The sequence below is a fragment of the Chionomys nivalis genome, chromosome 2 (genome assembly GCF_950005125.1).
Source record: "Chionomys nivalis chromosome 2, mChiNiv1.1, whole genome shotgun sequence".
In the NCBI taxonomy this organism is placed as follows: Eukaryota; Metazoa; Chordata; class Mammalia; order Rodentia; family Cricetidae; genus Chionomys; species Chionomys nivalis.
The window spans coordinates 98,940,054-99,001,001 of NC_080087.1; the positions used below are offsets into that span (position 1 = coordinate 98,940,054).

Consider the following 60,948-nt stretch of genomic DNA (forward strand, 5'->3'; position numbering starts at 1 on the left):
TTTGTTTATGTTGCAGAATATCTGCTTAACTCTGTAAAGATGAATTGCATCTATTTAACTACGTAAAGATGTGTTGCTGTTGTACCTTGCCTGCCTAAGGCACCTGACTGGTCTAACAAAAAGCTGAAGAGCCAATAGTGAGGGAGGAGGTATAGGCAGGACTTCTGGGTAGAGAAAGTAAGCAAGAGGAGATATTTAGGCTTGGGAGGAGAAAAGAAGAGATCCCAAAGAGACATGGAGGAAGCAGGAAAGTAGGACATATAGAATGAATAAAGTTAAAAATCCCTGAGAGAAAACACAGATGAACAGAAACAGGTTAAATTTAAACAAGCTAGTAGGACAAGTATAAGACCAACATTCATAATTACTAATAAGTCTCCAAGTCTTTGAGAGCTGGTTGGCAGCCCCACAAAGATTTCAGCTATCCCCCTGTTGACCAGGCCCTGATGGCATTTAGTCATCACCAAGACATGAATGCCATTGTTGCACCATTAGGACTGTCTCGCCACGCTGGGCACTGTTGTCGTTCATAGGCATCACAGCTGGGTATGCTTTTGATTGCTTCCCTCCCTTGTCAGTTTATATAGCACCATCTGGTTCTTTGAAAGCTAGTCCTCAGAGACAGGATTTTCAGTTCAGCTCCAGCTCGAATCTTCCAAACCCTATGTCAGAAGGGCATGTTGTCTTCCACAATCAAGACTTACCTTCAACCTCTGGGAGGCAATCCATAGCAGCAGCAATCGCCTGTAGTTTTTTCGGAGTCTCAGACTCCCCTAACCAATAATTTGAAAGGAGGTTTCTCATGCCTGGGGCTGAGATTATTATTATTATTATTATTATTATTATTATTATTATTATTATTATTTTCTCGAGAATTTCATACATGTATACAATTAAACAGGGTCATAATCACCCATGTTTCCCACCTCTAACCCCTCCCAAACATGACCCTAACACTGTCCCTTCCCCAACCTCATGTCCTGTTTTATCATATACACTGATCGTTTACCTGTAACCAAAGCTGCTTTGAATCCATGAGAGCTAATCCAGAAGTTTGCACTTCACACAGCTCTCCTATCATCCATCCAACTCTTACCTTCTTTCCACATCTTCTTCTGAGATATTCCCTGAGCCTTGGGGTATAGGAGTGAAATCCCCTTAGGGCTGAGCACACAATAGCATTCTCAGAACTGCAAAAAGAAGTTTGTTTAATCAAGGTTGAAAGCACCCCTGTTCTCTGGGTAGAAACAGACACATTTAGAAGGCAATTTGACAGCATGACCAATTACCAAAGTAACAACAGCAGGTTCTGCTCTAGGGCCTATGATCTCCCACCCATGGGCTTTTGATCAGAATTACAAGAGCTGGCATGCAATTCTCTCCTACAGAGCGGCTCTAAATCCAATCAGAATGAGGTTAGTTATCTGGTAACAACCCTGCCACTATTGCACCAGGGAGCATGCCTGATAGGTCAGGGATGTAGCAATCAGGATCCAGCACTATGTGTACATTAGACCAATAGTATCTTTTCTCCCCTGGCAGTCTGCATAACCCCTCTGACACCATGGAAGCTAGATAGTAGGGAGGAAGTTTTCCTGGTCCTATCATCTAATTTCAGCATGGAACATAAGCTTTCTCTCAATAGGAAAGACAAATGATCAAAAGCACAGGGGAAAATGCTGAGCACCATTCCTGAGTCATTAGAAAAACACAAATAAAAAGCACAATGAGATATCACTTCCAGAATGACTTAATACAAAAGACAGACAATAAAAACGTGTTGCCTGGGATATAGAAAAAAATGAAATCTTCTTATATTGCTCTTAGGAATTTGTTATTATAGACTCACTTTGGAAAACAATTTAGAAGTTTTTCAAAATATTAAGGTCTCCTGTGGTCCAACAACTGCACAGTTAGTTATACGGGTGACTGCCAACTTACTATAATTCAATGGTGGTCTTGACAATGTTGCAAAATGATTTATTTTCAGTAGAAGCTGTACTTCTGGTTCCAAATGCTCATCTTCTCCTTGACTAATGATGTGAATCACACTGCTCTTACGATCCTGGAGACTGGCACAAGTTGCCACTCCCAGGTATGCAGCAAGCATGGGTTAGGCAGCTGATATTCTATGCTGACTGTGTTGCTGAACTGTGGTATTCAGTAGGTTAAATATACTAGCTTTATTTCCATCTTATGATAAGCTTATCAGGGTGTAACCTATCTTAAACTGAGAAGCACCTGTGTACCCAAGAAACTTATGTCTATACAATTGTTTACACAGGAATGTTCATAAAAACAATAGTCATTATAAAAGCAACATAGAAAATAGATTTTTATATATGCCAACAACAAAATCATTGAAACAGAAGTCTGAAAAAACACAATTGTTTCAAAAAGAAATCCTACTCATAAACTTAATCAAGGATTTTTTTTGAAAAATCTACAAAGCAAATAATAAAATATTAAACAAAGAAACAGTAGAAAGTACATGATGGAAGAACTTCACAGGCCCATAAGATTTTGTTCAAAATGGCTCTATGATCAAAGGCAGTCTATAAAAAGTAGTTAACAATAATAACAAGTCAAGCATGGTGGTACATACTTGTAATCCTAGTAGTCAGGAGGCTGAGGCAGAAAGATCACCACAAGTTTGAAACCAGTCCTGTGCTATCCTGAGCTACATAAAGAGACCACATCTCAAAAACAAATTTAGTAATCAACTCTTTATTTCCATATCAACTTTAGGTGTCATTCCTCCTTCCTTCTCCACACCACTCCCATTAACTCATTATTAAAAATAACATTTAGTAACGTCAGCCAAGGTTTTCAATATAAAACCTAAATGATGTTTTCAGTCTCCATTTCCAATGACTTGCCAGCCCATTCTACTATGAGAGACTCCTCCTGGATACACCTGCCCAGCCATTAAACAGAAGACTTTTCCCCCTCAGTGTTATCTTTTCTTCTCAGTCTATACTCTTCTTACCCTGTAAGCCAACAACTCCCAAATTTACTTCTCCAGACAATTCATTCTTTTATTCCACAAATATGTATTGGATGCTCATAATCTGTCAGCCAATAAGAGGAAAAGGAAACAGTATAGATTCTTCTGGGTTTAAACCTTTGTAGCCAACTCCCTACTTTTTCTATACTTGGCTGTCGCAAAAGCAACTTGTATTAGCTAGCATGTCCTCAAAGAAGCACGTAGCTTTCTGTTTCAAGCCCAACCCCCTTCCCCATGCTGCTGTCACTGACAAGCAGTGACTTGAGCTTCAAACCTAATAGTGATGTTCATTTATCTTCTCCCCTTCTACCTGCACACAGCTCATCACAAAGAACATTTAATTGTTAACCCCAAACAATGCCTTGAATCCACTCACTTGACCCCACCCTTCTCTATAATCCATAATTCATCATTCCTTACCTCTACTAGTACTACACCCTACGGTGGGTCCCCAGTTCCAGTCTCTTCCCTTCCAAATTCTTTTCATAGTGCAGAAAAATGAAAACTTGAAAACGCAGCCCTTATGTCACTCGCTCCGAGCCACCAGTCCACTCATCCCCATTTATGCCTGCCAACATACTGTGCTCTGTCTACTACACTCTGAAAGGAGGTCTCTAGATGTCCTTCCCAGCCCTGGGTCACAATCAAATTTCAGTTAATGTGTCAGTTCCCTGGCAAGTCAAATCCAAATCATGCCAAGGTCCTTATTATACGTACTCACATTCAACTTCCTTCTTGCCATTTACCAGTTACGTTTTATCACTCTTGTCTGGGTGAGTTCTATTGACCTCACTATCAGTTGGAAGCTTATTACAGTAGAGAAAGCTTTCAGTTTTGCTTCTGGTTGGATGTGGAGCTCTACTATATGACTGTCACCAACAGGGGCCTAGAAAGAAACCAACTTTTAATTGCTACATGCTGCTCCAACTTTAGTCTAATCTAATGTATTTAAAGATTATCCATTTCAACAGACACTTGAGATCGTTCCTTGATTTTTACTGTTGCAGATCATACCGGGATCTTTTTAGACATTTGTATTGACTACTACCATGAGGTAAATCACTAAAATAAGTGAGGTCATGCCTAGAGTGTAAGACTGTAGGACAATGTTCTAAAGACTCAAGAATACCCTATTATTAAGAAATAATAGCAATTAGTGATGTCATACTGTTGCATGGGTCTATACTAACACATACTTTCCAGTTAGATTGCAACGCAGATACAAAATAATCTGTTTAGTCCATGCATTTATTGAAATCTTCAAACTACACCCTCTTCAGAAGTAACTTCAGGGCAATGTTGATGAAACAGTTTGCAAAATAGATTTATCTTTTAATATTTTATCCTAATATTCCTAGAGAGTTCTTGTTTTTAGAAAAAGGAAAAGAAAAGAAGTAAGAAAACACACACAAAAGAAATCAATTCTACCCAAGGTTGGAAGAAATTTTACATTATATCTTGATGTTTTTCTTTGTGAACCTCATGGCACAGTTGATAGATCAGTATAAACCATCACATAGTCCAAGAATGGTTACTGGATATATTATAATATTGATGAAAATGCATTCTAAATATAATGTTAACTGTGAGTGCTTAAAGTCATTCTAAGTATTTCTCTGGGTACGTTAATGGAGGTTCTGTGTCTGGGAAAGTATGAGGCCAATTAAAGCATTAAGGGCCAGCGCTCCAGAAGGATAAAATGACATGGCTTGCGGTCCACTCCCTCCCTGATGTCACCAATTACAGGACTTCCCTCAGGGAGGTTTCCACACAAGAGTCTCAATTAGTAGAGTCTTCTAACCAAAACAAAGTCTTGCAGACGAGTGGCTTTTCCAAGAATATTACATTCAAAACAACTACAGCATTACTTCCAGTAAATACGTTTGCAATATTTCTGGTGCTCTGTAGACAGTCTTATCCTCGGCTTTCCATTTTGTAGAGACTAAATGTATAATTTACCAGTAAGTACATATCAAGCTCACAAGAGAAATTTATGCACAGCATGACCTACTTTTGAAGTACTGAATTTTTTCAAAAAGAATTAAGACCTATTGTTGATAAAGCACTAGATACGCATCAATAAAGTAGATGTAAAAATCACATTTTAACGTCGTAAAAATGACTTGTATTTTTCATGAGGTTTTACAACCAATAATTTTAGGTATGTTCAGGTATACCTTTATATAAACTCTTTCTGTTTTTAAAATATATTTAAATTTATGTTTACATAATGAGTTGCTTATTATAGTGCATAGTTTTTTGTAAAAAAAATAAAGAATACTCTTCATCAAGGTGGGCTGAACTTTGATTCTGTAACTAGACATACTTCTGCTATGCCATCATCAAATTTCCATTTGGCAATGTCAGAAATACTTTCGCCTTTATAGTAGGTATTTTTTGAAGATTTAATTAATTATTTTTATTTTATAAGTGTTTTTTTCCCAATTATATAAGTGTACCATGTGTGTGCAGTGATTGTGGGGGACAAACATGCCAATGGATTTCCTAGAACTAGAGTGAGAGAGAGTTGTGAGTCAACAGGTAGGTTCTGGGAAACAAGCCCAGGTTCTCTGCAAGAGGAGAGCCATCTTAGAACCACTAAGCCATCTCGCTAACCCCCAAAGTCTCTTTTTTATTAATGAATTATACTTATTTGGGCTGTGTGAGGCATTCTAAGACTATTTTTGTGGACATTCACAAAGTATACACGTGTGTACCCATTTTACCTGTGACAGTTGGGAGGGTCAGCACTGTTCACCTGCTTACGGAACTAGGACATATCGAGGCTGGATTTTAACTAGGTTCTTACCAGCTCTACACTTCTAAGGTTTTATTACATCAAGGAGACAAGTCACACAACCGTGCTCTTTAGACTCACAAGCATTGGAGATTAAATCAGCTTTGACCTATTGGTGGCATTCATTTGGTGACGCCCACTTATTGTAGCAATCATTATTTTTAGCTCTACACAGTTTTTCCATAGAAATGCCATTTTTAATAACACTTTCCCAGCTAAGGCACGTCCTTTTCCCTGCCTATACTCATCACTCAGTATGTAACTCAGTGCAGAACATTCAATGGAAGCACCGAAGTTGTCCTTCAAATACATCTGTTCGCGCTCACAAGGCGGTTCTGTGGGTACGCATGCTTGCCACACAAGCCTGACCATGGGAGCTTGATTCCTTGGAACCTGCACTGCAGAAGAGAACCTACTCCTCAATGTTGTCCTCTGACCTCTACATATGTACCAAGGCGCATGTGTGCCCACATTCTCACACACAATAAAACACATTGGTGGGGCGTCGTCTCTGCCTGGCCCTTTCCATACACAGTCTCTCACACCAGATTCAGACTTCTCAATCGGACACTAAATCTTTCTTTTGTTTTCTCTTCCCCCTCCACATGATGAGGAATGTACATAATACAGATGGCATGGAAGTTCTGATGCCCTAGTAAAGGAGAGGCAGCATGGGAGTTTTGACACAGACAGTCCCACATCTGACCGCCAACACTCAACAACTAAACATCTAGGGGCAGGTTACATGACTTCTCAGAAATGAGCACCCTTTCCTATGTAAAGAAAAGAATGGTGTAAGTCTTTGGGTGTTTTTGTAGCTTAGGGGAAATTCCTGTGCTTAGCGGGTCCCCTGCATATTATTGTTACACCCGTCAGTCAGATCAGAACACAGCTCCCTGAAACAGTGCCTGCGCTCTACCACATTATTTCCTGAGAGTCTCTCCATCCTTTTGCCGTCTGCTCCATTCTTCAATCTCAAGCTTTTTAAGTCTCTAAACACAAGGCACGTCTTTCTTACCTATACTACCATAGCATCCGGAATTTGCCCCTTAGATCCACTGGGCCTTGGATCATCAGACATTTCTTTTTGTCTAGCTGCAGGAAGTCAAGGGCACAGATAACATCTTACCAGCCCCACCCTACTTCCCACACAGTGTGGCACTTTGCCTGATGAATGAATGAACACATTCATACATGTGATGAGTATTTATGGAACTGATCTTTTGATCTCTAAAATGTGAAGGGGAACCCATGGAGTTTCTAAAGTAACTGAGTCAAAAGGTCCACTCCTCTCCAAAACTGATACAGGATAAACTGGGTTTTTCAGAGACACCCGGGGAGTCCCACAGATTTGTGGATGATTAGTGGAGCTGTATGCTGATAATGATGAAAAAAATAGAAAAAAAAATAGTAGTGGGATTATCTTTTAATGAGAAGTTTCTTAATGTATTTCTAAGAAACTGTACTATTTGGCATGGTTATTGATCCTTGAGTTTAGAAGGATATAAGTTGGAGAAAGCCAGGAACTTCCGGGATCCAACCTAGATTGGTTAATGGTTCATTGCTCTGTCACCAAGCCTAGCCTTGGGCTTGCAGGCCACTCACTGAAAGGAGGCCCTGGCCTAGGACCCAGGCACAGATGACACCCAGCTGAGCTCTGCTTGTTAAGCTGTGGCCTGCTGGCCCTGAGGCTGCATACCTGAGAAGAGGGGACCCCTTATCAGTTCGCATGCATGAAGGATACAATAAGGACCCGAAAGCTATTCCAGGTTATCTCCTAGGGCCTACAGCAGCCATCCTTTGGCTTTTCCAGGACACTAATCAAGGCTGCCTCTTTTCCTGAATAACTGTGTCTCTTAAAACTGCTTACTTGTAAACCAAGACTAGAGAGAGCAAAAGAATCAAAAATATTCTGTGTGGGTTGACCTTGCCTGCACTTCATGATATAAAAAATATTTTTAGGACGGAAAGTTTCTTTAAGCTTTTAACAAACTAGTTCTTCAATGAGTCCTTGAAGGTAGACGTGCTTTCCATCTATTATTTAGTAGCAGACTCTCTCTGCTATTAAATATAATATAATAGTGGGGAATCCTACTATTATACAAAAGACATTAGATGAAGACTTGTCACGGGGGCTCCAGGGAGAGAATTGCTTGTTTGGGGCTCCTCCCACTTTTAAAGACTCTCTCTTTCCTGCTTGTTTCTTTAAACGCTTTAGAGAGTACTCGACAAGAAAAGGACTCTGAAGTCACTCCTGCAACTGCTGCAGCATACAGCGAAACCTCCTCTTTACTCCCCTACATGGATTTCATTCTGCAAGACAAATTCCGATGCGCCACAGTCTGGACCACAAACCAGTTGGTCAAGAGCCATAAGTATAGGTTCGCATCCTGGTGTGTTGATGTTCTGCTCCTATCAAAACCATAAAGAGGCTGTAGCAGGCAGTCCGAAGGGAGCACTGTTCTGAGTGGGATGGAGGGAAGAACACTAGAGACAGGCTTCATTCTGAGGTCTCATGGGTGGAGAACTGGGCGAGCTGATGAGTGAAGTTGCCTCTCCTTGAGACATGACAATTGCACAGAAACAGGCCGGAGGGTACACTGGGTGCAGTCCCTTCCGCCTGAGGTGCTTCTCCTTACCTCTTCCCCTTTGGGAACTCTAAACCTTCTAGGTGATCAGTGAGTAACTATTCCTTCAGGACATCTTTCCTCAACCCCTCCTTCTTTCTCATTCCTCTGTCTTTTCCAGAAGAACATACTCAAACATGTCTCTGACTTCCCTGTAACCTGTGCTCAGAGTCCTGCTGGTTCTCTTTGTGTTTGTTGCCCACACAGATCCCACGCAGCTTGAAGGAGGAGAGCATCTTTCTCTGTGACAGTTCCTATTCCCCATCAGCACTAGACACACTGCCTCGGCCATACTGTAGAAAGGGCTTCACACCAACTCTCCCATTCACCCAAGTATCCACCTACACACCTTAATGTAGTTTAACACTACGTATTAAGATGGAAACAAGAATCCCTGGTCTTCATCTATCCATTCCCAAGTAACTCCAAGAGTATCACCTACAGCATGTTGTCCTCCTGTGCTTCTGGCATCCATTCTGAGATAAGGATGTCCTATTGGATTGAAATGTTTGCAAGAAGGAGTTGAACATGCCTAGTCCAGTCTCACTCCTAGTAGCATCCTATGGATCTCTCCACAACCAGTCCCACACAGTTCAGGTTACAACAAATGCACCAGGGCCCACTTTCCCTGATCACTGAAAACTGATTCGTTAACACCCCTTTTCAGCGTATGTGTGTGTGCCTTTGAAGAAAATATTGCAAACATCACCTCACTTTATCTGTAAATATGTTGCTATATGTCTCTAGTAGATAAGTACTAAACTTTTAATATCTACTTAGCACATAAATTATGATTTGCTCTAAGGACCGAGTCTCAACATGTTTCTTCAGATCACAACTTCCTGTGTTGAAGACTACCATGGCCTGGGTGGATCACTGAAAATTCCCACGCTGGAAGTTCAACCTCTAGTGTAATGACTTTGGAAGGCAGCCCTACCAGGAAGTGTTTAGAGACTGGGGCCACTTATGTTTGCAGTGGTGACGTTTTTTTTTTTTTCTTACTTCCTTTCTTCTGCTAAGTGAGAACACAGCATCCTCCTCTCTAGGGGCTGCAGCCGTGAGGCCCTATCCTAGAAAGAGATGATCTCCACACCCCCCAATACATTCATTCTTGATTTCCTAGTTTTTGGAAGAGCGAGGGGATACAATTCTGTCTTTATAAATTACCTACTCCCAAGTACTCTGCTACAGTTGCACAAATCAGACTGAGATGGAGGCATTGTCTACTCTATCCTGATTGCATACCTGGTGCGGAGCAGGTCCCAGTACATAAAATGAAAAGGGAGACATTTCAAAAGAGCACACGGAAACCCATTTTCAAGCTGGAGACCTGCCAGCATTCACGCATGCTCCTTCTTTTGATAACAACATACAGAATTGTTCTCAACTATCAGCCCCTATAATTCAAGAAAAGTAGCCTTTACTACCAGCTCCAGGGGTACAGCAAATGGCCACAGTGGGACAAAGCCGGGCCACGCAGCATCCTTCCCAGTGTAATTGACTTAGTGATGGACACAGATGCAGGCGAAGACACACAAAGAAACTTTCTGGACAGATGAAAGTACCCACTCTTATTGAATGTCGACCCTCAGAACAAGAGGCTAATATGACTGCCAGGGCAGGCTGCATTTGAAAATAAATCTGCCACACAGAGAAAAAGAGATAGGAAAGGAGAGAAATCAGACCCCGAAGAAGGCAGCTGATGAGCTATTTTTCTCAAGACTGTGACCAAATAGTCAATGACACAGCTTAATGAGAATGTTTGATTTTTGACTCTCAGTTTAAGGGCACAGCATTCAATTTTGACCACAGTCTGAGGGCACAGAGAAGGCACGGCAGCACTCGTGTCTGGAGAAGGCTGTGGCAGCAGGAGCGTCAAGCTGCTTGCCCACATCACCACAAAGCCGAGGATGGACCGAAAGTAAGTCTGGGCTGTAAAACCTCAATGTCCACTCTCTGTAGCCCACTTCCTCTAATACTGGGCTATCTCCAAAGAGTTCACATCCTCCCAAACACTGCCAGCAACTGGTTACCAAGTGTTCAGTCATATGTATCTGCACCGGGCATTTCACACTGAAATCACACCACCACCTAAACACCTGAGCCAAACTTGGCTTTGAAGTTGGACGTATTGCTTAAAGACACATCTAGAAAATGGAAATGGAGACTTTACTTTTAAAAAAAAATCTATGAAGTTTTAGTTACATTGTTCAATAAATAACATCTTGGCTCAAGCGATTTTTGGCTTGCTCACTCTACGATTTTTCACCCAAAATATTCCTGTCTGGTTACACAGTGGCTCAGTCTTTGTGTGGCCCTACAAGACTGTTACAAATTCAAGGACATCCTGACCTACATGGGAGTGCCAGGCCAGATAGCGCTGCACAGTTTGTGTGACCTTTTCTTCGAAAGAAGAACAGGAGGAGGAGGAGGATTGGGCAGGGGCAGTGATAGCACATAAAAAAGAGACAAGAGAAATCCCAAAGCCATGCGAATGATCAATAAGAAAGTATTTCTCAGCAGCATCGTCCTGGCTCTAGTGCTCACCCATGTGAGCTTTTCAAGCAGATCAAGCCTGCGGGAATCAGATGCCACATTTATCAAAGATTCCAAATGGAGTGGCCTCTAAATCCCTTTCTGCCGAGACATTCCATGAGTTTAGTCAAGAAAGCCGGAACATTCTGATGGATTCGATGTGCAGTGCTTGCTGGAAGGCCCATGTGCATACTGGCATCGTTCCCTGTTTGGTTTAATTAATTTTAAATCTGCTCTCCACGTTCCTGGAAAAGAAGATAATTTCCAGAACGAGAAAGGCCTCTGCTCAGCACTTCTTTTCAGCAGGAGATATTCTGTAGGAAAAGACTGTCTTCATTCATTGTGGTCCAAGATTGTCATGTCAGCATTATAGAAGCACATGCAGATATTAGGCATGATAACAGGAAGTCAAAGAGAAGCATTGCTATATTTTCCCCAGCAGACTCTTTGCCTTCTGCAAACAGCAGCTCGCCCTAGCAGCTATGTGTTTCTTCTTAAACACATATGCGTCTTTATTTCAAACACCTCATTTTTGGAACAGTATATATATATACATATATATATATATATACTTCACTTGGTTGAAAGACAAATTACAGAATAATACTGAAAGAAAACAGAAACTTTATCACCCTTCCACCTTTTTCGAGACTATGCAAGCTTTTGTAAAAGCTCATATTTGAGGGCCAGCAATATAAATTCATATTCATTGCTAGGGTTGTGACAAAGTACCAGAAATTTTCTTCTTCTGACTTCCCACACATAAAAATTCAAGATCAAGATGTTGACAACTATGGTTTGTTCTTAGGCCTCTCTCCTGGGCTTGCAGAATAGTACTTCCACGTTATAGCCCCATATTATTGCCCTTTCCCAGAGTTATCATCATCTCTTGTTATAAAGACTCCAGTCACAATCAGTCACAATCAGCGGAGGCTCTTGGACCCAAGATCTGTATCCCTAAAATTCCTGCCGAAGTCCTGACTGTAGCAAGATAACATTTTGTGACCTGGCATTGTAGAAGTAATTCTGCTTGCCTGAGGCCGTGGCGGGTCACTCAGAAGGAAATTAGTGTCCTCACAATGGACCAGGGCACTCTTTCTACCTGTCTTTGACTTTTCCAATGGAGATACAACAAAAAGGACACTGACGAGAGAAGAAAGAAACAATTCCATCCAATGGGTTTCTTTATTAGGTTCCTTACAGGAGTCAGGATGAGATGTCACAGTAGCATGGGTGACTTAAAGTCAGCCGCACTACCAAAAGCGCACCCCAGCCTGGGTGAGACAGCTCAGGGAAGCTCATCCCTGGGGCTCCCTGCATAATCTGTCAACAGTTCAACAGGTCTGGAGAGTCTCCTCCCTTCTGCTGGTGCTGTTACTGCCTACCTAGCCCTGGGGAGGTAGGTGCTGTAGATCCTTGTGAATGAACCTTATTCCAGGAGTTTCCTAAGACTACCAATTGTTTGCTTCCGGACACTTGGAATTTTTGTTTAATTTCTTGGTCTTAAATTACCCTCCGGAATGAAGTGTTTCCATTGGAGAAATTGTTACTCAACACTACCCAGCCAGGGCTCAGCAAAGGGAGGCAGACTCAGCAAGAGGCCAGAATTTGGAACCCAGAAAAAGGGACATCGCCAGGACTAGAATGTGCTAGCACCTTGTCCTTGGACTCACTGCCTCAATAACTGTGAAACAGAAAACCTGCTGTTGGATTTTGTTGTTGCTGTTGATTTTCTTTTGTTTAATGTCATATCATTATGAAACACTATCTCTGTATGTAGCCCAGGCTGGCCCATACTCTCTGCCTTGCCTCCTGCCTCAGCCTTCTAAGTGTTACGTGGGTTATGTGGCACATTGCCCATCTTAGTATTTTGTCATTACAGATTCAAGTCAAAAATCAAAGAGCCTACCTCTTTATTGATCTAACCCAGCGACATTACTCATCAATGTATTTACATTCTAAGCCAGCATGACTCAGGGCTTTTATGAATATAAGAGAGCTCCATCTTCTTTAAATATATTTAAAGTATATTTTATATATAATATACTTCTAAGCATACCTTTAAGGATTTTTCTAGCGAAAACACAATTAACTGAATGTTTTTTTAAAAAATATAATTGCTACTGTCCATGAGACTCGAGGTGTTATGATGTTATTACATGCCTATAATGGCTCTTCCCAATTCTTTAAAATAAATAAAGCTATGTCTACTCTAAAAGTGCCTATCAGTTAAAGTTGGGGCAGAGTATCTGAATCATCAGAAAATCAGAAAACATTAAAACAACAATTAAACAATTGGGAATGTGTCCAAGGAACACAGGATCCAACCCATAAGAGCTTTCAATTTCCAAAGGTAGAGCATTTTGAGCAAGGTAAATCCGCATTAAATTATAGCCCAAAGAATACAGCAAGTACATAGATCCATACTGCATACATAAATTATTGCATAATCTAGTAGGTTGCATAGAAGACTTTAAGTCTTCCTTATAGAAGAATTCTAGATAGATTTCCCTGCCCTTCCAGGAAGTGAATTTAATTACCACCCCAAAATTACCTTTTGGGTGTTGGGTAATAGTAAAAAACTCTTTTCCAAGGAATGGCAGAAAAAAGTAAGAAGCAACACCAGGAACTGGGCAGATATTCTTTAGTTTAAAGATACACTTTAAGAGGTGAGGGTTGACACCATAATATTTAGTGATGGCAATAGCTATATGGACATCACACGCTCCAAACACACACACTCAGATTGGGGACATTCTTCTGGATATTTGGTGAACACTCTCCAAAACTGTCAAAATCCTAGGAGAAAAATGAAAATAATAATAATAATAAAATAAATAAAGAGAGAGTAGGAACTGGAGAAACGGGTTATCTGTATAAAACCTTAGGACAAAAGTCTTTGGTGGAAACCCTGGTCATCCTCAAATTGAACTTTCAGTTTAATCTTCAAAAGATTTCGCTTCAATCACTCAGATTGACATGTAAAAAGGGAAAATCTTCTAACAAAATATGAATAAATGCTTTTTAAAATGAAAACAATGTAATGCTGCATAATCACGCCAAGAGAGGTCCCGTGCATTCACACAGGTTAGCACACTGATAGTCCTTCCCTCTAAAGGTATTGTGGAAATTCTGGTATACTAAAGTTTTAGAGGGTTCTTTCAGGGAGACAGATACTTTTAAGAAAATGTGAACGAATGAATTCTATTTTGCTTGGATAATCCTTCCTGCTTCTCACAATGTCGCTCTTTTTTTTTCTTTCTGGGCCTGCCCTTTCTTAATTCCTTAAATCTATCTTTCTCCTCCTTTGAAAATCAAAGGCATAATTAGAGGGCATGTGGCTCCACCTTTTATGGAAATAGTCCTGTTCCTTATTTGCATGTGTTTGCACTCATTGCCAGCTGCCCCAAAGAGCAAGAGAGTGGCTATATATCTCCTTGTTATCAAGAAGATTTTTGTTCAAAGCCAAAGATTAGAGCCGCAGCAAGGGCAGAAAATAACTTCTTTCCCCCTCTGAGAAATACGAGAGCAGTTTAAAGTGAATAGAAGTTAGTGGATCGGTGAACGAGAAGAAAACATCATTGCCTCTGAAACAGTCTTGCTCCCTCAGCTTTGCATAACAATATCCAGATAGCTATTATGCCGCTTCCAGTCAGCTTCCCAGCCTGGATCACTCAAGTTCCCCTGCCTGCAGTTAGACCTGTGGGAATGAAATGCACAGTATGCACAGTACAGAAAGACAGAGTTAAATCTTCACAGGGAAGCTTTTTTCCCCCTTAATCTAAACGCTCATTTCTGCCATTAACAGGTGTAAAATGTCTTCTAACAAAAAAGCACAAACTGGTAAATGTGCTTTTGAAGTAGGTAACACAAGTTGCATATAAATAAGGCATACTGGAGACTGTCTGCTTCGGTTTTACAAAGCAGATGTCTGCTGTCCTAAGCAAATAGTTCAAGTTGTTTCCAAAATATGGAGGCAGAAAGCAATAGAGGTACCATTTACACACTCATTAGTCAGAAAGGAAATGCATCTGCTTGGGAAAATTGCTACTCACTAAAAAAACAAGTTTCCCTGGCAACAGCTTCATTACACAACTCTCAGGCCACTTTTATCATGAGAAGAAGAAGAAAAAATGGTGAAATACATAAAAAGATTTTTAACGAGTTTTAAAAATATTGGTCATGAGAACATTTCCTTTGATGGTGGTGTCCAACTCAAACAGGGCATTGATAGATGCAAATGTGTTGGGTCACACCCTTAGTAGTCTAAGACTTGCTTCACACACTGTCCCTGCATGCTTTATACCACAATGAAAAAATCGACCATATCTAAAACTTAACTCTTCAGTAAGTCCAAATCACTAAGAGATGGAAAAACCATTATAAGTCATTGCATAAGAGAGACAGAGGGAGGAGAGGGAAAGAAGGTTGGATGGAGAGGGTAGGAAAGGAGGGAGGGAGGCAGTCAATGGCTCCTGGAAGAGGGAGAACCAGCTTCTTCTTCTTTCTTCTCCCTCCCCCTCTCCCTCTCCCTCCTCCTCCTCCTCTTCCTCCTCTTCCTCCTCTTCCATTTTTTGAGGGATGGGACCCCAATCTTAAATGGTCAGTCCTACATATGCAAATAAAGATAACACTAATTCAACTCAGTAAGTACACATATATACTCAGAAAAATAAAATAAATACAGAAGAGGCCATGGATTTGAGGAATGACTGGACAGACAGGAGCTGGAAGTGGGAGGAGGGTTGGAAAGGATGCAAATACAGTGGATTTCATGCATGAAATCTTCAAAATTATAAAATGATTAAAAAAATAAAAACCAGAGAAATGGAAGTGGGGAGTGAAATCTCATCCCTCTGGCTGATTCTGTTCACAAAAAATGTCCATTATATTTCTTTGAGGCTTTTCTTAATTCCTTCCTTAATATTCTAAGTCTTACCTCACACACAGACACACACAGAGAGAAAAATTATGACAAAAGAAATGTCAGTTGCTTGATAACAGGGTCAATGAAGACTTCGAATTCCATAACGTACTTCATTTTCTTCCATGTCTTCCAACTACCAGAGGTGAAATTCAAAAAAGAGATGAGCATTTCCATCTAAAAAGGTTCATTGTTCAAAAGGGTATGAAATTTCTTTCAAAGTTCACCCAAATTCAGTGAGGAAATACCTTAATTTGCCCAGAAAAAAAAAGCTATAAGATATGGTTGTTTTTCCCATGAGTACTGCACTATGGCTAAAAATAAAATAGACCATCTGAGTATGCCAGCATTCTGGGTTGCTCTGGAATCTATGTCAGCTCTGAAATCTGTCTGGAAACACAGCACTTTTTCTCTCAGTGAACTGTTGCCTTGTAATGCTATGTATAAATGTATTTAATTGCTGACTCACCTCTAGAGGTCATAAACAGCAGCATGTTGGAAATGTTTGCTAATTGTACCTGGTAACAATCAATATACCTTAGCTTTTTGTAAATGATCATCTTTAGCCGTGGGCCCCAGAGAGCAAGTATTCAAGAACTCAGAAAAGACAGTCAAGTCTCCAACCCATCATTCCCACAGTGGTCTGAGAAAGGGAAACACACAATGACTGTGTAGATGCATATTCAAATGCACCATCACGTAACTTCTTCAGTCCCTGCTATGTGCCCTCTGGTTTGAGTCCTCGCAACAACCTTCTCAGGGATGATAAAATATATTTCTTTTTTTTAATATTCAATATTTTATTTAAACGTTTTCTGGGAATAAATAAACCTCTAATACTCACATTTTTTTATTGATTTTTATTGAGCTCTACATTTTTCTCTGCTCCCCTCCCGGCCTCTCCCCTCCCCTCCAATTCAACCCTCTCCCAAGGTCCCTATGCTCCCAATTTACTCAGGAGATCTTGTCTTTTTCTACTTCCCATGTAGATTAGATCCATGTATGTTTCTCTTAATGTCCTCATTGTTGTCTAGGTTCTCTGGGATTGTGATTTGTGGGCTGGTTTTCTTTGCTTTGTGTTTAAAAACCACTTAGGAGTGAGTACATGTGATAATTGTCTTTCTGTATCTGGATTACCTCACTCAAGAAGCAAACTCACCCAAGAGAACTAGATGGCAGGAGATAATCAAACTGAGAGATGAAATCAACAAAATAGAAACAAAGAAAACAATATAAAGAATCAATGAGACAAAACATATTTCTTAAAGGATGGTTCTGAACTCATACTCATAAAGTCATTTGGCCCTTATCATAGTGTGTGTGTGTGTGTGTGTGTGTGTGTGTGTGTGTGTGTGTGTGAAATATTACCTGTTACCAACAATTAATTCAAAAGCTTTCAAATAGCACCCGCAACAAACAACCCTGGGTGACTGAAGGCACAAGTCTCTTGGCTCCTCTGGCACTCAGACACTCGGCTGTCTACCTCTGACCCAGGCTCAGTCTAGCATTTGGATCCTGTAATGTTATGCCCTAGGGAGTAACCATCTTTGGGAAGAAGTGAGAGGTGTGGGTGGCTGTTTTCAGTGGAAAACCTCAGAAGGATGAGATATGCGACTTCACTGATGGCCTGCCTTGCCATCCTCCTGGATCTTGCATTTCAGGAGCACGAAGCAAAAGATGTGGGTAGATGCACGATTGAAGCGCTGTCACTGAGTTAAAGTGAGAAAGTACTTGGTGGGGGGTATGGGAATTTGCAGAAATTCTCAGGAAAGCAAAGAGAGAAAGGGCAAAAACCTGTACTAAGCTGATGCTAGGTACTGGGTACATTACATTTAATCCCCAACATTTTTTACATGGATGCTGGTACTCCTGGTCGTCACAGCAACAACATGTCCTCTCTTTTTTTTTCATGTAGTAGATTGTGCAAAGTAACTCTTAAGCACCTTATCAACATTGTGAAAAAAGTTCTTTTATGACCACTGTACAGATTACAAATGTAAGACTTTAAGACATTCAGCAAACACAACCCAAAATCCACAATCACTGTTCCGTAGGATTCTCGGGAGCCTACACCACATCTATTCTTCACTCTGTCTAGGAAGCCAGAGGACTCATGTCATCTCATTGCCCGCTTTCCCTATCAACACTGAGGTCCCAGAGCTGCAAGGTCTTTCTTCTCCAGCATTCCCTCTCCCAGGAGCACTGTCATAACCCCAGTCCCCAGGGTACAGCGCACTTTAGAAGCGCCCCCCAAATCTTGAATTCACAAACTTCCACCCCGTGTGTTTCCTTTTAGGAACACAGTGCACATAACCCCTGGCTGACTCATGAGTGAGGGCGGCACTGGGCCAAGGGAATTTAATAGGCATTGTTTTTCCTCATCTAACTAACACAAACATTTTGCAGAATGTGAACGACAGGGCACTCGGCTTTTTAAACGGCAATTAACTACAGGCCATCAGAAAAGAATCCTAATGCCTTGACTATGTTTTAAGCTTTCTTTTTTAGCACACATTTTTAAAGGTCTCTTTTGATCATTTCACACCAGTATACAATGTATTTTAATCCTATCCACATCCCATTGCTCTCTCCTCTGAGACCTCTCCACCAGGTTCCCCTCAGCTTCATCCCCTGCTCCCCCCCCCAGCCACTGAATTCAATTAGAGCACATACAAAATATGTATGCGTGTAGGTAAACCTACACAGCAGACAGCAAGTGCCAAGACCTCCTCAGTTGGAGGGAGGAACTCTTATGCCCTTCCCCATCACTCATTATGAAATTTTGTCTGGTTTGCTCTTGTCCAGGTCGTGCGCCGCCAGCACAGCCACTGTGAGTTCTTGAGGGCATGGCTAGAAAACAGTGTCCTGGGAGCACTTTCCAACTTTTGTCTCTTGGAATTCTTCCTCCCCTTCTCCTGCAATGAATGTTTTCCCTGTATTTTTTTCATTTGTTTCCCAGGTAAGAAAGAGATTATAGATACCATTTTCAAAGAAAAGTAGAAATTTCTTAAATGCTTATTTATTTATTGAGGGGGCACACATATGTCATGCCCTGCCTGTGGAGGTTAGAGGGCAGCCTAAGGGAGTTGCTTCTCCCCTGCCACCTTGCAGATTCTCAGATCGAACTCAGTGATCAGGTTTTGCAACAAACGCCTTTCTGTTGAGTCGCCCCACCCATCTTTATGTTAGTTTTCACAAGTCTGTAATGCTCTCCTGAATGAAGTCAGTTATCCAGAAGTTCACCCAATGGATACTGGAAATGAATAATTGTGTCGACTAAATAGGCATGCTAAAAATCCCAGTTAATCATTCACATATGGCACAGGTAACACATTTACTTGAAAACTGTCTGTTGAGGTAACAAATGAACTCTGATCTTTTGAAATTCATTTATTTATTTATGCAACAAGTATTTATTATGTGTCCAGCATTATTCTTGGTAACAATGACATAACAAAGCAAACACAATGCCCTGCCCATTATGAAGTTTGCATGCTGACAGGAACAGAGAAACAACTATAAGTAAGATAATGGCTGTGACAGTCATAGAACCAAGGGAAAAATAAAGCAAACACAATACAATAGGGAACCAAGAGGTGGTTTGCAACATTTCAGTAAGTGGGTATGGGAGAAATTCTTGACACAGTTCATCAATGCTTTCAAAATATTGGTCTTGGAAAAACTTACATATCCAGAATAAGCATTTAAGATTTTAGTCCTCTGTGGACAAGAAAGTCAGCCAAATACATTAATATTGTTGGATGTTTCTTAATTTTAGGCATAAGATAAGATGTTTTATAGACTTTTTCTAGAATATGTTGTACAGAATCATAAAGCATGACAGAAAAAGACAGGCTATGCCTGGCAATTTGCTGAAGACAGACTAGACTATTGATGATTTCCTTGTTTGTGACCCTGGGGGACACAAGCTACCGTCTCAGACCTTATGCAGTCCCCAATGAAATCTAGGCACATAACTGGAATCCCATCTGGAGCCTCTTTGAAAATCATCAAGCTAACAGATTCCTGCTGTCCTTGCATGACCCTGGTACAGCGGAGGAACAATTGAGGTGCAGGCGATATGACATGGTCTGTCTCCCTCACAGGGCTCTCCTTAGTGCCTGCAAAACAAATCAGAACGCACAGCGCTAATGGCTAAGCAGACAGGTTTGTCTTCATCACCTTTCTTCCCCCTCCCCCATTTATAAAATGGCAACAGTGGATAATGAGAAAATCATTTGTTACTAAGATGAAATAACTTCACAACACCAAGACCTTGAAAGGGGATTGCAAAGAATTGGGGTTAGAATTCCAATTGTCACTCAAAACACAAACATCTGTAGCTAATCTTTTTTATTATTTTATTTATTTTTTTAAAAAGAGAACAAACTATCTTTTTTTCATTATAGATACCAATCCAAGTTCCCACTCCCTCCACTCCTCCCATTCCCTCCACACCCCTCTCACCCCACCCCCATCCAATTCTCAGAGAGGGTAAGACACATTGCTTTAGGGAAGGTCCAAGGTCTTCCCTACTATATCTAGGCTGAGCAAGGTATCCATCCAAAGAAAATACATTCCCAGAAAGCCAGTACATGCAGTAGGGATAAATCCTGGTATGATTGTAGCTAATCTTAAATGACAAAGAAAACCCCAGCTATCTTCTGCTTCGGTGCCTTGACAGTATCAGGAGATGTAAAATTGCCCATGAGCCTCAGAAAGATTTAACTCTTCTTTTCACCAATTTTTAATTTTCATTTTATTTGTTCACAAATTGCCATCAAGCTTTTGGTCAATAAGCTATTATCTTCATTTACTCTTAGCATCCAATACTATATAAGCATTTAAAAATAAACATTTTTCTTATAAAATTGCTAAGTACTAATGTTCCTTCCATTTTTATCACTTATTTCCATTATCTTTCTAAACACAATAAACAAATTTTCACACACAATTCTGGCTGCTTCCTAGTTATGGAAAACGTGAAATTTAGACATTTAAGAAATGCACCCGAAATGTATTTATTTGACCTCGAAAGCTTCCCAATCCATTTAAGATTTCCTATTTAAGAACTATAGAGTGGACCAGAAGATCCATCAGAGGGAACCTTTGTCTGGCGATGGATGGAGATAGAGACAGAGACCTACATTGGAGCACTGAACTGAGCTCCCAAGGTCCAAATGAGGAGCAGAAGGAGGGAGAACATGAGCAAGGAAGTCAGGACCGCAAGGGGGGAACCCACCCACTGAGACCATGAGACTGATCTAATGGGAGCCCACCAAGGCCAGCTGAACTGGGACTGATGGAGCATGTGATCAAACCGGATTTTCTGAATGTGGCTGACAATGAGGGCTGAGAAGCCAAGGACAATGGCACTGGGTTTTGATTCTACTGCATGTACTGGCTTTGTGGGAGCCTAGTCTGTTTGGATGCTCACCTTCCTAGACCTGGATGGAGGGGGGAGGACCTTGGACTTCCCACAGGGCAGGGAACCCTGACAGCTCTTTGGACTGGAGAGGAAGGGGGAGGGGGAATGGGGGGAGAGGGAGGGAAATGGGAGGAGGTGGAAATTTTTAATAAAAAGAAAGAAAAAAATAACCAATGGTAATAAAACATATTCATAGCATAAAAAAAAAGAACTATAGAGTGGAGATAGCTCCACCGCATGTTATAGTACCAGAGTTACTATTGAGGACATCGCTGAAGTTCTTAACTGGAATCAGCAAAAAGGCACTAGCAGCGAGACCACTCAGGCATTCAGCACTCACTCCCCAGCTCTGTTCAAGATGCTTCACTGCAGCTGAATAGGTAAATGTCACAGCTCTCTGCCACACGCATCAAGGACTTTCCTGGCACCGATGTGCCTACTTCAGGATGAGCAATATTTCACAGCCATCAGAATTAACCATCCTCTAAATTCAATTTAATAAGACTGCGTTTTCCTCAGTGTTTCACCTTTGTGTATAATTTATTATCATTTCACACGAAAAGTTACAAGCTTGGTGTGCACATTCATGATTGTATTTCCTGGAAAGGAAGCCCTTATCTTTTCCAACTTTAAATGCTGGAAGCAATGGCAACTATAATTGGGTGCCTTCTCAGAGCATCTATTGGAGTTCATACCAAAAGGAAGATTAGAGACCAAATATCAGTGTTTACTATTAGAAATAATCCCCACATCTCCCTTTCTGTCTTTCAGCAACGAAACGGAAATCTACAAACAAGGACTCCTAGAACCTGTGAAACTCTGCACTATTGGCAAAGCCAGGAAAGCCAGGATCGCACAGGGTCATTTGAAAGACAGTGTGTGAATGCATGGAAGCGAATGTGTATATAATTTGTCTTAACTTTTATTTTTCCTTTCTTTCTTGGAGCAAATCTGAAGTGCCACAGATGCCACAGTGTATACACGAATGGAAAAGAAAATGAAGCAAACTATGCCTGCCAAAGTGTATTCAGAACCAGAATGCAAGTGTCCACAGACAGGGATGTCGTACAACCCTCAGCATCACGTCAGCCTCTCCTCAAAAGGGAATATTTCAGGCGAAGACTTCCTGGGGAGGTTCTAGTTCCAGGGAGATGCTATGAGGATGATACCTTGATGCTAAAAAAAAATAAGAGTCTTCTAGATGGGGGTAGGAATATCGAATTCACAGGGTCTACCTCTCGTCACCACCTAAATATGCTGGCTGTGTGCTGATCTTACAGATGGACCTGTGGTCCTTATTGCAAACATAGGTGCCAACCTCAGAAGTCCTAGTTTCTCAAAGGCAGTGCATGCTCTCGGGTATCCTCAGTGGCAGAGGTCAGAGCCCATCAAGTCAGGTGCCAATGGTGTTCACTCCACACAACGGTTTCCTCCCTAGGCACACACACTTAACAACAGACACATCACAAGATCACTTGCCAGTCCCTCTAATGGGTCTTTGTTTTCAGAGAACAATGGGAATTATAGGAGTAGAGGTCTTGCCTCATCCGTCTATAAATAGCTGTTGTTAAATGTGGTTCTCTATTGTTGTTCAAGTTTAAAAATGAACTTGATACTTGGAAGAAAACATTCATCTATTGGATAGTTTATGATGCCCCGGTGACGTCATTGTATCTAGGTGATTAAGGACCTATTTGGTTTTCCAATCAGACAAATCCCCAGCTCTCAAAGGGAATTTTAATCAGCCCTGCCAGTCATGCTCAGATTGTCCCTGGGAACAGGGCACTATTGACCTTTCCTGCACAGCAAATTTAAATGTGAATCACTGGACTGGTTAGGATTTCTGCCATTTCCCCATGGAACAAGATCCGAGATGAACTTTCAGCTTCGGCCATACATTACCAACACAAACGCAGAAGCTGTGAAAAGCCAGGAGCAGAATGATGTCTTTTCCAGGACGCAAAGGTCATTGCTGTTTTCACTCATTCATTCCAGCTGACCGCGGGTTCCTACACTGACTGTCCCATTTAGAGAACTCAAATTGGAAAATGGCTGTCCTTATGAGTTTGCAGCATGGCCACTGCATCAAGATTATCGACTAAATTTAACTTTGCTCTCATTTGTATGTCAAAGAAAAAGCAGTTTCCCTTGTGACAAAACAGGCCAAAAATGATTCATTTTTTTTAACGTGGAAAATATGATTCTATTTATCAGAACAGTTCTATTTTTCCTTGTATCACTGAGGGAAAAAAAAAGAAAATAAAATCCCTAGGTAAATATTTTTACAGAGATTTGTGGCTGTCACAATAAGCACTTTTAAGGCACAAACTCACGAAGCTGCTAGATCATCAGGTCTTCATTAAGCAGAATGAGGAATCACACAACAAACAGATCTCACCTGATAGAACGGGAATCACACAGAAAGCAGATCTCTAACCAGTGGTCAAAGCAACTTACAACAAACAGCCATGCGAGTCTCATGATCTTTAGGACGAGACTCCATGCTACTTTCACATGCCCGAAACTATAGCCATAAAGGATGTAATCATATGCAGGATGCTACATCATAGCAGGCTAACAATTGAGGAGTGAGAGGAGGCAAGCTGGAAGGAGTTAAAGGACAGTCCCACCAAAATGAATACCTTAGGGCTTTTGATACCCGCTATAAAAGGTACTCTCTGTAACCAAGGTCCTTCTACACCCAAATACCTGGCCTCTAAGCTAATTTTCAATCTAATATAGTTAGCTACCCCATAGTATTTAATTCCAAAATAAGTATCTACTTAATTATCTCTACATCAGGAAATATTTATTTATTTACATTTATGTGTGTATGTGTGTGGGGGGAGGGGAAAAGGGAGTGAGGGACGGAGGGAGGGAGGGGGGGGGGAGGGAGGGAGGGAGACGTACATGTTCTGGAGGACAACTTGCAGGAGTTAGTTCTCTCCTCCCACCATATGTGTCTGGGGGATCAAAGTCAGGACCTCAGGTTTGGCAAGAAGCATCCTTATCAACCGAGTCATCTCAGCATTGTTTTCAAATATTTTAAAAGCCCAGCTCTTCTAGGTCTAAAAGCAACTGGCTTCTTTTTTTTTTTTTTGGTTTTTCGAGACAGGGTTTCTCTGTGGTTTTGGAGCCTGTCCTGGAACTAGCTCTTGTAGACCAGGCTGGTCTCGAACTCACAGAGATCCGCCTGCCTCTGCCTCCCAAGTGCTGGGATTAAAGGCGTGCGCCACCACCGCCCGGCTTGCAACTGGCTTCTTAAATTGTAAAGTCATTAACTCTGCAATTGGTGTGAAGAAGACTTTGGCATTTGAGACTAGGATTTCTTTTGTCTCTGCTACTGTGTTTTAATTGGTGGGCTATCCGCTATATTACAGTGATAGGTAGATTTAGTTATACATTATATTTACAAATTGCCTTCACCATAAAAATGAGGCATCACTAAAAGAGACAGGAATTATCTTAAGGTTCCTCTGGAAGCAAATGCACAATTGCTTGACACTCAGCTATATATGATATCGATTTGACGTTGACTTCTACTGCACAGTATTAAATGTGAACCATAGCTTGAGGGCTGAGGAGATCGCTCACTCATTGAGGTTTATCTTGCAAGCATCAGGATCTGAGTTAGAGCCCCAGAGCACAGCCCTACCCCAAGTCTGGTGCAGCTGTAATTTTAGGGTTGAGGAGGTGGAAACAGGTAGTAGATCCCTGGAGCTTGCTGGCTAGGCAGCCCAGCCTACTTGAAGAGTTCTAGACCATAGAAAAACCCTGCCTGAGGATCTAGTGACAGTTTATGGTTGGGGAAGGTGGTGGTATGGTCTTCAGTGTGTAACTGCTGCTCAACTGCCCATACCTCAGTAGGTAACCTCCTAACCAGCTTGTATAAGCAATTCTAGTTAAACTTACTAGCAGGAAATAAGAAAAGATGGGTGGGACTTTTTCTGGAAGACGAAAGGTTCCAATGGGAGGGGGAGAGGAAAGGGAAATGGGGATGGGCAATGGGAAATTAAATACAGATATAAAACAATCCATAAGTTTTTTTTCATGGTGTTAATTTTAAAAAGTAAGTAAAAATAAAAACCACAACTCTCACTTCAAGGGAACAAAAAAACCATTTTGATGTACAGTCAAATTTGAGTACCCAAGACCTAGAGAACACAGAGCACATGGGAACAAACCCATGTAGTTTTATAGTAGCATAACAAGGAGAGTCATAAATCAAGACATTATTAGAATATATTGGTGGAAACATCAGACACAGATACAAGAAGATGGGGGAATCTCTGCCATAGGATTCATTCAGCATTCAGGTGCTGTCTGATGATATCCTTAGCTTTTGGGGTGGTGGAAATGAGTGGTCTGCTAAGTTCATAGATGGTAAAAGGTTTATATCTGGTAGTCATTGGAAATTAGTGCTGAGATTGAGATGGGGAAGGAATTAGTTATTCAGGAGGCTACAACCAGCCCCAAATAGAGCATAATTAGGCTCTGGACCTGCAACATTCTAAGGTCTCCACATCACTGCAATTCTACTCAGTCAATCAGTCTTTGCTGCCCAGCTTCTTTCCAAGAATTCTTTACAAAGGTGAGTGGGGTCTGAAAAACAACACTTAAGGTTATATTCTGGCATCCACACACACACACACACACATATGTAAAATACACACACAGCACAAACATATTGAGAAAGTTTGGTTATTTCTTAGGCCAAAAAGGAAAAAAAAAAAAGAAAAAGTTATAAATCATTTGTGTGGTTTTTGACACACGTTGAAAATTTTAAATAAAATAATGAAAAAGCAAAAATTAGTAGCTTAGATATCATTCACTCTCTGTTAAGGGTGAGTGGCTGTCTGCTTCTTCAGCTGCAGAATCTAGGAAAGGTAAGTAAACCATGACACCAGACCTGGGCCAGGTAATCACATAAGACTTAGCTCATATCCACCAACAATAATTGAATAGCCTGATTTTCCAAGACAGAGGCTCCCAGTTACACAGTTTCAAATGTCAGTCTCGGGGCTCCAGGTCAGAATTCCAACCCAGGTCTAGCGTATTTCAAGGGCGGCATTCTCTGGATTGGCCATTCAACTCCATTTCTGGGCAAACCACCTCCTCTCAGTCATGCAGATATGATGAACAACTGTAAGCAGTGCCCAAGTGCAGAACTGAGAGCAGAAGACAGACCCATTTTCCTACGTTCTCACCGCTCTGTTTTTTAGCCTCACAGTAGGGAAGACTTTCTGGTGTTGCTCGGAATGACGACTGCAAGAGTGCCTAAGCCAAAAGTGTACCAAAGACACTGCAAAGTCATTCTGATGCAACTGTTCCAATCAATAAAGAACAGCCCACAATGCAATCAAGCTTCCAAAATGATCTTAAGCTAGAGACAGAGAAATTAAAGCCCAAGGTCGGGTTTTTATGGTGCACCACATCCTACCACCTAGTTCTGATTTTTTGCATATTTCAGCAGGCACGCTTTTGTAATTCCCAGAAATAACAAGCAATCTAGCAATGCCAGAATTATCATGAAAGCGCTGTTAACTTAAAATCCATATAGAACCCACAGCACTGAGAACACTGAGGTAAACTTGGACGCCAGCAATTGGAAAAGTATCGTTTTCACCTGAACTGGGTGATAACTAACAAAGACAAGCACTGACTGTCACTGAACCATCGGAGTTTGTTCTCCCAGCTCCCATGCTGTTTGTGTTGGATGATGATGTTCCAGTGATAGAAGATGTTGAAACCTTCAGAGAAGCTATCTCCTAAGCAATGTACATGTCTTAGTTACTTGTAGAGGGACTTTTTACCCATACATTTCTTCAAATAACATAGTTATATTTAGAAAGACTGACTCTGTCTCTCTCTGTGACTGTGTGTGTGTGTGTGTGTGTGTGTGTGTGTGTGTGTGTGTGTGTGTGTGTGTGTGTGTGTATCAACTCGACTTCATGAATCCCAGGTTGGTCTCAGGTTTATGTAGCCAAGAATAGGATGATCTTCTGAACCTCCACCCTTGCTCCTGGATGCTGAAACTATAATCATGTACCACTGCACTGGGTTGACAGGTTGCTGGGGATTAAACCCAGGGCTTTATGTATGTTAAGCAAACACTGCCAGCTAAACTTTATCCTCACCCAAAAACTATGTTGCTGTGGAATAATAATTTCAATGTTTCTTTCCTTGAGAGAGCACACAACAATTAACAAGTTGTCAAACTGATGATAAAGTTGCCATGATAATCCAATTGCATAATACTATTGGTTACTGGCACAAAATGAAGAGGATACAATATTTAATTCAAAGGAAATCCATGACTTTTAACCACTAATCTCATCCATTACCTAATTTGGCACACAGTAGGTCTTCAGGGTGTTGCTAAATAAATGTAGGAAGTTTGGTTTGTTGTTGTTCTTTTTTGGGGGGGGGTTGCTTTCCCTATTTTGTTTTGTTTTCAATGAGAAGTTTATCACCCCAAAAAGCAAATGGGATCTCTGGAAACAAATATCATTTCAGTCAGGTGTCCCCAAACTCAAGAACCAATCTAAATCAAGCCTTTTAAATCTGGATTATAGCCACAGAAACAAAAAACGAATACCCTACAAAAAAAAAAAAGATTTCAAAATAAAGCCTAGACAGATTAAGGAAGAGAATGTGGCATCTGCAGGTCTTCAGAGGAGCCCAGCTCTTCCCAGGTAAGATAACTGCAAACTCTGTGAGCAGGCCAGGGCCTGTTGTTGCACGACACAGAGTGAAGAGCGTCAGAGCAAGTGCTAGATGGAGGGAACGGCAGCATCAAAGGTTGTTATAAACGTCATAGATCCAGTCTCGTGAACAGAATCATACACTGAAGAGATTCTAGGTGTAAATGTCTTGTGGAAATCTTTATAATTAAAGAAAGGCCCAATCACACACAAAGGCCTCCTCCACTGCAACTTCTCAATCACTGTGTTGATTGAAGCTGGCAGGTACAGAGGGGTAGAGAATGCAGCATTAAACCAGACAGGCAATTTGCCTTTTCCATTTGCCACCAAATCAATGTTGATTTTTTTGCCATTTGTTGATCTTCTCCATGCATCATGGAGGCTTAAGGGGAAGAATTAATATCATTCTGGGGCTCTCACAGAGAATGGGAATTCTAAGTTTGTATGTAAAAGGGAGACATTTAAGTTTCCTTCAGAAGCCATAAAAAAAAAAAAATCTCAGCTAAAGTCTAGTAGTGGCTTTCTTTGTGTGTGGGGAAAATAACAAAACAATTAATATATTCTATATAACAGAGTAAATTCTCTTGTCAAAGCCAGCCAGAGGTTAGATGTCAAGAACATCACTAGCAGATCTGGAAAACTACAGCAGACATGACAGAAAACTACCTTCTGGATTCTAAATGTCTACAAAGAAAGCGAAAACAATCCTAAAATGAAAACAAACTAAAAAAAAAAAAAAAAAAGAAAACAAACTAAAACCCACAAAACATAGATTAATTAGTGAGATGTCAGGAAAACGATTCTGAGAGATCCGGATAAAATGCAGGTTGTACACACAGAAGTTACAGCACACACACTCAGAGAGTATTTTTTTTCTCCATAAAGAGGAGGAAAGAACGAGGATGGATCCCTTTCTCCATGCAACATGTACTTGTCAAAACAAGTTAGCTACAGCCACCTACCAGAGCTAACTGCAACAAATAATGTTGAAAGCTACCGTGTACCATTGAGCAGGCTCATCCTAGGGAGAAAACCGTATAGGGTTCCCAGAAGGAAGGTCCCTGGACCATGTAACCCAGTGGGATGTGCATACGGAAGCAGCCTGGGTCTAGAGCACATTGAGATTAACTGTCTTTCATAGCCTAAAACACAGTGGTTCTCACCCTTCCTAATGATGGGATCCTTCAGCACAGTTCTTCATGTGTGGTGACCCCTAACCATAAAAATTCTTTCCTTTGCTACTTCATAATTATAATTTTGCTACTATTATGGATTGAAATGTATATATTTTTTGAGGTTTGCCAAAGGGGTCCTGACCCACAGGTTGAGAAGCACTGCTATAACAACGCCAGGAAAAAGCAAGGCAGGATGGAGAGGGAAGGCAAGGAGGAAGGCCATGCTAGGCATTTCCTTCCAGACCTTCATATTGATTACATTTTTAAGGGTCAAATGTTTTGACAACCATGTTAATCAGGAAAGTCTCTGGTTTTGCTGCCTCTGTCCACCGTAAGGACAACACAATATAGTATTTACTAGTACTATTTATGTGTCTCTGGAAGAGTCCTTAGCTGGAGAGGAACAAATTCAGAACCGAAGTCACAGGACAAAAAAACACGAAACTGTGCTAATGCTCCAGAAAATGGTGCTCAGATGATTTGGGATAGCTGCCTAAAAGGACTGGAAAACCCAGAGTAGAAAGGTTTGTTGTGTGAAGATTTGCCATAGTTTTAAAAGGCACTAAACACTGTCGAAAGCACAACTTATTCGAGGAACAAATAACAATCAGCAAGTGTTTCTTTACAGTCCAGAAGTTCCCAGGAGGAAGAAACAGAGTTCAGAGGGGAGGTTCACAGACAGGAGTTAAAGGGATCCAGTGAAACACGGGCTCTGCCCTGCCATCTCATCTCCTTACCTGCAACAGCATTGACCTTGGGAACAAGTAGCTGCCTCTAAAGGGCCATGGAACCTGACAGGAAATGACCAGTAAACACATGTATGATAAAAAGTTTTTGAATTACCTACCCATAAATGTCTAAAAGTGGTCATTTCTTGATTGTGCACAACGTACATTCTAGGTTCACTTATAAAAGAACCAATCCTAAGAATGCAGGCTCTGGAGATTGCTGAGTGATGCATTCTGTTCGATACCACAAATAAGCTCAGCTCCTCCCAGTTTTCCCACAGGCTAGTGTGGGAGTAGAGCACCTAGGGCTTGTCTCCGGTGGTCCTTGAGACCTGGGGCTCAAATCCACCTCTGACACAGCTGCCAACTCCAGACCAGCGTAAGTCATAGAGGAAGAGAGGCCACTTACCTAGTTAACATCAAAACATTGTTGGACTGGGAGAATGTGAACTGAGCACTTAGATTTGGCAGTGGAAACATCAGGATTTGAAATCCTGCTGCTAAGTTTTATATCAGAAAATGTGGATCAGACTGGGGTGGTAGTGTCAGCATCGTTTCTTTACTTGGAGTGTTAGGGGCATGCATGGCACAGTACTGTCTAGGCTGGTGAGGACAATGGAGAACATGGAATAGATGAGCCCCTTCCAGCTTGATGATAGCATTCTGAGGAGTTCTCCTCTCCCCGCCTCATCAGGAAAGCTCCTTTTGACTCTCAAGGCTCAAGTGTTGTTTTATTTTGATGGTTTTATGTATGTGTGTGTGTGTGTAGACACACACACATACACTGATATATATGTATATATGTATACATATACATATATGTATATAGTTTGTAGCATAATCTCCTAATGCCATACATAACTACTGTGCACACCGGGAACATCCTTCCTTTATCCAGTGATCGTTGGTGAAAGAGCTCTTCCAAACTCCCACTTTGCAGAGGAAAAACCATGACCCTTTGCAGTATTTCTCAGTTTCCTACAGTCATCTGACCCAAGGAAGGCAAGGTGGGCTCTATAAGACCTAGTCAAAAAGTCTCTCAAAAAATAATAAACAAACAAACAAGCACATAAATAACTCAAGAGAATGGAGGCATGACAGGAGCTGAAGGGGCACAATGTTGTGAATGCACAGATCACATAGGAAATTTTCCAAAAACAATTACTTAAACTTTAAACTTCAAAGAAAGAGTTTATATAACTTAGAACCACAGGCCCCAATTGCTTCACTTTACGAACCTGCCCCATGCACAGGTCGTTCTTAAACAGACATGGAGACTATGCAACCCCAAATGGAATAAAGTATCCCCTCCCCTCCTGCAAACAAAATTTTGATTTGTCATGTGGAATGGGTGAAAGTATCTTTGACCTACAGAGACCCTTACATGACCAGCCAGGAAACAGCATTTCAATCCTGTACATAACCTAATCCTTACAAAGTCTTTCCTATAACTGCAATAAAGCCATGTGAGGTAAACACACCATTATAACACATGTGAAATATTAACCAAGTGATCAGAAATTAAAATACTGAAACTAAAAGTAACCAACTCAGGGTTCTGGATTCATTGCTTCATGATATTAGGAAGAGTTTACAGCAAAATGCTTTCCTTGTAATTTTATGCCTGAGATAAAGTACATTAAGAAGGAATATTTTTCAGTGTGGTTCTGACCTTAAATGACGGAGTAAACTATCACCCTGTGCTTTTTCTCTTTTCCGCTTTGCACCAGGATAAAGGTAATAGTAGAAAGTAGGGGGAGGCTATCAGCAAAATATCATTTTTCAGAATATTCCCGCATGGCTCTTCCCTCTCCAATGCCCAGTCTGAAAACGTCAATTTTAACTCCTTTCCACCTGAACCCTTCCCGAAAGTAGGTCAGTTCGCCTCAGCAGACAGCTGCGGACACAGGCAGAGGAGACGCTGGAACCGTTTCGGCACACCCTGACATGTAAATGTCCGTCGCTAACTAAGATTTGTGCCTTTCTCATATTTTTGCCTATGAAGGAACTTTTGAGAAACAAAAGGTATCTTTACATCTTAGCTTTTAGAGAAATCAGGAGCATAACAGAGCATACTCAACATGCTCACCACACCACGAGAAAACTGAGTAAGGTTTCTCCCTCAGGTTTCAGGTCCAGAAGGGTCAAGTTTTCCTGTCTTAAACTGCTGGCCACTCTACAAAACACTAAGTTGGTATTCATCTTCCTAGACCTGACCCACTGGTCCCAGGAAAACACAGGTCTGAAACTCTTTCTGGCCCCAGAGCCCATGAGGGTAACCTGCAGGTTATGGTGTTGACAATATTCTTCCTTGCTCTTAATTTAGATTTTGAGGCTCAGAATGGACTCTTATTCAAACTATTGATACTTATATTTTATTTGCATTTTAATAAATAAAGCTTTCCCAAAGATCAGAGTGCAGAGTTAAACCACTAGAAGCCAGGGAGTGGTGGCATACACCTTTAATCCCAGCAGCCACACTAGTTAGCTATAGAGCTGGATAGTAGCAGTACGCATCTTTAATCCCTGCACTAGAGAGGAATATAAAACGAAAGAAGACAGATCAGGGTCTCAGTCTGCAGTCTGAGATTTGGTGGCGAGCATTGCAGTCTTGAGTCACTCTGAGGTAAATCGCCCCTTTGTTTGAGCCTTGGCAGAGGTAAGAACTCTCTAGTGGCTTGGGGGCTTTGTTTTACTGATCTTCAGCTTGAACCCCAAAAATCCATCTCTGGGTTTTTATTATTCATACTACAGATACTATTCTTCATTCAAATTATTCCTCATTATGGGAGGTATACAGAGGTAGGAAAAAATATGTTTCATCTCCTTCCTCATGCTCATCGACTTCTCACAGCTGCCTAATGGCTGGCTGAAAAAAAAAAAAAAACGATAATGAGATCACATCTGGATTCAAGGAAAGACTGCTCAGACGCAGGAGTTATGTCTGCCACATTCACTAGTGAGGAGCCTGGTGGCAAACGTTCAATATTTGCTACTCCATCTCCAACCTGAACAAAAATCTGAATTTCATTCAATTCGCAGACCTCTTGATGCCTGATTACTTATCCTCCTTGAAGCCCCGGGCAAGAGTTAGAGGAGTCAAAGCCTTTTGAATATCCATTTCTGTGGGTAATACTATCACTCAGAGTGTGACAAAGCTTATTCCTCCTGGTGAACGGGGTTAGAGGTCAGTATGGAGCCACGTTCCCACCTCTTCACCACACACAGTAAGAGTAAGGACATCTTACTGTGAAATTGTTGCTAACTTTCCCATAAAACCAAAGAGTTCAAAATTCTTCTCTCGAGGGTAGCTCAGCCAGAGGCATTTAAGGACTCGGGTCTGTGCAGGTACCCTCTCCACCCAGATGCTGAGTTTCCTGCCTCACCTCATCCTATGGTCTTCCATAGATCCATACATCACAGTCTCAAGATCAGAGGTTAACATTCAAATTTGACTTCAGACATCTCTCTAAAACCATTTAAGAAATCCTTGAACAAAGTAACATTACAATGGCAAAATATAAACTCCGTGTGAATTTGTGTGTGTGTGTGTGACACACACACACACACCAGAGCGGAGCAGTGCTCTGTGAACTTAGCACATGAAAAAAACAATCAAGCTCATTCTTCTTTTGATTATTTTTTAGTGTTCTCAGCTGGAAAAAAAAACTTAATTTTTTTCTGATGTAAAACATCAAAGAAATCTATTTCCGAATTCTTACCTAGACTATTATATGGACCATCATTCACTGCTGAGAATCCCCACTTCCAGCTTTGTGATCATGTTTATTATCTTTTCAAAGCAATCTTCCCCATCCATTTTCATTTCCCTAATCAAATAACATTGTTTAAAAGGCAATTTCACTTAATACTTACTGCACTCTGCATTGTAACAGCACACGGCCTTTTCTCTCTCTCCACCCAACTCTTTGAAAGCATTTATGCCATTTATAAACTGTGACAGGCTCTCCCCCTCCTTACTCTGAGAACAAACCACTTTGGCCAGGACCCTTTAAAAGTTCCATGACAAAAAAGTTCAACTGGAACTGAACAAAATCCTTTCCAAGATGAAAAGTATCTGAGGACGAAAAAGTAAGTAAAGCTAGGTTGCTTTTCTCAAGATTGAAGGCATATTCCTCCCTTGATGAAAAGCTCAAACTGCCTTTACAAGTTAACTCAGATGCTTCTAGAAGTTTCCTAAAGTAAAAATGCAGAGACCATTAAGGAAGCCTGCAAAAAAGACACGGCAGCCCACAGACAAGCATTAAAACTTGATGAGAAAAGACAAGCTTGGATGTACCTGGAACAGAAGATCCCCAGCTGTTCAACAGTCCAAAAGATGTGCAGTTCTCAGACCATAGGGTTTCCATGTTCTGAACCCTCAGCTCCCTGGCTGTTGACAAGGGCAGCCTTGCAGCCACCTATGGCTATAAACTGAGCCAGACAGAAGCCACCAAGAGTCCTGTGTTATCTGTGCACCCTCTGAGTCTCTAAAACTTGGCATTTAAATGTAATTTCCATCCATTCTCCTTTGTTTTCTCCCTCTCACCCCCAGCCCTCTTCTCCCTCTGACCTCTTCTCCTCCTCTGGTAACATGCTACCTACCACAGGAATTCAATTCTTTGAAAATGGCTGGCCCAGAACTCCCAAGTTTTATATCAAATTATCTACAGCTATGTAACAAATCATTTTACACACCCGTTTTTGCCAAAGAAAAGAAAAATTTAGAAAGTGACATTTTTTATTTGGTTCAAGAAATGTAGGTACCTAGGACAATCTGTCAGGCACATAGCGTATCAATGAGGAGGTTGGATCTGTACCTTCACCTTGAAGTGACAAGGAGCATCAAACACACATGCTTCTGTTTCATAAAACTGGAGCCTTAAAATAAGGGCTTGATGGAATTCTTTCATAAATCTACTTACTTGCTTAGGTGTGTTCACATGCATACGTGTGTACCATGGCACATATGTGGACATCAGAGGACAACTTATGGCAACTGTCTCTCCCTTTCTGTCATGGCAGTCCTGGGAATCAGGCTTAGGTGGTCAGGTTTGGGAGCAAGTGCCTCTCCCAGCCGAGCGACCTCGGCAGCCCCTTGGGTTTAGAATCCTTAACTAGCTTAGGAATGGCGTATTTCATTGAAAGCACCACAAAGCCACGTATGTTGACATCACCCTTTTATTTCATAGTTAGAAATAATACAGTTCCATAGGGTAAATCATCAATAAATAACGGTGTTTAATCATTAAATGTAAAAATCCCAACTCTTTGGCATCTGACAGGATTCTATTACTTGTCAAACTATTGACTGTGTAGATAATAGTTAATCTTAGTGATCATTCATCAGTACAATATGTTACAAAGGTGCAGTTTACTTTAAAATAGACAACAGCGGAAACCTTCCAGCCACCAAAAACTCTGATCAACTCAGTAAGATACGAAGCAGCATCTTCACGGCTCTCGCATCCATTCTGTCACACGGCTGCCTCTATGAATGCATGATAAAGCCTCTGCTAAGAGTTCCTGGAGTTTCTAACATTTATTCTGCTCTAAATAAAGTTTGCCATTCATTCTGGACACAGGAAAACCACAATTGTTCCAGGAATGACCCAGCCACCAATTAAAACGTGTTCTTATTTTATTAAGTCTGCTAACCCCTAAGAAACTCACAGTGCCGAAAAGAAAACATAAAACATGTAGTTCTGTAGAGCCAGCAATGCCAAATCAGGAAGAAATTGCACCTTTAAGACTGAATGAAATTAAAATGTTTACAAAGGTAAGTTACATACATTTTATGGTCAAGAGTAGTTGAGTCGCTTCTGTTACTAAAGGCGAGGAGTTATTTCTTTAGCAACAAATTAAACCAGTGTGATAGACATAAAGGGTTAGGTAATCCAGGATTAGCCCACTAAAACTGCAGAAGCACGTTAGGCTCCTGCGCTAATCCGGAAACTGGCATCTCAATGAGTGCCCTGCTGCAGACACCTGAACCCGGACAGAGCCAAGGACGTGCTGACTGGTGTCACTTCATACTCAGTTTAAGTATTTGAAAGTCAAAGTCACGAGAGTCTCTGCTAAAGCTGTTATTCACCTACCAGAAGTGGAGATGCAAGCAATGCTATGTCAACAACCCGGTGGAGAGAATCCTTTCCGTTTTCAAGTTCCATGTGGATTTTAAATTAGATAATAAGCACTAAGGAAATGTTTCCAACTCATGAAGACCCCATGTCAGAAACATCCTGGGGAAGCATCCCACCCACTACCCGTTGTAAAATAAATACTTTGTATCCCAAATTTAATTTCATTAAGACACACTTTAATAATGCTATAAAGGAATATTTTACAGCCATAGAGATCAGTAACTTCCCATGCGGAAATTAAAAAAATCCATCGCTCAATAGTATTATTGAGGCAAGTGAAGAAAAGATTACTCTCTTAATCTGAAATGTTAATTGTTTTCAGTGCAAAACCAGTTATAAAATATTTAAACTCAATATTTAAAAATAAAAAGTGGTCCAATTCAGCAGTGTTCAAGCTCTAAATTTCATAAGACAAATCATTACATACATTGTATAGTAAAATACAGAGATCCAAGAAGCACTGAGCACTTCAATGGAAATTTCGAGTGAATCTTACCAAGTCAGCGACAACCAAGCAGGTAACATTCCCCATTGGAGTGTCAGAATCATAAAGGTGAAATGACTGCACCAAAACCTTGTTCTAGCTAAGAAGCTATGCAAACTAACGGTCAACATTCTGTTTCCTTTGCAGTTGCGTGCTCTAGAATGGTAGCCCCCCGCCCCGCCCCCAGTACCTGTGGTCTCATTCCTGTATCCAAAACTTGATCCAAACAATTTTTTTTTTTTATGTTCCAGGAACACTTAGCTGATATAACCATCTCTAACGTGAAGGGTCATGTACAGAGTACGACAGTAGATTTTTCTCTAGCCGAGTACAGGCTGGCCTAAAGCGGTTGAAATTCGGTGGGAGCTGCTCATGTATTATTCCTAGCAAACACTCTGTCCCCTCGGAGGGTCAGGTGTTGAAGTTGGTACTGTAGCACTTCTGTGTCTGCTGGCTCCTTGATGTTCATTTTATCTAGATTGAGGTAGTCCAGGGATTTGGAGTGAGCCCTCTTACCTTTAAGAAGACATAGAGGCAAGGGCCCATGGAGGGCCTTATAAGGTTCATAAGGTAAGGATTTGGTGCACTTGTCTCCTGAGCTGGGCATCCGCCTTCGCCTCCTGCCATTAACAGCTGGAATCTCATATGGCTGATAGTACCTGCTTCTAGTTTTATACAAACGAGAGGAGCGTGCAAGTCCTGCATCCAGCTGTTTGGAGCGCAAGGGCGGCATGGCTTCTCCCTTGCTCTCCTCCCCTCCCGTGCATTTCTGGGCTAACTTCAGGAGTTCCTCGCCAGTTGCAAAGCCAACCAAATAGTTAGAGTCCATGTGGAGGATCTGATAACCAGACACAGTCCGACGCATGGGTGAGCATGGCGTGCTCGAGCAGCGGGGTTTCTCTGTCTCCGCTTTCCCTGGCGAGCTCCCCTCAGCCACAGGTAAGGGCAGGGTGGTCAGGGGACTTCTGGTCTCCCCATTTACATCTACTTCCATCTTAGGCACCAGGTTGCACACTCCTGAAAGTAAACAGACTCAGGTTAGAGAAGGGTGATGCAGAGCTCTGGGCCAAGCCCCCGATTCTGCCAGAACACACGAACGGAGCATGAATAATACTTGTCTGGAAGACAGACGATGTACAAGAGAGAGATTTCTGCCTGTCTAGTAGACATTTCAGAGTAGGCAAGAAATGACCACTGCCATTCAAAGATTCACAGGCAGGTAAACGAGAATCTGAAGGCCTACGTAGGGGTTCAGATGAAGAAATCAGAACGAGGTACTTCTCCAAGACAGCACTCAGTTCATACACATGGAATTTACTTCTTGATATGCTTAAAAATGTGGTACGGAATGCAACGATATGCAAGGACAAGTAGGCACACAGGTGTCCACAAAAAAGTTTCATAAATGTTGACTTGAAAATTAAATGTCCTCTCGTTATGGAAGTGCCTCATTCTTCACACCTAAAAGTCTTTGCAACTATGCTTTGCAGGAAGACAACAGAATATAACGCAACTCACTGACCGATCAATTCACCTTACAGCTATTCTGACACTATGGCTGGCTGAGCATTGAGAGAAGAGGCGGAAGCCATGCAAAAATTCCTCCTGTGAAATTGCCAACGGAATTCAAGGACACCATTCCCTAGTTGCAAGCCAACCCTAAATCTACTGGGAGAATGTAAAACTTAATATTAAACATACGTAAAATGAATCCAGAGAAATGGCTCAGATGTCAAGGGCACTGCTGCACTTCCAGCAGACCCAGGTATGGTTCCCAGCACCCACGTGGCAGCATTACCTTCTGTAATGCCTCCAAATGATCCACCGCCCTCTTCTCGACTGTGGGAAGGCACTGTATACACATGGTGCACAGACACACATACAGGCTAAACACTCATACACACAAGATAAATGTAGATCAATCCTTAAGTTACATGTAAAATACCAAATGTCATTTATGTGAATATTTAATCATAAACATATCATGAGCACAGTTATTTTATTTTACAAAGCTTAAGACAGTACTCCTGAATCGTTTAACAAAAAGAATGATTCACAATGAATAACAGGATTGTTCATTGCAATTATGACTTTATGTAGTTTTGAAAACTTAATGACACACGGTGTCATGAATAATGGCTAGGTTCCTAGAAAACCGCAGATAATACAATTCCGGGCAACAACATAGTAGGGAAAACAGAGATTAATGCCTTCTGCGGAAGTTTAATTTCACTTGAATTTCTACTGGTTTTAAGGAAGTATCTCCGAATACTAATCAAAATGTCACGTAACTAATTTTCATACGAGAAACTTACTGAGAAAGGCTATTATGTCACATAATTCTCGTGTGCTCTTCCACAAAACAAGGAATTATTTCCTAAAGTTTCAGTATTCATTTAAATTTCAGGCAGTTAGAAAACTAAAACCAAATGAAACAGAAACCCTGTGAAGTTGATTTCGACTTCCCTTCACTAGGAGACTAAAGAGGCACAAGTGGCCACCTGTCCCTACGACAGTCCCCATATATACAACACAGCTGAACGCTAATGTTTACGGAGATGCTGAAAGGCCAGGAACAGAAGTGCAGTGAGGTCCAGTCAGAGAAAGGCAGGAACACACACACACACACACACACACACACACAGCCTAGAACCGTAACACTGCAGCTGCCTGCCCTCACTGAATGAGTACTGGTTTGACTTCTCCCAGGTCTGGCACTCCATGGTTTTCTACCAACCACCTCGTTTTCACTTGCTCTATGAGCTTCTTAACGTTGATAGTTCAAATCCTATCTATTCTGGACTGGGTGGCAATCCACATAAACACTGTACTGAGATGTCTACTTTGCCTAGAGTGGGGGAGGACTGCTAAGCAGGTTTCAAAAGAATGAGGCCGCAGGCATAAAAGACAAGCACAGGCTTTTGTGGTCAACAGGAATGTCAGAGATGTCAGAGTGTTCCAGCACTGCACGATTCTGCTTTACTAAGGCAAACTCGGAGCTCTTGGGATATATTTTTGAGACTGAAGATAAAGATAGCAGAATACAATGATTTAGACAAACAGGTAGAAATGGTATCTCATTTTGCAAAATCAGAAAACTGAAGAAGCAAACTCTGACATGTCATGTCATGAGATATACATTACTGTTAGATGAAAACTTATCATTAGTTAAGTTTCCAGAAGTCAATAAGAAATTTCACCCAGCTTGAAAAAAATTCTATGTAAATATATCTTTACACATCTACATGAGAGACAATGACTTAGCCTAGGTTGTTATCAGAAGAAACAGAGGTGCCTAGTATGAGACATATAATGCATTCTACATGGGCAAACAATACACTCACTATGGAAAACATTTCTGAAACAGAAATTAAAGAACTAATTGTGTCTAATATCCTATAGCATAAATATCTAATACTAAGACCAAAGCAAAACAGGTCATCTCTCATATAAAATATCTGAATTTTATATATATCCTTGCTCCAGATACAAACAACTGGCTTTAAGTACCATATATGTAGTAGCTGCCTGAAGATCTTTTCATGAGAAATTCTAAGAGCCGGAAAATGTTTTGCACACTTTAGGTATCACACACTAGCACTTTAATCCCAAGTTACAAGCAGTGAGTATACTCATGAAACAGCTCTTTGGGTGGCTTCCTTCATCTCAGTGGTGCACAGACTGACATTTGAAAAGGCACACCTCCGAGCTTTGATACTCCACAAGAACCAGGACTCCCACAGACTGCTTGGAATTCTGATTAATATGCTGACTGGATCAACAGTGGCTTCACGGACACTTTCACAAATGCATGCTAGGCTCTTTGATCATATATCCCCTCCTCACTGTCTGTACTTACCTCCTCCCCTTCCCGCCAGTCTCCTTTGCCCTCCTTAGCAGCCCCCCTTCCCCTTTCATGTCCCTCCACAAATAGGAGAATGGAGGGGACAGTTATCTAACTTGTAATCCTTAACATGCCGATACCTACATCTCCTTTTCCTCGTACATCGTTCTTCTAAAGGACACCTAAGGTGCGGCACTATGAAAGCAGCGTGGAGCCAAGCTTCAGAAAGAGAACACCTATGGGCAAGCTTTCAGTTTCCTCAGATGGAAGGCCGCACCGAGCGGCCGCGCAGCTCCCATTCTCCAGCGCGTCCGAAAGAAAAGCAACGCTCTGTGTTACTCAATTCCTGAGTATTTCCTGAATGAATTTAAACACTGAGACCAAAATCTGAGGAAATAATGGAATCAATTTTCATGGACCATTTGTTAAACAGAACTGTTCCAGCTGAAGACAAGGCCTAGCTGCTTTGCTAGTTCCCAAATTCTACTTTTAAAAAACTGATAGCAAAGACCGAGGGGTCTCCAAGTCAGCCTACCGCTGCCACAGCTGAAGACTCCAGTGTACACAGCACCACACCTGGGGCACATCTTGAGACAGGAACTCTTCCATGGGAAGTATCTTTCATGTTGTTTGTGGGTGTTAATGCAACTCCCAAGCATACTAAGCCATACTCTTCCACTGACCCATACCCCGGCCTCCAAGTTTCTTATTTAAAAAGCATTTAACATAAAATTCAGCTATGGTGACTATAACTACAAATTCTTTCAGCGTTTCCATGAAAATACTGCCATGGGCTTACTACTTTTAGCAAGTCCATTCATGACTCAGCATTTTGTTTCAGATTCTAAAAGGACCCCTTGAGACTGGATCACAAATATTCTGGTGAGCATCATCACGCAAATAGGCAAAGAACTACTTCTGCAGATACAATAAACAGTGAATCAAGAAATGTGCCATAGCATAGGGAGTGGGGAGATGACACAATAGGCAAAGTGTAAGAATCAAGACCTGAGTTTAGATCCCCAGCACCTACTGAAATTAGGTACTGTAGCATCCATAATCCTAGAGCTGGGGCGGGGGGCAAGCAAGACAAAAGAATCTCTGGGTCTCACTGGCTAACCAGCCTAGCCAAAAAGACAAGGGCCCGGGGCCAGAAAGAGACCATGTCTCAAAAATAAGGTGGAGAGTGATAATGGAAGACACTTAATGTTGACCTCTGGCCTCCACAGCTATATCATGGTTAAGGCCAAACACACACATACATGAACACACACAAGAAAAGAGATCCAATGCTTTTACAGTCTGCATCAATGAAGACACCCTCTTTGTTTCCCTGAATGTCTCTTATACATAATTAAGGTAGAACACTGGAAATAAAAGAAGAAAGAAAAGGTTAACTTGCATTAAGAGAAGCAGTAAAAATTTCTATGGAAAAAAAAAGTCTAGAATAGAAAACAAAAACTATAGGGCTGGGGAGACAGCTAGCAAAATGACTGCCTTGCAAGCATGAGAACCTGAGTTGAACCCCTGGAACTCACACTAAAACCAACACACAGGACAAGAGCTTGTAATCCAGGGACAGACGGATCCCTAGGTCTCACTGGGTGAGTTCCATGTCAATGAGAGACTCTGTCTCAAAAAGGGGGACGGTAGACAGCAACTAAGGAACAATACACCAAGTTGTTGCTTTCTGTTCTCCCCTACATACACACACGTTCATGTACCTGCACATACATAAACACACACACACACATACATATAGAAAAAAAGATAAAAACTAGAAAAGTCAATTTGTAATTACACGGTGCTTTTGAAACTGTGTTTTAAACAAGCAAATACAAATTTTGTTGTTGTTATTTTGTTTTGCTTTATTTACTTATTTATTTATTTTTGAGACAGGGTTTCTCTGTAGCTTTGGAATCTGTCCTGGAACTAGCTCTTGTAGACCAGGCTAGCCTTAAATTCACAGAGATCTGGCAAATACAAATTTTTAAATGACAAGATCTTCTCAAAACAGCCAAGAGTGGGCAATGCTCACAGGTGTGACTATTTATCAGTGGCATACATGAAGAATAATTCAACTAGATGACCATTAGTTAACCCACACCAACCATGCATTTTCACTACTGGCTACTGTACAACTGTGAATTTTGGCTGATACTAAAAGCAAGAGATCCAGAAAATAACATAAAAAATAATATTGTTTAGTGTTCAAAACAAGTAGCACAGATAGTACCCTCCAGCTCTTCAATATTCCGAGAAATGGAGTCTTCCATTCTTTGGGCACAAATACCAACACTCAGTAGCCTAGGCGCCATGGCACCCTGAACGAGTTCTCCAAAGAGCTGTGGGACTACACAACGGGTATACAAAAATTCTTTTCCATAAACACTGTGTCCTAACAGCTGTATTCCATTTACAAACTTGAAAAAAAATCATTGAGCATTACCCTTCATTACATGTATTCATTAGCACACCATACACCTGAAAAGTTTTTGTATCCTAAAGCTTTATCTGAGAAGTCAAAAGATATGGAATCCCGTGGTTAGACTCTTTAACCAACTAGGATGTTGATCTGCTTTGCTGTTCTCTCTCAACACACTGTCATAAAACTCTGGTATTAGGCTACCAGAAATACTTTTTATGGTACCAAGGATCTGTGAAGTTTGGTTATAGTGTAATGCTTAAGGAGAAAAAGGACAATAAGTATTTCCAAACGGAAAATCTGATGGCTACACTAAAGAGACAAACTCAGTGTACTACAGGTCTGGGACACCATCCTCACACTACAGGTGTGGAGCACCACCCTCCACACTGCAGGTCTGGAACGCCATCCTCCATACTGCAGGTCTGGAGCACCATCCTCCACGCTACAGGTCTGGAGCACTATCATCCTCCACACTATATGTCTCGAGCACCTCCCTCCATGCTACAGGTCCGGAGCATCATCCTCCACACTATAGGTCTGGAGCACCATCCTCCTCCACACTACAGGTGTGGAGCACCACCCTCCATGCTACAGGTCTAGAGCACTATCCTCCACACTACAGGTCTGGAACACAACCCTCCACACTGTAGGTCTGGGGCACCATCCTCCACACTACAGGTCTGGAGCACCATCCTCCACACTACCGGTCTGGAGCACCATCCTCTACACTACAGGTCTGGAGCACCATCCTCCACACTACAGGTCTGGAGCACCATCCTCTTTATTTCCTTAAGGAGCTGCAAAGATCCTCAAATAGTCTTAGTCCACAGATATTTCCACTGACACTTTACTCACCCAGATACTTTCTACCCTTTCCATTCCTCTTAAGCCTGATTTGATGATTATTTGATCATTTTATTATTTTTGAAACGTCTAAAAGTAATGCATTGCTGTGGGACAATGGTTTTACCCTATAACGATTTGTTTCTTACACTTGTTTAATAAAATGCTGATTGGCCAGTAGCCAGGCAGGAAGTATAAGCGGGGCAGCCAGGCAGGAAGTAGAGGCAGGGCACAGAGAACAGGAGAATTCTGGGAAGAGGAAAGCTCAGTCTGTAGTTGTCTCCCAAACAGAGAGGAGGCCAGACACAGAGCAAGTAAGATGTGACTGCCTTGCCAAAAAAGGTACCAAGCAAAGGCTAACATAGACAAGTATTATGGGCTAATATAAGTTATAAGAGTTAATAAGAAGCCTGAGCTAATAGGCCAATCAGTTTATAATTAATGTAGACCTCTGTGCATTTCTTTAGGACTTAACAACTGCAGGAACTGGGCAGAACAGAAACCTCAGTCAACAATCCATGCAGACTGAAAGATGTTCAATTCAAATAATTCATGTTCACATATCTATTAAAATCAAAATCTCTCTTCATCTCCTATCAGTGCAATAGGTAAAGGAAACTCATACTGATATTTAACTGTATTCTCCCTTATTCCCTTCAGTCACAATTATGAGAGTAGGTGTTTACTTAATGTATACTGCAGGAACACAGACACATTCATGTCTGAGGGAGAGGGAGAGGGAGAGAGGGAGAGAGAGAGAGAGAGAGAGAGAGAGAGAGAGAGAGAGTCTAATTTTGCAAGAAATTCCGAAACTAAAATGCTGAGTCAAAGAACATATGCTTTGTAAATTTTTATAGCAACTACCACAAAGCTTTACATAAAATATTCCCATCTTTTTCACAAGGAGAATAAATTATTTTATATAACCAAAAGCTAATGTAAAGACTTGTATAAAGTACAATCTATACGTTCACCAGGAGAGTATCGTGTTTCTACTCTCATTTCTTATAAGTAAGAATTGCTTAAGAAAGGCCAAATGTGAGCTAAGAAGATAATGTGCTTGCCTTTTCCAAAGGGAAAAGATAAATAAAACAGGCATGGCTTCTAGCCTTGACCTCAACTCAGTTATTTTCACTGCCAACAGACATTTCTTGCACACACTTATAAACTAAGTATCCCATTTCCTTCAACAAATGGGGAAAATGTTTATATATACTACAAAAGCATGCAGAATGCACATTTCAAAGGCAGCGAGCATAGTATGTCTCACCCCAACTTAAATCCTGGCTGACAACACACGCATCGGAGATTCTCCAGGCACCTATATGAGCTGCCAGAAGACCACAATCTGAATGCAATGTGTACATTTCTAACGCTCTCCAAGAAACTTTATTTCCTATTCAAAATTTTGTATATTTCCTATAAAAAGGAGTAATATTCTGAAGATACAACACAAATGTCCTGGCTTCTTAGAACTGCTCTGAAAATAACTCATACCTTCATAAATGCTATACAAAAAGGTGTGTGAGTGTGAGCGTGTGTGTGTGTGTAAGAGAGAGTGATAGAGAGCCGTGTTCATTTATATAAATGTGCATATAAATGTAGGCTCATGCCTGCGGACATCAAGAGGATACATCTATGGTATTATTTCTAAGAGCCATCCTCCTTGTGACTTTTTTGGTTTGTTTTAATTTATTGATTGGTTGGTTGGTTGGTTGGTTGGTTTTTACAGACAGACTCCCATAACCCTGATACTCCTGGAGTAGGCTAGCAAGAATGGCCAAAGAGCCCCAGGGATCCACCTCTCCTTGTCCTCCCAAAGACAGATTACAAATCTGTAATTGGATTCAGATTCAGGTCCTCATATTTGTGCAGCAATCACTTTACTGACTGAACCATTTCCCAAGCCTCACAATTATTTTTCTAAAAAAAAAAAAAAAAAAAAAAAAAAATTTATTTTCTTGATTTTTTTAAGTTGGGGTTAACTAAAAAAATTCACCTGAGTAATCTAAATGCTGCTTCATACATTTTATTGTGTTTAGCAACATTTAGCAATACAATGTAAAAGGAGACATGATTGTCTTAAATACACAAAACAAAAACATCATCATGTTAACAAAATCCTTCTCAAGAGGGACCTGAAATGAACAGAGCAGAACGGAGTCGTCCTCTGGCATATGAGGACTCTTAAGCATGACTAAGAGCTTATTGGTTGATGGAGGTGGGTCTTGTATTAATCTGTTGCTTTCATTGGTTAATTAATAAAGAAACTGCCTAGGCCCATTTGATAGCCAACCCTTAGGTGGGTGGAGTAAACAGAAGAAAATGCTGGGAGAAAGAAGCTGAGTCAGGAGTCGCCATGATTCGCCCACCAGACACAGACGCAGGTTAAGATCTCCCTGGTAAGCCACCAGATCGTGGTGCTACACAGATTATTAGAAATGGGCTAATCTAGATATGAGAGCTAGCCAGTAAGAGGCTAGAGCTAATGGGTCAAGCAGTGATTAAAAAAATACAGTTTCCGTGTAATTATTTTGGGGCATAAGCCATGCGGGCGGCCGGGTGCCGGGGACGCAGCCCCGCCGCTCATATTACAACAATTGGTCCTGTTTTACCTCCACTGCTGGAATAGAGACAAGCGGCCTAAAGCTGAGAACAGTCTGGGTTTTGATCTCAGCATCCACATGGCTGTGCACAACCATCTTTAACTGCAGGCCCAGGAGCTCAGATGCCCTCCTCTAGGTCTGAGGGCACTCTAAGCAAACATAGGTGTACATACATTTATACAGGTAAAACACATGGACACATAAAATAAAAATAAGTCTCTTTTTTTAAAAAGTAGTTTAAAAATGAGTAACAACAGCGAAACCACCAGGCAATTTTAATATACACAAAGGTTGCCACACTGTACATGCCAGAAAAATTCCACTCTTCTAATTTCTGCTTCTTTAAGTCACTCAGATAATATGTCTTGCAGTCATTATCCCTGAAGACTTCAAATTTACTCCTTCTAATATACTGAAGGCTGAAAATATCTGCTAATCAAACTAGCTAAAACTGGATATAAAATTAAATAAATCTATGATGAATGAGATTTGAGTTCACCTGACTGCACTCTGGTATATTAGTTACTTAACAGTAAGTAGTAAGTATATTGAGTAACAGTTTAGCATTGCTTATAAAGATGAATAAATGCTTGTTAAATAATGCAACTACCTCACTCTCAGGTAGTTACCACAGAAAATGTGAAAATAAACGTACACACTAAGACAGGAACATAATCACAACAGCATCATTCATGCTTATCAAGACCTGGCAAGAGTCCAAACATCACTTCAAGAAACAATGGAATACCATTAAGCAAGGAACATTGTAAACTAGGAACCCAACGAGTGAAATAAGTTGGTAGAAATGTGATATGCCATTTGATATGTGGCATTATGCAAAATGCAAAATAATTAGGCCAGAAATTAATCAATGACTGGTAGAAGTTAGGATGGGGAGAAGAAACATACCACAAAGGAAACTTTCAAGCTACACTCAAATCCATTTTATTATGTGCAAGTTATCCTTCAATCAACCCTGAAATTAAAAGCAAGATGCTTTGGTAATGTAGAGCCATGTTTTATATATGATTCTCCAAAACATTATAATTTCTTGGCTACATAGTCTCAGTCAAAAGGAAAAGTCAGCAGTTAGCCTGTATGTGTCTGATCACCTTCAGTGATAATAACCCCCAAGCTGAATCACTTCATGAAAAAGGAAGTTTCTGTTCTACCCAGTCCCACAGCTGTTCACTACCAAGGAAACACACAGAGGCTTATATTCATTATAAACTGTTTGTTTTGTCCCATTAGCTCAGGCTTATTATTAACTAGCTCTTACAACTTAAATTATCCCATAATTCTTGTCTATTTTTAGGCATATGCTGTGGTGCCTTTCCTCAGTGCAGCATTCTCATTTTGCTTCCTCTGCCTCTGGCTGGTGACTGTGTCTGTGCCTTTTTTTCTTCCCACAATTCTCTTAGTTCGGTCACCTTGCCTACACTTCCTGCCTGGCTACTGGCCAATCGGTGTTTTATTAAACCAGTATGAGTAACAGATTTTTACAATGTACAAGAGCATTATCCCACAGTAACTTCACCTTTTGTAGCTCTGCTAGATTGCTACTTTATTTTAAAGAAAATACAAACAGTGTCATAGAAACAGTATAAATGTACACTATGTACATACAGATAAATACAGAGAGCCATGCAAATGTCTCCCCGTGGCCTCCTGCCCATTTTTTCTAGTTTACTTTAGCTGGGTGGGCTGGTGACTGTATTCTTTCTAAATGTACTGGGAATTTCTAAATAACTTAAATAACTTCTCTTCCTAAAGACTGGATATTTTAGTAGTGCTTTCAGTTTTTTTGGTTTTTTTTTTTTTTTTTTTTTTTGGTTTTTTCGAGACACGGTTTCTCTGTGATTTTGGAGCCTGTCCTGGAACTAGCTCTTGTAGACCAGGCTGGTCTCGAACTCACAGAGATCCGCCTGCCTCTGCCTCCCAAGTGCTGGGATTAAAGGCGTGTGCCACCATCGCCCAGCTTGCTTTCAGTTTTTTAAAGTGCATCTTGGAAGCTGGAGAGCTATCTCATCAGGTAAAAGCATTTACAGCCCTTGAAGAGGACCCAAGTTTGCTCCCAGTATCTATATTGGTTGGATCTCAACCACCTTTAACTCCAACTCCAGGGGATTCAATGCACTCTTCCGGCCTCTGAAAGCCACTCACATGGACAAACCCACAAACAGACATAAACAAATACACAAAATTAAAAATGAAATCTTCCGTGCGCATTCAATGAATGAAATATGATCCATCCATCTACTTAAGGCCAGCACACTCCCCCATTATTTTAAATCATTCTCCAGTTGCTGACCATTCGGGGATCACTGAGTATGAAACTGCCTTCTGCAGACACAATGACCTCTAAGTCAAAGCAAGAAACCACAAGGATTCAAAGAGCAGCCACACATATTAACATAGTTCTGAAAATGCTAAAGAGCTCCAAGGCTATTTTAAATCATTCCCCATCAGACTTGAAATCACACAAACAACAATGTAAGCATAAACACAGGCCTGGGGAAGGGGAACTAAAAGATGACCAAGCATTGCATACTTTTAAGTTTCTCATAGTGAGGTAAAATAGAGAGGAGTCATGTGTGCAGCCAATTACAACTATGTGAAAGTAATTCTCCTTCAGCCACCATTACTTATGAAAACACATAAATAGAATGTATTGAGACTTACTTCAGCAGTTTTTGGAAATTTTTTTTTATTAAAACATCCCTCAGAGTTTTAAAGAGTTGAACAACTCTTTCTACCATATATTCTGAAATACTATTCCTTAAGACCTCCCATATCTTCTAGGAATTTCACAAAAAGGAAAACATATAAAAGCACTAAACATTTCAAATAATTTTAGCATGCGACAATCATAATCCCAATCCCAACCATGAGTCTTATGACTGTGACACACAGCTGTAACAATACATGGACCCCATTTTCACATGTTCATCTATGTCATCTTTAACAGACACCATGACAATTATGCTCATTTAATGGTTAACAAACAGAAACAACAAAATATAACTTACCTGACTAAATCCCAGATGATGTCACTGGGCAACTTCCAAAGAGTCCCAAGGGAGCACAGGCATAATAATTTTTCTGTTCTACTCCAGATACTAAACATGAGACACAAAAATAAGCCTGTAATTTAACAAGTAACACAATTTATAAAGCAATTATATTAATTCTAACTGCAAAACAGAATGAAAGTCACAGGAGGTACTAAAATGTTTGGTACAGGGTATATGAGACACTGTAACTAATTAATTCAATTAAAAAGTTGTTTTGAGTTAGTTTGGCTAAATGAGTACTCAAAAAAATCTTATGGTACTTGTTCCCCTATGTTATGCTGTGTAAACTCTACCTACAAACTAAGAGTATTTAACTAGGTTAAATAAAAACACATAAAACACTAAAGGCTTAAATGATAATTGTACCCACTCCATTCCCACTGATGTATTCAGAAGACTGTATAGGGGAAAAGGCAATGCTCAGGCAGTCACAAAAAGTGGATCTTAGCTGTGGCCATGCTAAGAACTCTCCCTCCTGTGCATAAACAGCAATCTCTAAAATGAGGCCATTCATACCCCTGTCCCTCTCTAACACAGGTTATATGGATTGAGGGAACTCAGGCCGATGAATGTGTTTTGCAGGCTGCAAGCCCTTAACAGATGTGTGATCCATCATTATACAATTAATTTTGGTGTCTACTCATTTAAATTCTAAAATAGCAACAATAAAAGTATCTTTTGTTAGACTTCTGTTAGATTGTTTGAGGCAAATGACTGGAAGGCTCTTGATAGCATGTGTGTATTTGTGTGTGTGTGTGTGTGTGTCTGTCTGTGTGTGCATGTGCACATGCATTTATACATGTGCATACAACCATACACGCACATGTGGAAGCTAGAGGTCAACATCAGGGGCTATCTTCTTCTTTTCTACGCAACCTTATTTATATTGGTACTGGGAAGTGAACCCAGGACCTTATACATTTAAGCAAGAACTCTGCCACCGAGCCATACTGATAAGTCCTGATTTTATTTTGTGAGATGGAGCCTCTAACTAAATTGACAGACCATCAATTTAGCTTGTCTACTGGCCAAGCAGTCACTGGACTCTCCTGTCTCTGCCAAGAACTGGGGTTTTAAAAGTGCACTGCCATGTCTAGCTTTTATGTAGATGCTAGGGAACAAACAGGTCCTCAGTTTTGCACAACAGGCATTTCGCCCATTGAGGCCCCTCCTTGATCAGAAAATACTTTTAGTGAGACAAAGCAACATACTCAAGGTCTCGAGCGTGTCTTCAACATCATCCCCCTCTCACCATGGGAATTAAAGGGAACTATCTTTATCTCTTGCATCCCCAGTTAACTGGATTGATTTGTTAAGACAACGAAAACCAAAACAAAAGCTCCCCCAAAGTCTTTTTCAATGTGTAGAAGCTTCATAGGTTGCTGAGTTTTCAAGGTTGTGCTCAACATAAGGTAGGTGGGAGCTCCTACGAGTGGCGAGGATTCATTTTATCTACATAGCTGTGTGAAGTCGGGAAATGTAGCAATGTGCTCCGCAACATGTTCTCAGACTAAAGACCAAAGCAAATGAAACAGGCCAAGAACTGCTAGGATGTTCTTTTCCTCCCAGCCCAGAAGAGTTTCAACCAAAGGAAATAGATAATTTACTGAACTCAAGGAATTTTGCTTAATATCCAGAAATAGCTAATACAGCAAAACCATCACGATAAGAACCTTGATGCCACCAGCCATGTGGAGATCAGACATGTTCTATTTAATTTATTTTACCACCAACCATGTTTACATTTAGCAAACAAGCAAACTGCATAATTAAGACTTGGACCTCCCTTTCCAATGAGGCCCGTGGTCATAACAGAAGCTAAAGAATAGTGAAACAAAATCTGCTTCCTAAGGATAAAAATATTTGCTTCACATATTTACCCCTCAAAGAGTTTACAGAACGTTGTTAGGAAATACACACTGATATATTAAGTAAATAGATTTGTGACAAGGGATGGGACTTAAAAAGAAACCATTTTTTATCTTTTATATGTCAAAAGACATACTTTATGTGATATAATCTTTACCCCTTAAAGAAAATATTATTAATCCCACCGTGAAGTATTCAGTTAAGTATTCCTACTTGAGAGCAGTGCAGGAATCTGCATACCAACTACCGTGGCTCCAAGGCTCTCTTGCTCATCCTCAAATTTCTGTATAAGCACATCAGTACACACAATAATCATGCACGTGAAAACATACATTCATTCATTTATTTCTGTGGGTGCAATCCTACTCTGTTTCAAAAGGTACTTCATATAAATGTTGCATTACCTCATTGGTGTAAAGACGGGAGAGAAACGATTTTATTACTAGTTCCAAGGTGACATCAAACTTTTTAAATGTTAGGATTTTACAGTATGAAGACAGAGACAACCTGAGTTCAATCCCCAGAAGTCTCTCTCTCTCTCTCTCTCTCTCTCTCTCTCTCTCTCTCTCTCTCTCACACACACACACACACACACACACACACACAATAAATATTTTAAAATATAGATAATATGCTAGATATTGTTGTAGAAAAGTCAGAAGGGCATTTTTTTTAGTGATTGATGGGAGATGACCCACTCCATTGTGGGTGGTACCATTCCTGGACTGGTGGTCCTAAGGTCTATAAAAAAGCAGCAAACTGAAAAAGCCATGAGGAGCAAGCCAACAAGCACCATCCCTCCAAGTCCTCTGCATCATTTCCTGCTTCCAGACTCCAGCCCTGCTTGTGTTCTCATGGAATGGACTAAGATGTAGAGTTTAAGCCAAATGAACCTTTTTGTCCCCAAGTTGCTTTGGTTATGGTGTTTCACCACAGCAACAGTAATCCTAAGGAAGACAAATAGTATGGCAGGAAAAAAAAATCTCCAACAATATTTGCAAGCTACTGGCTATTCTACAGTTGGATGCCAGGGCAACACGACTTATAAAGTGAGAGAAATCTGATATAGACTCTTACAAACTTAGATTGAAAAGCAAAAGGAAACATTAGAAAAATGTGAATGCCTTTTGTCTGCCTTATATGATGCCTTAATTTTGAATAAGGAAAGTTTTAAATTTCCTTTCAACTGTCACATAATTTATGCCAGGTATTTGGTGGCATATTCTTTCCAAGCGTTTAGAAGCACTAGAACAATATTTATACTTTCGAAGATTCTTTAACACCAATAGAAAGACCTAGTTAAACCCTCCGTCTAAAACTGAAAGCAGAGGAACCTTAAAGCAATTGTCAAACATCACTGAGCTCATGATGAAGTCTAGGAAACGATCTCTAATTTCATAATGAGCAAAGTGTAGTGACTGATTATCCCTAGTTTGCCACCGCCAAGTCAAAAATAGAACAGATCCCTCAGCAGTGACCCAAGGTGAGCCAAGTATAGAAGCATCTGCCTGGTCCTCATTTTCGCTCCTGATATTGCTATTTGTGTGTAACTGAGTATCAGCTAGACACAGGCACCAGGAAGGGAGAAATGATACAGTGAAGAAAGAGACACAAAATAAGTACAACAGAGCAAGAAATAGTGTAGTTACATACCTACTTTGAGACAGTTTATAGAGCAACCCACTACAGAATTAAAGCAAAGGTTTCACTACCACCTCCCAAAACAGAGATTAAAAGCTGTAATAAAGCAACCCCAAAAATACAACTCTCAAATAAAATCATCCATTTTTAGAATACTTTAAAAATCTATACATCCCAAACACGAAAATGACTCTGGCTTTATCTAGGCATTTGAAGGCTTGTACTTTGAATGGAAAAGACTGTTTACAAATACTTAAGACAGGAAAAAAAAAAGGCATAGAAAAACAGACTAAAGTCAATAAGCCTAAAGCTTGAAGATACAACGTTTCCAATAGCGAGAGCTGAAACAAACAGAAAGCTCCATGACATTGTTCTGTAAACTATGTGGACAGGAAACTTAAACATCACCAAGTGCAGCCAACTACTGTTGGCAGGCAAGTCACAGGTGAGGAAGAAGGGAAGACATCCAACACTGACTGCAAGGAGGCTCCACAAGTACAGAAAGTTTCCAACACGAATTGGTAAATGATATGTATCATTACAGTGAGTATAATAAAGCCCTTCAAAAAGAAACACGTCGGTTCACAGTTCCTACCCTGGCATAACTATCTGTGGAACCTCTTGGACCTTCAAATAGCATCGGATGAGAAACATATTGCTACCCTATCCCATAATCATACAAAGCAGTAAAAAGGTATGGGCTTTATAAAGGAAAAGACATCTTTCCGCTTGTGGACTTTGGAAGGTGCATCCACCCAGTCATTCACTCAATGACGTATCAGGTCACTCAACAATATTTCTTGAGTACATAGAAGCAGGGGGGCAAGCATAAGATCAGGAAACACAATCTTCATCCATGCAATAGCAAATGGGAACAACGCCAGCAACCCCAAAGTTTTCTTCTTTCCACAAAGCAAAGAAAGTGGAAATGCTCAGTTCTAAACAAATGCTCTACTCTTAAATCCTGAATTGCTATACTTGAGGCATCAACCCACATCCACTAACTAAATATCAAGAAAAATGGCAAATTTTAACACTATATATAATATATATTATATTACATATTACATATTATATATATATATATATATATCTGGAGGCACCATACATTTTAATAAATTCCACTACTAATTAAAGATGGTACTGGGAAAAGACAGAATTTCGTAGGAGAAAAAAGTAGAGTATTAAGTGATGAGTTTTAATTCACCCAAAACCTGAGACTTTGAGGAGAGACCCTGAAGCAGGGGAAATTCTAGTTCAAGTAGTGAAAATGCTTCGTAAGCAAAATATTTTTCTGCTCTCAAAGCCTACTCTAAAATAAATAAGGGACCAAAACATTCTTCAAGTAGAAAAACAATGAACAAAAATAAAATGGTTCAGCTGCCAGATTGCAGCAATGAGTGGAAAAGAAAATGCTTAGCCGAAGCCAGGGGCTCTTACCATGGAGACCACTTCCGACCTTCCTATCTTTCCCCAGTTTGCAAAATTAAACCACGAAGGGTTTGGAAGGGCAGTTAGTAAGTACGGTGTGACTTTTTAAAGGTCTTCTTTGACCTTACCAACAAACCATCAACCTTCCCAGCATGGTAAGGCGACCCATAATTGGTTCAGTAAGACATAAACGTGTTCCTCTTTCTAGTATCAGTTCTCTTAATAGCAACTCCTTTAAAGTGCACTGCACTCATTTTGTTTCTACCTCTGCTAGTTAAAATCAAACCCACGTTACTACATCATATTCAGCTTCCCCCTAAACATGTCTGACAATAGCTGAAACCACAAGTCTTTACAAGAATCCTCCCTCTTCTGGAAGCATAGCCACAGGGGGACAGAAATCTATGGTGGAGGTGATGCAAGTTCCAAAGAAAAGCTGAAAACTAGGTACTCATTGAGAAAATAACCAGGGCTACAAATCAGGAAACAAAACATTAAATAGCACCTGTTAATTACTGTTCTCATCACACCAATTACTTTTAAGACTTAATGTTAAGGTACTCTTCAAAAACATGGAGCACATAATGTTAGCTAACTGGCTGTCAGTAATGCCAGTGGGTATACCTTACACTTTGGGAGATTTATTGCTAACTGTCCCATTTACAATTAAATGAACATACCAAAAACACAGTCTATGCACCAGCTCTTGCCAAAGTTAAGTGGTCTTCGTGCCCATTCATGAACGCTTACATTTCATCCTCTCTGTTTTGTTTATAATCCAAGGTACCATTAAAAAAAAAAATCAGCGGACCCTCCATTCATTAAAAGAACGTAAGCACACACTGTGACCCAAAGCATCCTGAATAATAACTGTGTTTTGAACTAATTGCGAAAATAAACTTTGTGAAGGGGTGGCTCCCAATCCCTAGTGTCTACATTGTTGTACCACCATAAAGTACCTCACCACCGTCAATTACAGAGTGGCTTTCTTGAGGAAAATCAATGTAAAACGAAGTTTAGAAACCTCGGAGATCTTCTGCAGGATCTGCTCTCCCTGCTAGGTGCAGCTAACAATGTGCAATGTTGCTGTTTCCATTCTTACTCCTCTTCAAAGGATGAAAAAGTTCAGCTCCAGTGTTCCCTGTGTCTCCCAGCCTCGCACACGCCCGCGCCCGCGCGCGCGCACACACAGACACACACACACACTTACACACACACACACCACACACACACACTTACACACAGACACACACGCGCGCGCAAATACCGGCTTTGCAGAGATCGAGAGCCCACCCGGAGCAAAGCGGCGTGGGAGGAGAGCCCTGGAGTCTCTAGCGAGCCAGACACTTGCCAGGGAGGGGAAGCACGCAGCCGTCGTTCCCTCTGCGACCCGGGCTCCTTTCTGGCCTTCTGGCCGAGATTTGCAGATTCCACCACTAGAGCGACTTTGGCAGCTTCACAATGGGCTGCTTCTCAAGGTCTGTCCGCTGCCCGCCACCAGACGCCCTTTTCTACGCTTCCCAACAGCCCCAAAGTCCACCCGCGACAGGTGGGGCGAGGGCGGCGGTGCCCGAGACATCTGCCGCGGGAGTTTCGGGCCAGCGATCCACAGTCCACAGACGCCACCGCAGGGTGGCCCTACCGTTCCCCGCCACGCCGGTCTCGGCCTCGCCCGCGGGGTGCAGCGCGCACAGGGCGGGCGCGATAAGGTCGTCTGGGCTCCCGCCAAGCGTTATCTGGCCCCCGCAGTAGTAGCCCGCACACCGTTGGGGACAGAGGTGCGACAGGCCGGGCAAGAGCTACTTCTCAATGAGCCTCCCTGGGCCTGGCGCTGCGGGCACCGCTAGCGGCCGAGCTGGCATGCGCCAACGTACCCAGACTTCCGCACCTCGGCACCGCGGGAGCGCCGCTCCGGGTCGCAGAGTCTCCCCGCACCGCACGTTGGCGGCGAGCGCACGCCCGCTCGCCCGCTCGCCCGCCCGCCGCGCGCTCACGGGGCGCACGCCCCCGCACACTCACACTCGCTGCACACTCCCGGCGTCGCCGGCCCCACCCCTGTGCCAGGAAGCTGCGGGCTCTTGCACCCCGCGCGGGCCCCACCCCAGTCTCCAGACCCCAGTCTGCCATCCGCACTGGGGATCGGGGACCGGCCCGGTCGAAGCCGGTGGCCACCGACGCTGCAATGCCAGCCACCCAGCAGGCCGGCGCGCCCGGGGCTTCCCTGCACTGCACACACACACACACATACACCGCTCGCCCAGCCGGGACACGAGGCGAGGAGGAAGGGGCGGCGCCGTGCCTGGGGCTGGCACAGTGGCTCGCTGACTGGGGCACCCACACTCACGCGCGTACTCCACCCATCACCACCGCCACCTCTGCAGCACAAAAGGTTGCAGAAGGAGTGGCGGTCCCCGTCCAACGTACCAGTGATCCAGGGTTCCCGCCGGCTCCTCTAAGTCGCCGGCCGCAGAGTCGAAGCCAAGGGCGAGAGAGACGCGGGGCTGCGGCGCCGAGGTGCGGGCAGAGGCCGCCAGCCAAGCCAGCCGGGTACCCGCTGCTCTCCCACCGCGCTCGGCGCCAGCTACGGCCCGCCGTAGTCCCGCCTCCTCCCCCGCCCCCGCCCGCCTTCCCGCCTCCTCCCTCCCTCCCTCCGGCTGCGGAGGCGAGGCCGGTGAGCGCAGAGCCCGCCTCCTGCGCCAGGCTCGCACGCTCGGAAGGGCGGGCGGCGGGACCAGGCGCTGGGGCGGCCCGGCAGGAGAGCGCAGGAGCGGAGGCGGGAGCGGACGCGAGGCGGCGTGATGCCACCGCCTCTCCCAGACGAAAACCCCGCGCTCCCGCCAGGGAGCCGCAGCTGGCAGGCCTGGGAATGCGGACGGCTCCCCATAGAGCGGTGTGCTGAACTGTGTGGGCATGGCTGTCATTTGTGAGTTTCTGCTTAAACACAAGTTGGGGAGAGCAGAAGCCCATGAAGTTACAAATTATACTGTAATTCTAAAAAACAAACAAACAAAAAAAAGAAAAACAACTAAACATGGGGGGGCAGGGTGAAGGCCAAATTCCGATTCTGAGTCATTTGTTTCTCTTCTCTCTTCCTTCCTCTCTTCCTCCCCTCTTTCCCTTTTCTTTCTTGACAGCATCTCTCACTGCAGGCTAGGCTAGATTCAAGCTCCTGAGAACCTTTCTGCCTTAGTCTCCAGAGCTCGGGTTTTGCAGGAGTGACATGCCATTCCCAACAAGATTTTCTTTTCTCTATTCGCATAAAGTCTCCCCAGTCAAAGAGGTCAAATGCGCACACAAATATTTGCTGACATTTATTTAGCTCTAGGTACCAACCCTTTTGACACACATTTCCAAGTTTACGCCTCTCAACAGTTCTAATCCACCTTCTGAAGATACGGAAAACGGAAGTCACTTTCATAAAGTCTTAATATATGGCTGAGCTGTTTATGCGTTTACAAATGTAGAGTTGTGTTCCAGTCTTGTGTGATGTTTGGAAGGATGCTTTATTTGATCATAAAGGATCATAAATTATGTCCCCAACCATATTAATAAACGTAAACACAGTGGGTGGATTCAAAAGATGGCTTCTGGTTTCTCTGAACTAGAAGGATACTTTCTGAATTATTGTCTCTTGTATGCTGTGATATGTGTCAGAAAACGGAAGGAAGAGTCCGGATTCATGACTGTTCTCAAAATAATAGTTACTTTTCCCCAACGTGGTACACATGTGACTTGTCAGATAAAAGAGACCCTAGTGCATCGTACAGCTATGTATAAGCGGTTGATTTATATAACATTTATTTGTGAGATTGTTGCTTTTTGTTTTTTGTTTCTCCCCATGGGTTCCTTGGAGAAGGCACTGGAAGTCATTTCATTTGAAATTGTCACAGTGGTGTCTTTTATGATGTTCGTCTTATAAAAACTTTATTTTAAAAATATTATATTTTATTTTAAGAAGCTTAATCTCATTTTGTCCTGCCTGAACTCATAATCTTTTTAGGAGAACCTTGTAAGTCGGCCTTTGTTCTGAAAATTCAGCATTGTTCTTTGGACAGAAGCAATAAAACCCCAACTGGCCTCCTGGTTCATTGGTCTCAAGGCTAACTCCATGAGAGAGCATTGTCTCCAACTGTGTCCTTGCTTGGTGGTGCCCTGTTTTCCAATATCTGAGGTTTTTTTATCCAATCAAAAGTTAGTTTGGTTCTTGAGTGTCACAAAGAACACCTATTCACTGGGCAGGCAAGGCTGACTTTAGCTTTATATGCGTTTCATGAGAGTTCTATCTAGAGATCATTTAAATTAAATTATGTGGAGCCTATGACAACTGTGGCTATGGGCCTGAGAAAGAGGAAGGCTCTATGGAGACACTTTGCCAAGTTTACTGTGTGTTCTATGAAGAGCACTTCAATTCAATCCATAATAATAATTTTAAAGAAATAATAATTTCTTTAAAAAGAAATGCTTTGAAAGAACTAGTTCCAATTGCTAAATTGAACTTGTTTCTGAAAGGCCTTTCAGAAGCTGGGGCTCAGGTGCTCCATCCTAAATGTGACTATATCTTAACCTAGAAATGACCTTCCTCCCCACAACCACCCCCAAAATAATCACTTTTCAAACATCACTTGTCTCAGAAGAATTATATATCGATAGATTGCCACTTAGCAAACGACCATGTAAAAAGAACAAGATTACGTGAACTTGGTAAAAACACAGTGTTGTAAAACCGAAAGTACAATGTAGCTGTGCAGGCAATACATGGCCTTGTCCGTAACCATGGTGTTTCCAGCAGGTTGTCATCAGAAAGCGCCACCATGCCCACGTCCATATCTACCAGCACAGTGACTGGACACAGTGAAGGTCTCAGAGACCAAGCTGAGGCTCCTGTGGGGTCAGGTGGCACAAGAAGCCTCCACAGGAGTAAAAGGTGACTGCCAAGGAGGCATCTATGGCAAGGAGAAAAGGGAAATGTACCACAGAGTCTCCTCTCCTCCTGCCCTGGTAGCCACAGGTGTCCTGTAGGCTTTCTAATCAACTACCACCTAGAGCCAAATATTGCAGAATGCATGTCGTAAACGGCATGACCCTGATTTAAACATATGATCCCTCTTTTTAGGTCTTTTCCACTCCTTGTTTTGCTTTTGAGAAAGGGTCTCTCTGTTTAGCCCTGACCTGCCTAGAACTCATTATGTAGACCAGACTGCCCTTGAACTCATAGAGATCCTCCCGTCTCTGCCTCTCAAATACTGAGATTAAAGGTGTGCTTCACCATGACTGGCTCTTTTCCTCTGTTTAGTACTTAAAACCAAAGCCATATTCAGATCTGGAACCATGCTGGGGAGCATGCCACATCGTCAGTCACTCATATTAAGGACCTTGTGGTGTTCTTTATGGCAGGCCTCAAATCGCAGCATCCCAGGATCTGAGGCTTCTCTCTTGTCCTCCTTCCAGATACAAGAAAACCTCTCTCAGGAAAGCCTTTTCTCTTCCTTCTATCTTTCCAATTGCTTTGCCAGAAAACTCGGTTCTCTTTCTGGGATCCAGGCTTTGGGCAACAAAATGTAGTTGAGGGCTATGCCTGCATCCCCTGCCGCGTAATGATAAGCACCGAGTGGAAAAAAAAATAAACTTAACGTCTCAAAATACTTAACCAGCCATTGAAGTAAAAGGTAAGGAATGCCATAGGCTGTGTTGAGGAGTGAGGCAGAAAGAGCTTGGATGGAATGTGTCTGAATTACAGACCATGGCTGTCAGGTACGAGGCTGGAAATGGGGGGTACAAGCTTGAGTGGGAGTTGCAGGCTGCCCTTCAGCTCTCATCGGAGAGAGTATGGTTCACGTTTGTCTCTACTCTCATCACCGCAGTGGATGCACAGAGCAGCCAGACTCGTCCCTTGATATCCTTAGAGGCCAGTGTCACCAGAGATGGTGCCCTGAACCCCGAATCCTGTCACTCAGTATTCTTTCATTGCTAAACACTCTCCAAGTGGTGCTGGGATAAACGGTCTATTTCCCAACGCTGGATGCTCCCTGAGATGTACACTGTAACAGATGTTTAGTCAATATTCACTGCTTTTTACTGAGAGGGGGAGGGATGACCACAGGAAGACCTCCTGGAGGTAGCTTTTCTCTAACTTGGAACTTCGTGTTGCTTTTTCAGAAGCTGGTTCCAAGTCATCATCGGTAAATTGTAATCAGCCACGAAGAGGACATTTCCACTGAGGAGACTCGTAAAGCCTCTAAGCAGGACTTCAGGACGTCCCACCTCTCTCTTCTGGGCCTGGTTGTCAAGAGTCGCTTTATAAGCTGACGTTTAGAAAGGACTAAAGGGCTCCTCCCGTGTGCAGGAGCATAAGGGTAGGTCAGATGATTAAAGCCTGTGATTTGAAAAATACAGAATTGTATGGTTTGCATAGGAAAATCTAGCTCTTAATTATATCATCAAAGAGGATAGAAAAGAGTGGAGTAAGGAAACAGGAAATGAGACTAGATGAAAGTCGTGTAAGCATAGCAAGAGAAATCCTCTCCCAGCATCCACTCTAGCAGTAGCTTGCTGTGGGGCTTCAGGCTGACCACTAACTGCTTCAGAAACCTCTGAGCTGTGTTTATGTGTGTGTTCCTTATATCACAAGTACTTAAAAACTAATCATTGGATTCTGCTAGT

At 41.7% G+C, this 60,948-nt stretch overlaps 1 protein-coding gene across 5 annotated transcripts; it reads right to left on the minus strand.

The window, feature by feature from the left end:
- Positions 1-35,094: 35,094 nt before the first annotated feature.
- Positions 35,095-56,875, minus strand: Macir (macrophage immunometabolism regulator). 5 transcript variants are annotated; one of them, XM_057762907.1, is made up of 3 exons: positions 56,713-56,875; positions 49,303-49,392; positions 35,095-37,569 (listed from the first exon to the last, which is right to left on the minus strand). In XM_057762907.1, exon 3 carries the CDS (start codon positions 37,544-37,546, stop codon positions 36,923-36,925), a length of 624 nt encoding a protein of 207 aa, XP_057618890.1. In that variant the 5' UTR covers positions 37,547-37,569; positions 49,303-49,392; positions 56,713-56,875; the 3' UTR covers positions 35,095-36,922. The 5 variants fall into 5 exon arrangements, with proteins under 5 accessions (XP_057618890.1, XP_057618894.1, XP_057618893.1 ...); XM_057762911.1 differs by lacking the exon at positions 56,713-56,875 and adding an exon at positions 56,163-56,504; XM_057762910.1 differs by lacking the exon at positions 56,713-56,875 and adding an exon at positions 55,640-56,504.
- Between the last annotated feature and the right edge of the window lie 4,073 nt (positions 56,876-60,948).

Coding starts and splice junctions, on each gene's coding strand:
- Macir (XM_057762907.1), bottom strand. CDS start 37,546: ATGGAAGTAGATGTAAATGGGGAGACCAGAAGTCCCCTGACCACCCTG.